Source organism: Vipera ursinii, assembly GCF_947247035.1.
Source record: "Vipera ursinii genome assembly, chromosome: 1".
In the NCBI taxonomy this organism is placed as follows: Eukaryota; Metazoa; Chordata; class Lepidosauria; order Squamata; family Viperidae; genus Vipera; species Vipera ursinii.
The window spans coordinates 284,148,454-284,220,542 of record NC_139512.1 but is presented as its reverse complement, the minus strand read 5'-3'; the positions used below and the strand labels follow the sequence as shown (position 1 = coordinate 284,220,542).

General features: G+C 39.4%; 3 protein-coding genes across 4 annotated transcripts; 1 reads left to right on the top strand and 2 right to left on the bottom strand.

The window, feature by feature from the left end:
• The first annotated feature begins 15,745 nt into the window (after nt 1–15,745).
• RAB4A (RAB4A, member RAS oncogene family) lies at nt 15,746–29,848 on the top strand. The gene is made up of 8 exons (XM_083350786.1): nt 15,746–16,022; nt 20,225–20,305; nt 21,551–21,665; nt 22,178–22,240; nt 23,334–23,488; nt 25,375–25,470; nt 26,562–26,718; nt 29,197–29,848. Exons 1-7 carry the CDS (start codon nt 15,992–15,994, stop codon nt 26,675–26,677), a joined length of 657 nt encoding a protein of 218 aa, XP_083206912.1. The 5' UTR covers nt 15,746–15,991; the 3' UTR covers nt 26,678–26,718; nt 29,197–29,848.
• A 5,372-nt stretch (nt 29,849–35,220) lies between these two features.
• Nucleotides 35,221–50,176, bottom strand: CCSAP (centriole, cilia and spindle associated protein). Of its 2 annotated transcripts, none has more exons than XM_083350796.1 (4): nt 49,703–50,176; nt 45,568–45,857; nt 38,572–38,741; nt 35,221–38,327 (listed from the first exon to the last, which is right to left on the bottom strand). In XM_083350796.1, exons 1-4 carry the CDS (start codon nt 50,076–50,078, stop codon nt 38,291–38,293), a joined length of 873 nt encoding a protein of 290 aa, XP_083206922.1. In that variant the 5' UTR covers nt 50,079–50,176; the 3' UTR covers nt 35,221–38,290. The 2 variants fall into 2 exon arrangements, with proteins under 2 accessions (XP_083206922.1, XP_083206921.1); XM_083350795.1 differs by adding an exon at nt 41,478–41,540 and having other exon boundaries at nt 35,223–38,741.
• A 13,858-nt stretch (nt 50,177–64,034) lies between these two features.
• ACTA1 (actin alpha 1, skeletal muscle) lies at nt 64,035–71,130 on the bottom strand. The gene is made up of 7 exons (XM_083356875.1): nt 70,924–71,130; nt 68,646–68,786; nt 67,667–67,991; nt 66,853–67,014; nt 65,506–65,697; nt 65,211–65,392; nt 64,035–64,475 (listed from the first exon to the last, which is right to left on the bottom strand). Exons 2-7 carry the CDS (start codon nt 68,772–68,774, stop codon nt 64,332–64,334), a joined length of 1,134 nt encoding a protein of 377 aa, XP_083213001.1. The 5' UTR covers nt 68,775–68,786; nt 70,924–71,130; the 3' UTR covers nt 64,035–64,331.
• Nucleotides 71,131–72,089: the final 959 nt, after the last annotated feature.

Below are 72,089 nucleotides of genomic sequence, written 5' to 3'. Positions count from 1 at the left end.
TTAGCAGCTTGAGGAGAAACTAAGCACATCTGTTTTACAATCCTTCAGTGGTTGTGACTGTTACAGAGGATCTAAGATGGTTAAGCTAAAATGCTAGGCTGTGTCAGACAATGCTTCTCTTCCCCTTAAGGAAATCAAAGACCTCAGCTGTCAACAACATTTAAAGTCTAATATATATAGGAGGCAGATCCAGGCACTATCCTGAAAGCAGAGGTATATATACCTATATCTATATCTATATCTATATCTATCTATCTCTATCTCTATATCTATGTATCTATCTCTATATCTATCTATCTATCTATCTATCTATCTATCTATCTATCTATCTATCTAATGGAAGAGGAGGAGGAGGAGAAAAATATTAATGTAAGAGATACATTTTTACAAAACGATGCTTGCTGGGTTCTTATAACATTAAAACCATACTCATGTTGACAAGAAATTGTGACTGGATTCATAGAGTTCACTAAACTAAAGCCAAATAAGCCACATTAAGGTTAAGTGCAATGTATGAATCAGTGAATGTCATATGTTAAATATATATAGCTCTACTCTTCGGCTTTCAGTGTAGGAAATAGAAAAAAAGCAAGCTCTTTCCTCAAATCCATGGTAATATTTCCATCAAGAGCATAATGGTCTATATCACTAAAACAGAATGATGTTAATCAGATGAGTGGTATTTTGATTGGAAAACATTTGAAATTTTGGAGAACAGAAACCATGTAAGTTTCAACTATAGAAAAAGGCTGTGCTGGAAGCAAACTGCTGAGTAATGTAAAGGATATATACTGTACATAATTGTCAAGAGCCTTGGGGTTCAATACTCAGTCCCCACAACATGTTTCCAAAACAACAAGCTAAATAGATTTTTGTTCCCTTAAAACTGTTTTCATGACACCTTATATTGAGCCAGCTTAGTTTAGAAGCTAGACTAGGAGTGCAGAAACCTGGGTTCTAGTCCTACCTTAAGCCCAGACATCACTCAGTGACCCAAGGCCAGTCACTCTCTCAACCGTACAAAATGGCAACAAACCACTTCCAAAAGCATTCCTAAGAAAGCTGCATGGACTTGTCCAAGCACTTACAAGGAGCTATCTTGAAGACAAAAAACAAGTTTGCTTGGATTTCCATCTGTGCTAAGGCAAAGCAAATGAAACTCATATAGCAACTGTCTTCCCTTAAACTAGCTGAAAGCTGGAATGATAGACATTCATGAATGAGTTAATATTTTAACTAACTTGATTACAGTTAGTTTTCATTTAGCAACAGTTGGGTCTGGCTACTTAGTCATTAAATGAAATGTCACTAAGTGAAACCATGACTGTATTTACGATCTTCACCCTTCCTTTGCTTTACAGATCTGCAAAGGTCCTAAATGTAAAGATTGGTTATAAAATTACTTTTCCATCATTGTCATAATTGTGAATGATCGCTAAGTGAGACAGTGACTAAACAAGTACTAGAAAGGCCCAACAGAGGCTTCACTTTCTTAGGATCTTGCGGAAGAACAGGGTAGAACAACAGCTAATGACCCTCTTTTACCGGTCTACCATAGAGAGCGTCCTCTCGTATGGTATTGTGGTTTGGTATGCTGGCCTGACAGCTGCGGATAGGAAAGTATTACAGAGGGTGGTGAGCACAGCACAAGACATTGTGGGCTGTCCCCTGACACCACTGGATGGCATCGCCAGGGCTCGCTGCCTTGGAAGAGTGAGGAAAATTCTCAGGGACCACTCACACCCTGGACGGTATCTCTTTACTCTCCTACCATCCGGTAGGAGATACAGGAATATAGCCAGCCGTACCAACAGGCTGAAAAATAGCTTTTATCCGTGGGCTGTTAGGCTTTTAAATGGGACATTATCTTATGCAGAATTGACTTGGGAGGCCGGTGTGTGGTGTAGTTGGTTCACATAGTGTGGTGGGATGGAGGGTTTGTTGTCACTGTGTGTTGGGGGGAGAGAGCACAGGGGGAGGCTCAGCTAATCTCGATGTACACATGTTGTACTTTGACAATAAAGGTTTATTATTATTATTTTATTATTATTATGTATTTAAATACAGGACTGCTTGATTTATTTACTGATATTTTGATTAGCAGCTTTAAGAAAGCATAGAGGAAATTAAAAGCTGTCTAATTAAGGGATGTAGACATATTAGGATATCTTATATCACATTTTGAAACTTATTTTAAAACAATCAGAATATTATTTCTTGAACCAAAAGCAATTTGTACAAGTAGCAATACTTCTGGAAATTGAGTTGATACTTGTTCAGCATTCTCAAAAGCCTCTGGTTACATCAGCATACAACTACAATAAAATGAGCATATAAATAACTTTTAATTGGGTAGTTACATGCAAAGATTCAGAGCATTCTTTTATGGCTAGGTTTTAAGCAAAGATTTAAACAGAAAGCCATATGCTTCACCTCAATGATAAAGCACCCAAAGCTGTACACATGCTTTCTGAAGAACTGTAGGGAATCTTGATAAATGATTACCCCCCCCCCCAATTATTAAATGAAGAAAAACAATGTCTGACATTATCTTGGAATTGTTATTAATTGGGATTGCCATCCTAAATCAGTCTTCTCAAACATCCTATTCTACTTTCAAATGAATAGGAACATTTACCCTACGAATAAAAATCATGCTCATTTTCCTGGTTTCTCAAACAGGAACAGGTTTATCATCCTGGCTTGTTCTGTTTTTGTTTTTTCTTTGAAATAATTCATTCATGCTCCTTTTCCTCCCATCCTGACCATTACTTCAAAGCTTTGCCACAAATCAATCCACTGTGTTCATTATGTTCCTGCTTGAACACTTGAGCATGGTCTTCATACTGAACCACACTGAATTTAAGTCTTCACGCATGCTCATCCCAAATGTTTGTCTGGGGTTGATCCACACTATCAGTTTAGTTCCGCATAGGTACGGGCTTCTGATCATTTCTCAAAGGTAGCAATGCATATCTTGGACCTCAGCTCACTGGGAAGGCAACCCACTTTTTCTGCTACCGTATGCTGTTGGGGTTATCTGATGCATTTCATTTTGCTTTACCCAAACATCTCCATTCTGTTTGATGATGGAACGCCCCAACTGCAGGAATGCCATCTTCTCATTGGTCATTGCCCTTCTAGCACTTCTAAATCTTTCTCTTTCTCTCTTTTTTTTTTTACAAATTCACCCAATAAATGCCAAAAAAAACTTTTTAAAAAAATTTCACTGAGGAAACAATAGTGTGATGGGCTTGTATCTTGTGTTTTACGTTCTCTAATGAAGCCATGACAGCAAAACCCTATTTTTCATTTTTGTTCTTCTTTACCTGGGTTAAAGAAACTAGCGTTCTGTCACTTTCCTCTTAACCTGTTACATAAAAATCATTAAAACTGTGATGTCTTCTCCTCTTTCCCCTCCCCTCCTTCTCCTCCTCCTTCTCCTCCTACCCCTTCCCCTCCTCCGCCCCATTTCCCCCCCTCCTCCTTCTCTTCCTTCTCAGGGTCCATGAATGCACTTGGGCAGAACATCAGACCACTATGACCAAAGCAGAAGAAAGAGCTACACTGGCCAAGCTATTTCTCCAACTAGCTTCACTTCCAGCCAAATTATTCATTGAAATCCAGCAGTTTAAGGCTGCTGTGCAGAACATCTAAAGACCTCTGCAATGTATATATATTTGTGTGTGTGTGTGTGTGTGTGTGTGTGTGTGTGTGTGAATACATATACATATATATATGTATATATATACATATATATATATATATATACACACACACACACACACACATCCTTTCCTCCTCCCATTGGGTATTAAATTTGCCTAAACTTTTCCATTACTAAACTTGAAAAAAAATGGAAGCACTTAATGATTGCAATGAGCTCTACTTCTTCCAGCGTCCTAGCTTTTAGTCTGGCAGTTCCAGTGATTAGTTCCTATGGGTATTATTTGGCATGGATTTTCAAGCAGAATCAGGAAGACTATTAAAAGTAATCCTATGAATACACACTCAGTTATTAATCCCTTTGGATCAATGTCACTTATTGTTCCGCATGAGTATATAGTTTTCATCCTAAATAACTATCTGCTGACAACCAGTTCTTTCCAGACCATTTTTGTTTTTAAATATACATCGTAAGAAACACACATTAAAAATGCATGCTTTCTAGGCTCCATTAAGTCCAGAATATGCTACACTACAACATACTACTAAACTATTAACCCCAGTTTAAATAAGCCTTATTCTTAAGAAGCATGCTTAGATTAGGTAGCTGATTAAAATACTAATGTTGGATAATAACACACAGCTTAGCCAATTACCACCAGAGATCATGTAAAAATATTACACTGTGTATAGTAATAGCAATAGCACTTAAGACTTATATACTGTCCCATAGTGCTTTACCTGGCAAGGATGGAAGGCTGAGTCAACCTCGAGCCCCATCAGGATTGAACTCCTGGCTGTGGGCAGAGTTAGTCTGCAATACTGTATCCTAATCATTACACCATCACGGCTCCTCAATTATACTACCCAGGTTTGGTGGGGGATGAGGGAATTGTGCTAAAATTCAGCTGAAACTCCTTTATTCATTTTTCAACCTTTCTATAAATAACAAATTAGCAGCTTTGCTTATGGTGTTTGATACAGAAAAGATTTTTACAATGTCCCATTTATTTTACAGTACAAAGTCTAAAATAGCGCAATTGCTGAAGTGGATCATTTCCCATATTTTTTCTTAGGCAGTCACGTGTGTTGGCAAAACCTGAAATAGTTGTCTTTCCTTCTGTTTCCAATTCTTTTGGCTTCACTAGAGGGAGGAAAAATAGCTGTGTATAGGAGGGTCGTGGGATGCGGTGGCTCAGTGGGTTAGGACGCTGAGCTTGTCAATCAGAAGGTCGGCAGTTTGGTGGGTCGAATCCAGAGTGCCGCGTAACAGAGTGAGCGCCTGTTACTCGTCCCAGCTTCTGCCAACCTAGCAGTTCAAAAGCACGTAAAAATGCAAGTAGGAAAAATAGGGACCACTACGGTGGGAAGGTAACAGCATTCCGTGCACCTTTGGCATCTAGTCATGCCGGCCACATGACCATGGAGACGTCCTCGGACAAGCGCTGGCACTTCGGCTTTGAAACGGAGATGAGCACCGGCCCCTAGAGTTGGAAATGACTAGCATGCATGTGCGGGGGAACCTTTACCTTTACCTTTATAGGAGGGGAGTTGAACCTTTGCCATAGATGCCCCATTTCTTTCTAATGCAATTTCTATTCAGGGATTATCTCATATTTGGTTTTTGAAATGCACCTAAAGCGGCACTTTTAACCGAGCTGGTGATAACATGTCATTCCTCTGCCTACTACTACAAAGGAAAGAAAAGTCAGGAAAGTGTCTCTTGGTGCCACTGAACTTCCTTTGACTGTCTACTTGTGTTTGGATGTTGTATGTTGTTAAAATTTTGTGATATCTTACAATACTAGCTTGTATTGTTCGTATTATATTAGTTCATTAGTAAACCACTGACTATTGATAAATGTAAAATATAAGTTTTTTTTCTTTTTTCCACTTCTTAGTGTGTATTTTGTTTGTATATTTATTTTATTTTTTGTTTTTTCTATAAGATTAATGGTTGATTTGTTAATTGTGCATGTATAAACTAAACGTACACACACACACACACACACTCATACATACAGTGCAGGTGTATCAGACATCCACTCTCATAAATTCCCTGTGTATCTATATTAAGAGGCTTTTCCTATACAATTGGAAGCTTGCAAAAAAATGTTTATATCCTGTTTGCTTGATTATAAAACCACTCAGTTACTCAAGCTGTTCAAATACATTTGAACATTCATTTGTTGGATTCTCCTTTTCAGAACTGACTGCCGACATTACAATTATTATTTTTTTGGAAAAAAAAGAATCTAAATGCTTTACATAAAATAATGAAAGGGAAAAAAGAGTTGCACCTAAGCTGTTTGGCAGTAATAACAGTTATTCAGCCTTAGTTTGAGCTATTAATTTTTGTTGTCTTGTTTTGTTTTGCGCCAAAGACACATAAAGTCTTTTAGTTACTTGAAACACCTTCAATTTTCTAAAACCTTATTTGGATATCTAATTATAAAGCCATTTGCAGATTGATCCATATCAAAACAGGATTTAAAACTGTATGCACATTTATTCATACACACACACACACACACACACACACACACACACACACACACACAGAAAGAGACAAATCAAAACCAGACAAGCTATATTTTTTATTGGGCCAATGAGCACAGAAATGAAAGGCAATAGCTCCATCTGTATTTCAGCAACTACAGAAAATCTAGGAATGGAGATTTACAAAGTGATAATCTTCCTTTAACTGGGACTCTTGGCAACCATTTATCACAGTACTGATGATGGAAACATTACCCAGCTGTCCATTGTCATGTTCCTCCCCTCTCCTGCATGCAAAAGCCATGTGTCCCTTGTTCTAGATTCAATTCTTAAAGCTGAGCTGTGTAAGCATAAGCCCCAGAGGTATATTCAGAATTGCATTTGCCATCTCAAGAGGTACAACAATTATGAAACAGACTGTGAAGATCAAATACTGCAGGCCACTTTGCTCCGGAAATTCTACAAGCCATCTGTTATGGGCACTGCATATCGAAACATACTCAATGTGCAATTCTACACAGTCTATTTCACCAAAACAGATACATAATCACAAATGTAAGAGTAATGGCACAACTGCAGCATTTTTTTTTAAAAAAAGGCCCATTTCCAAAAGAGAAGACATCGACACTATTATGCCCAGAAGGGAGGGTGACCACCTCTGACCTGGATGTTGTTCTTAAAACATTTATTTCATTTGGTTCTCATTCCAGAAGTGATCAGCTACTATCTTTCTCTAGCTTATTCATTATCCTACCACAATTATATGACTTATTTTATCATAACTAATTTCCTTCATTATCAAAGTTTCTTTGTCTCTCACTGCTACACTAGACAAGATACATGTAAAAGAATTTAAAAAGTACTTAGAATAAATAAAAAAATTGTTTCATAATAACTCCTTTTCAAAGAGTTAATTAGGAATCATACAGTATTTAAAACAATTGCTTATTAAAACTTCAGAATAATACCTAGTGGATTTATTGAAGGAGATATATAACTTAATAATTTTAACAATAAAAATAAATATTACTTTCTATACTTTCATATAAGCCCATCTGCGAATAGGTTGACCGTTGAACTATCATGAAAAATGTGCCATCCATAGATAAGACAATCAGCATTTTTCTTGGTATTTTGGTTAAAAATTTGAGTCTATCTGCAGATGGGTTTATAGAAAAAATATAGATCCTTTTAAAAAGTATTACCATATATATATATTCATGCATAAGCCCATCTGCAGATAAGCCAAACCTGATTTTTGAAGTGCAATTTGTCATCTAAAATTCTCAGGTTATCTGTATACGGTAACAGCCAAGGTTTTGAACACCCACCTATACTCTCCCATCCCTTGCCCCAAAACACATTAAGGAGACCAAATGGTAGCCATTTTTCTGGTTAGGAATAGGAAATAAAATCCACCAGTTGAATCCACAAGTTGCTTTAATGTTTAGCCAAAAAAGTCATCCTTCACTGACTTTACAGGTGAGACAAAGCAGGGAATAGCAGTAATGGCAGCAGAACCTATTGCAGCATAGCTTCCGGCTACTCTATGATCTGAAGGAAAGGACTTTAGTGCAGCCACCTGTCTGTGACCTACATCTATTTACTTGAAAAAGTTTTCTGGACTGAAAGCTGTTCCAAAGTTATGGCAGGGCCAAATACCTTTCGAAAGAGTGAGATCAGTATCTTGGATTCCACACTAGACAAGCAGCTTATGGGGAGCCTTATATAAAAGCAATATATTTCATGTTCAGTCAGGACTCAAATATTACATAGAGCATGGCCTTTATCTGAAGAAAACAGCACCAATGAGAACTGCATGTGTGGATCTGATTGGGTTAAGCCAAGAATTCTGGGAGTTGAAGTCCACAAGTCATAAAAGGGCCAAGTTTGAAGACCCCTGGGTTAAACTGTAGGAGTGTAATGCTATGGGGGAATGACCTTGGGAGACAGGGGACAGAGATGCTAACTAGGGAACAATCAGATAAGAGAGAGTGTAGCCCCCAGCTGCATAATGGGTGGAGAAAGACACTCAAAAAGAAACCACCCTAACTTTTCTGGCTGTAAAAGAGACAGTGATTGTACTATCAGTCCTGGAAGATTGGATATCAGCCTTTTCAAGTAGACCAGACAGGAGACATAACCAGATGAGCTAATTCTACCTTATTGTAAAGTTACATTAACAGAATATTTTAATAAAATGTATTGACCTAAATGCTATATGAGTCCTTTGGGAGCTGCATCTGGCTCACCAGAAATAATTTCATCATCTGTGCCATAATTTGTATCACTGCCTCTCCCAGAAAGTCACTCCCTGTCACTGCCAGTTTGGGCAGGTTTTATAATAGAACCACTTTTATTTATTGCCCTAGCTGTCCTCTCTTTGTTCTATAGGGTAGATAATGATCTGGCCATTCATTCATACTTTAGGTTTAGAATATGTTATCAGTGCTCAGCTGTCAAACACACTCCTTAATGTAAATAAACCATTAAGACAGAATTTGGCTCAAACTGAGTAAGATATGTACATACAATATGTATGAGGAAAAGAAAATAGATCATCCGCCAGAGCATCCCCAAAGCCGAGACCTTCTCCATCCTTCCCATAAAACAAAGCAGCGCTTGATGTTTACAAAACTGATAATAGCCTGAAGTCTGTCAAGGTTGAAATTTAGCCAACAACTTGCACTCTGTTTCCCTAGCCTGGATAAACAAGTTGATGTCAGTGTAAAGGTCAGTAGAATGTTTTCTCTAAATCTACAAAAGAGTCTTGGGACACCTTAAAGACTATCACATTTATTACAGCAGAAGTTTAGATGGCTACAGTCCACTTCATTTGATGCATGGAGTGTTATCCTGAAACAGGCATGTTACTATATACAACCATAATTGCTAGGAAAGAAAGGAAAAGGGAGAACAGTAAAAAAATAAAGGTCGGGGGGGGGGGGAAATGACCATACCTTTTACATTTCATTTTAATCTTGCTTACTCTTTTACTATTTCTCTTTCCCCATCTACCTTCCAACCAGGGCATTTTTTCTTTTATTATTCCCTTACAATATCCAAGGCCTCTGCAGATTTTTCTAAAACCACATCATCCAACATTGCAGATATTACTTAATAAAAGCCATATCTGTTAGGGTTGGTGATGGGTTCTCTTTACAAGAATCTGGGTTGTCTCTGAAGGATTGTCCAGTCCATATTTAGTTTACAGGTGAAACTCGAAAAATTAGAATATCGTGCAAAAGTTCATTTATTTCAGTAAAGCAACTTAGAAGGGGAAACTAATATATGAGATAGACTCATTACATGCAAAGCAAGATAGTTCAAGCCGTGATTTGTCATAATTGTGATGATTATGGCTCATGAAAACCCCAAATCCACAATCTCAGAAAATTAGAATATTGTGAAAAGGTGCAATATTCTAGGCTCAAAATGTCCCACTGTAATCAACTAATTAAGCCATAACACCTGCAAAGGGTTCCTGAGCCTTTAAATGGTCTCTCAGTCTGGTTCAATAGGAATCACAATCATGGGGAAGACTGCTGACCTGACAGATGTGCAGAAAACCATCATTGACACCCTCTATAAGGAGGGAAAGTCTCAAAAGGTAATTGCAAAAGAAGTTGGATGTTCCCAAAGTGCTGTATCAAAGCACATTAATAGAAAGTTATGTGGAAGGGAAAAGTGTGGAAGAAAAAGGTGCACAAGCAGCAGGGATGACCGCAGCCTGAAGAGGATTGTCAGGAAAAGGCCATTAAAAAGTGTTGGGGACTTTCACAAGGAGTGGACTGAGGCTGGAGTCAGTGCATCAAGAGCCACCACATACAGACGGATCCTGGACATGGGCTTCAAATGTCGTATTCCTCTTGTCAAGCTGCTCCTGAACAACAAACAACGTCAGAAGCATCTTACCTGGGCTAAAGAAAAACAGACCTGGTCTGTTGCTCAGTGGTCCAAAGTCCTCTTTTCTGATGAGAGTAACTTTTGCATCTCATTTGGAAACCAAGGACCCAGAGTCTGGAGGAAGAATGGAGAGGCACACACTGCAAGATGCTTGAAGTCCAGTGTGAAGTTTCCACAGTCTGTGTTGATTTGGGGAGCCGTGTCATCTGCTGGTGTTGGTCCACTGTGCTTCATTAAGCCCAGGGTCAACGCAGCCATCTACCAGGAGATTTTGGAACACTTCATGCTTCCTTCCGCAGACAAGCTTTATGGGGACGCTGACTTCATTTTCCAGCAGGACTTGGCACCTGCCCACACTGCCAATAGCACCAAAACCTGGTTCAATGACCGTGGGATTACTGTGCTTGATTGGCCAGCAAACTCGCCTGACCTGAACCCCATAGAGAATCTATGGGGCATTGCCAAGAGAAAGATGAGAGACATGAGACCGAACAATGCAGAAGAGCTGAAGGCCACTATTGAAGCATCCTGGTCTTCCATAATACCTCAGCAGTGCCACAGGCTGATAGCTTCCATGCCACACCGCATTGAGGCAGTAATTGCTGCAAAAGGGGCCCAAACCAAGTACTGAGTACATATGCATGCTTATACTTTTCAGAGGTCCGATATTGTTCTATGTACACTCCTTGTTTTATTGATTGCATGTAATATTCTAATTTTCTGAGATTGTGGATTTGGGGTTTTCATGAGCTGTACGTCATAATCATCAAAATTATGACAAATCACGGCTTGAACTATCTTGCTATGTGTGTAATGAGTATCTCATATATTATTTTCCCCTTTTAAGTTGCATTACTGAAATAAATGAACTTTTGTATGATATTCTAATTTTTTGAGTTTCACCTGTAGATAAAGAATCATTCATAGGAGAGGGACATTTTAAACATGCTCCTCAGTAATTAAGATTTGAAAAACATTCTTTCTTTCTTTCATTAATTAGTTAGTGTGTGGCAACAGACTGATGAGTTAGGCACATCAATTACCTGATCACAATCTGCTAGTTACAAAAAAATATAGTTTCTTTCTACTAAGATATTACAATATTATTATTGTTGTTGTTGTTAATTATTATTATCTCATTCTATGCAAATTTCATACAAATCTGTTTCCATTTAGTCTTTTTTTTTCTCCTCAGCAATTCATTTATACTTTTTTGGTCATATAAAAGTGGTCAGTCCAATCCCTGCTATGCACACTAGAGCTATGTAGTTCTAGTTGCACAAACCATTACTTTATGAATAGGGGAAACATAGGCTGTATGGAAAATAGCCACATTCTGTCAAAGAGTCATATCAGATATACCGTAGGTCTACAAGCAGAACAGATTACCTATCAATAATTTCTATACTATAAAAGATTTCCTGTGTATCTTCCTGTCCTCATATTTTCCAAATGATGAGAAACTAGATTTTTCTTTGAAATTTATTTGGAAGTAGCCTTTGTATTACAATAGGGATTTTTCACCAATTCTTCTTCTTGCCCTCTATCTCAGATTAAGGTGAAGAAGTACAGGTATAGAATAGATGACACCTGGCTCAACAGTAGCAAATATGAGAGGGATCTATAGTAGGTGTCCTAGTGGACCACCACTTAAGCATGAGCCAGCAGTGTGCTGCAGCTGTCAAAAAAGCCAATGCAATCCTGGGCTGCATCAACCAGAGGGATAGCATCAAAATCTTGAGAAGTGCTAGTACTGCTTTATACTGCATTAGCAAGGCCACACTTGGAATACTGCATCCAATTCTGATTACCATGATACAAGTAAGATGCTGAAACCCTAGAAAGAGTGCAGAGAAAAGCAACAAAGATGATAAAGAGTCTGCAAGATACAGTAAAACATAAGAAGAATGGTTAAGCGGACTAGTGATGTCTAGCCTAACAAACAGAAGAATTGGGGGGGGACATGATAGCTGAGTTCCAGCACCTACCACAGAGAGGTGGGGGTCCCTTTGAGCCCTATAAGCATCTGTAGTCAATCTCCTCTTTCACCTTTCCCTTCAAGAAGTTTAGCATCTCTTTCATTCAAGAAGTGCTAGCTGAATGGCATATACAATCCATCTCAGAACAGAGAGAGACACATGTTATATATTATGTCATGGCCACATATATGGGGTTTTATATGACTTCCACCCTTTATTTTCACACAATGTGAAAGTTATTTCCTATCTTTTTTCAGTTACAGTAACAGTTTCATCTTTACTGGCAATTGTCAGCCAGATGTTATTCTTTGGAGTTCAAATTCTCTAGTGAGAATTGAATTCATGGAATCTCACTTTTTAGGTAAATATATATATAGTACATTAGCTATGGGAGCTATTCAGCTTCTGCTGCTCAGAAATTGTACTTCTCTTTGAAGGTTTCAACCTCAAAGAATAACATCTGGCTACCAAATCGACAATTACTAATAAAACCCCATATATGTGGTAGCATAAATTGGTAGCATAAATGCAGCTAAAAATAATCATAATCTCAATCTTAAAAGCAATGTCAGCCATATGCAATGAGAGGAGAAAATTAATTTTTGACATCAAAAACACATTACATGTATAGAATAATTTTAGAGCATTTATAATCATCACCAAAATACTACACTATGCAAAACAGATCATTGTAAATTTTAAGAAGAGGAATTATGATCAAATGGTAGCAGAGAATAGTCAAAGGCTCAGCTTTGAAACAGGAATTTTCCAGATCATGCACTTAATTTAAATCTATACCGTTATTCTGTGTACTTAGAGAACACTTCATGAAGAATAACAAGTAATAAGATTACAAGTTTAACAAGTCAACGAATAAACTATCCCGACAATAAAGCATGGCTAAAGGAAAAATCAGTGAAAAATGAGATGGGATTGTTACTTTTGACTTCAAGGATTCTTCTCAGCAAATGCAGAAAACAGCTCCTATTTAACAGATCTTTTCCCTTGCAAATAATGCCTCAGTTTCAAGGTAAATTAAACAATAGTATTCATAATCTTCATTTACTTTTGTAAACTTCTAGTTTACCCTGATACCTTATACAAATTTCATTTGAGCAACTTTCAGCAGAAGCCCTGTGGCGCCACCTGCAGTATAGTTCAAAATACGGTTCTATAAAGCAGAAATTTGTGCATTGCAGCAGGGCTTTTCAACCTTTTCACCCATTGTGCCACTTTTAGGATAAGGCACTCTCCGAGTACCACCAGTCACCCAGCAAGGTGTCAAAAATGATGTGACCAAAAGAAAAAAAAAGATAAAGTACAGGTAGTCCTTGACTTTTAACAATTTGCTTAGTGACTGTTCGAAGTTACGACAGCACTGAAAAAAGTGACATGACCATTTTTCACACTTATGACTGTTGCAGCATCCCCAGGGTCATGTGATTTACATTTGGATGCTTGGCAACTGATTCATACTTATGACGGTCACAGTGTCCCAGAGTCATGTGATCACCTTTTGCAACTTTTTGACAAGCGAAGTCAATGGCGGGCAGTGGGGGCAGCTCATCTCTCAGGTTGCAGGGTGCCTGTGTGGGGGGAATCCATAGGTCTCTGGTGGAGGGGGGTGGGACTGGGTGGGTGCCCTCCTTCCCTCCCTCTCTCCCATTGCCCTTCTTTCCTTCCTTTCTTACCTCCTTCTTTGTCCCTTCCTTCCTCCCATCCCTCCCCTCCTCCCTCCCTTCCCTCCCTTCCTTCTCTGGGAGCTTCAGGTTGCTTCTTAAGTGAGGCCAGTAAATACTTACTGAAACCGAGCAAGGGGGATTGCAGGAGCGCGAGATCGGCGCCTGCTGAGAAATGCCAAACTCACTCTCCTGCACATCCCAATTGCTTGTTTTGCAGCAAGGCAAGCCAATTGGGATGCGCAGGAGAGTGAGATTGGCGTTTCTCAGCAGGCTCCGATCTCACGCTTCTGCAATCCCCCTTGCTCAGTTTCAGCTTGAAAGCTTGAATTGGCCTTGAATTGTCACTATAGGACAGCGGTCGGTGATGAAGACTCGCCTCTTCTCAACCTCCGTCATTGTTCAGTGAGATCTCCACCAAAAGCACACTGGTAGAGGCTATCTTAGGCGTTAGTCACCCAATTAATTCATGTGCAAAAGCTCTCGCTCTGTATCCCCACTTTGCTGGCTGCTGCTCCTGAGACCCGGTCTCCCCTAGCCCAGCCTCTTAGGAATAATCCAAATCGGGGTGAAATTGCTAAAACAAGGCAGCTGCAGTCCAAAAAGAGGAGAATCACGCCATGTGCGGGGACACTGATGAGGTGGGGGGAAGGTGAAAGAAAAGGGATGGGGAGGAAGGCAACACCGTGTACCACCAGCCAGGTGGTCGCGTATCACCAGTGGTTGCGTACCACCGGTTGAAAAGCCCTGCATTACAGCAGAGGTCCCCAACCTTTTGGGCACCAGGGACCGGTTCCGTAGAGAAAGGTTTTTCCACGGACCGGAGAGTGCATGGTTTTATGTGCTACCTGCATCTCACGGATGGGGCTTAGCTTGTTTGTGCAGACTAAACTTCAGGCTCAATAGAAAAAACCAGGGGAATGCTAAAAGATGCCAACAGAGCCATCACAGTAATTTCTACTACCTTGATAACTCAAACCAATAAACTGATATATGCTACAGCTGTTGTAATCAGATGCGGAATACAGGTAATCCTTCGCTTACAACCATAATTGAGCCCAAAATTTCCACTGCTTACAACCTTTCTTGACAGTTATTAAGTGAAACACTGCAGTTGTTAAGTTACTAACACTGCTGTTAAGTGAATTGGTCTTTCCCACTGGCTTTGTCGAAAGGTCGCAAAAGGTGATCATATGATCCCAGGACCTTGCAACTGTCATAAATACATTCTAGTTGACAGGAGTCCAAATTTTGATCATGTGACCATGGGAATGTTGCAACAGTTGTAAACCTGAAAAGTCATGTCACTTTTTTCAGTGCCATTGTAACTTTGAACCGTCACTAAACTACACTTAGTATCTAGCGTAGGTATATACATATGTATGTTGTATATAGCATGTTTACATGTGTGTTATGTATGTGTACACTTTTGAGAACAAGCAACAGAATTTCATTTTTAATGTGTGCCAGTGTGCCCACAGTAAAAGAAAGACAATAAAGATTATCTTATCTTACCTACTCTCCATCCTTGTCCCATACAGTACATTTGTTCCTACAAGAAATTTGCCTGTCAGATTACATGGACGGGGAAAAGTCCATCAGTCAAATACCCCAGTGGTCTTATTTAAGCAGTGCCTTTGTCCAACCTTGGCAATGTTGGGGGAATTGAGGGAGCTGAAAACCACACATCTTAAAAGTGCCAAGATTGAAACCCGCCGTTCTAACTTATCAAAGCTTTTCCAAAGACAAACTGAGCTTCAGCCGTGCCAGCCTTTCCCCTCCAACTCCATTCCCGCCGCCAAAGCCGCAGCCGACATCTGCCGCTCGCAGTCCCAGAAAAAGATGCGCGGGTCAAACAATCCTCCTGGGTCGAAACTGCTCCTCCTTTCCACCAGGGGCGCTCTCCGATTTCAACATCTCCGTGCACGTGCGCTTTGTTTTGATGACCGCAAGAGACCGAGTGACGGAGACAGAGACAGAGACAGAGACCAAAAAAACAAAAACAAAAAAGAGCCGTTCGTGAGGCAGCGCGACTGCGCATACGGGGAGGCCGCTCTCCCCCCTCCCCCCGATGAGTCGAGCGAAAAGGGGAGGAGCTACGTGCGCAGGCGTACTCCGTGCGGGAGTTGGAAGTCCTTGCCCCCGTCCTCTCTCCTAGCTAGTTAGAGGGGAGGGAAGGGCCAGAGGTGGAGCCTCGGGCTGGGACCTGACTGAGACGCGGACGGCCTCTGTTTCCTGGGCGGCGGCGGCGGCGCTCCCGAAATGTCGCAGACGGCCATGTCCGAGACCTACGGTAGGGAGCGGTGGCCTGGGGTTGAGCTGGGAGGGAGGGAGGGAGGGAAGGAAAGGGTCTTGCCTTCTTCGCTACCGAGAGAGCTGCGTCAAGAAAGCAGCCTGAGAAAAACGGGGCTCCAAGCGCTACGTCCAGCGGAAGAAGCTTTCCATTGGCTTTGCCGGGGATGTGCTTTGCGTAATAATAAAGCCGCCCTTCTGTTTTCCTAACGAGCGTCAGGCGCGATTCCTCCCCGCCATAGGATCGCGCCTGGAGACATGAAAGCCTCGCGCATCTCTTCCCGGGCTTCTCCCCTTTGGAGCAGGATGGGGAAGGGTGTCAGCCTTTCGCTGGTCAGCAAGCAAGGTGTGTGTGTCTGGGGTGGGGTGGGGGTGTTGTTTGCTGGTGGAGACCTTGACCGCTTACTTGAAGCTGAGGTTTTACAAATACGGGTAGTAGTCCTTGACTTAACGACCCAGAGTTGAGCCCCAAATGTCCTCTTGTGAAGTGAGACATGTGTTAAGTGAGTTTTGCCCCGCTTTACGACCTTTCTTGCCACAGTGGTTAAGTGAATCGCCGCGGGTGATAAGTGAATAACACGGTTGTTAAGTGAATTCTAGCCTCCCCATTGATTTTGCTTTGTCAAAAGGTTGCAAAAAGGTGATTGCAGGACCCCCCAGACACAGCAATGGTCATAAGTATCAACCAGTTGCCAAACATCTGAATTTTGATCACACGATCATCAGGATGTACATGTGAAAAATGGTCATAAGTCACTTTTTTCAGTGTCGTAACTTTGAACGGTCACTAAATGTATTGCTGTAAGTTGAGAACTACCTGTGTGCTTCCTTACATTTTGACCTGTCAGATTTATTCTATCCCCATAGTAGGTTAGTTGCTTTCCACCTTTTCTAATAACCCATGATCCAGTTTCAACCAAGCATGCATTTCAAAATGAAATTTACCCATTGTGGTGGTGTTTTGCTTGCAATCTATCTTGACCCAATAGTATATCTCACCCAGTAGTTGAAATTGCTGCTATCACTACTACTTTAAATGAAAATTGCCACAGTATTTGTAGTGGTTTGGGCTTTTCAAAAAATAAGGTGGTGAAATATATTTTGTATTTCTGGATGAAGTTAAAAGTTTCCAGCTAATATAACTTAGACTTCCTTTTGCATGTGGCTCCTTAAAAATGCTTAATCCTGTGTGTACAGTAACTGTAGCAATGTAATAAGCTCTGTATTTGTAAAGGAATTTAGAGCTGACCTTGTGGAAGATGAGAGAAAGCTATTAAGGGGGAAAGGAAGAAGCTGGCTATTAATGCAGCTTGAAGAAGAAATCAAACAGTGCTGAGGTCAAGGGAGGCCTGCAAAAGCAAAATTTAAAATAGTTTAGTATAAGATGGGGCACAACAAAATTGGGCAGGCTTTCAAAGTATTGTTATGCTGTCTTACTACAATAAAGAACATTACTTGAAGCCCTGCCATCATTGTTTGTTGACTCAAAGAACTGTCTCAAAGAACTGATAATATTGTAAACTTTTACTCAGTGTCAGTTTATCTATTCAAGAAAGACAAAGTACCCCATCCCATAACTTTACTTAGCAAAGATTTAAAATTGTTTTGTGTTGTGTGATAAGATACAGATCTGATCATTGTATAAGCCCAAATTGTTATGTTTGTAAAGGAGTAATTTCTATACCTTATACAAATGAAAAAATGGTTAAATAATATAACAATAGTTGTTTTAAATGCAGTGTATGAGATGTTCTCACAGCATAACAAGCTCAAAATGAAAGAATACTATGTATAATGAAGAGAATAAGAAAACAAGAATAGGAATTGAATATTGCTCAACTTTATCAGGATACAAAAGCCCAACTGTCTGCATAAAATAAATGCCACGTGTTTCAAGCTTACTTCGTTCACTTTCCTGAACAAAGCAGTACTATAGATTCATTGCTAAGTTCCAGATATCGCCATAGCTCAATCCTCTTGGCAGTTAAAATAAATTGCTGCTTTTTCAATATTCCAAATTTTATCATTCCAAATATTATGTAAAAGTTTGATGGCCATATTTTACAGACTTCATGTTTCTAAAATATATTTATCATGAACATTTGAGCTCTTGGGAAGTGAAAATACATTCAGCACACAAAATCCCTCTTGTGGATTTTCCCCCAAGTCAACAATGTCTTGAAACTCAAAGCGCTTTTGTCATTGAGGGGAAAAAAATGCCTTTTAGAGCTTTCTTCCCCATCTGGTTGAACCATTTAAGCAACTGAGGCAATACGTTCTGTGAATTGTTTTCTTTGTCAAGAAACCTTATCTATTTTGTAAGGGTGTTAGTGAGTCCAGTAATTTGTGGAAAATACTGGATTTTGCATGTAGGCCAAATGACATGCAAGAAAGGCTTCTGGCAAGAGTGGCAACAAACATGACAGAAAGAAAGCACACATTCCTTTGCTTGATGTCTGGTGGTTCCATGGCAGTGAAGCCAAGAAAGATCATAAATTATGGTGCCAAAGTAACTAACTCTCTGTATGTTTTTAAGATAACCGACTAAAGTCATAAACGAATATAAAATAAAGCTTCAAAATTTAGGCCTGTGAGTTTACCTATATTAATTTGCCCTTTTAAAAAATGTGATGCAGTCCTTCAGGTTGATTCTGCATTAATGAATAAAGCTAAATTAAGAATTCTTTAAAAAAATAATGCACAGATGCATTCCACATTAAATAGTCCTATAATAATTCATCTGAAATGTTCATACATTCTGAAGGATGTTTCTTTTAGGAAACACATTTAATGCTGCCAATTCTGATTAAAAATGATGATTTCTTTTTTATTTTTTGAGCAAATTTTGTCAGAGAATTTTTCAAGCAGTTCTAGTGATCAAATCTTAATAAGTTTTCTAGTAAAAAAATATCCGAGTATTTCCATTGGTGAACATTAATTTCATTAAAAGCAGGAAAACAATAGTTTTGTGTTTCATAACTTTATTCCTTCCATTTTGATGACAACCTTCCAGTACACCTTGCAGACTAAGTAATATTTGTGAGATTCTTGTAGGGGCTAAATGCCAATGATCTAAAATATATCTAAATTGATCTAGATTTCTTGTATTGATGCGCATAAGAATTCTCCAGATTTCCAAAGGGAAATAGCATCATTCAACTGCCTGCTTTTATTCAGGCTTTCAGACTTCTTTCATTCCTAGCGTTGGATTAATTGTAACTATATCTAACAAAACTGAATAAATTTTTAAGACTGTTCATTTATGCATGAAATAGTTGATAATTTTCATAAAAATTAGCGAGCAGTTAAGAATTTTCAGCCCCTTCTCAATTCACAAAAATAAATTTGCTTGAAGACCAGAATAACTATGGGAAGTCTTGATTTTTTTTAAAAAAAGCTCTCATTCTGTATAAACCAAAAATGTAATAAATACAACAAATGAAAAACATCTTTCTCCATCTTTAAACCAATTCATATGAACCAATGACGTGTTTCATCATTTCAGTGGTTTTAATAGAGGAAGTTCACAGTAGACAGGACTGTTTCTAAATAAGGCAACAACTAGTTTTTACAATAACTAAATATATTAGCTCTTTAAAATGAGAAATAGCAAAGTAAGTTTATAATCAGGATGGGAGAATGTATTTTTTTTAAAAGCAACCCTCTACCTCCATTAATTTTTAGACCCGTATAAGTATAATTTTATACCAAGCTTTTGATTGATTATATGCCATCAACTGACAACTCTTAGTGACTAGGTAGATTTTGTTCATGAGAATCTTTTCCTAACCTAGTTCTTAGGTCAGGTATGTCGAACTGCCGGCCCACAGGCCAGATGCGTCATGCCGAAACCACGCCCACCCCATTGCCAGCAATGAGGAAAAAGTCCCAATAAGTCATATGACGTCATGTGACGTCACAAGTTTGGCATGCCTGCTTTAGGTCTTCCAACAATCCACTGAACACCTCTGTAATTGAGTCCATTTTGCTGCTGTTTGTCCTTTTGTTGAAATATTTACTTGAGTGGTGTACTGTTGAATATAAATATTGATTATTTCTGTTACAACGTCTTACGTATGAGCTACTGAATTACAGCTCAGCAGTTTTTCTATTCTTGTGATATGCTTTTAAGACAAAAGAAAGTAACAGTTATAGTGTGTCTCTATATTTAAAGATACTAATATGGATACTTCTTGTTTTCAGATTTCCTGTTTAAGTTTTTGGTCATTGGAAATGCTGGAACTGGCAAATCCTGTTTGCTTCATCAGTTTATTGAGAAGAAATGTAAGTAAAATCGTATTTTTGCAGCCGAATCCTATCCACTTAGGAATGTGTAGGCGGAACCATTTTATTAATCATCACATGATGATATTTCTTAAAAGTATTAATAAAGTATGCCAGAAATCTATGAGCATGGTTGTAGAAGGGTATGATTTATTCCAGTTAGTTTCTTTTTGATTATATGAGGTCATCCAGAGCTGCTCTCCTGTCTTCATTATGAGAGCAGGATGAATGACCTTACAAGTTAACACAGTCTATGGATGAATATCCAGAGGAATGTAGGATACTGTACACATTTCATTTGTATATCATTGTGACTTGAGTGAAAGCATGATAGAAGTGGTTTTTAGGTTGATTAAATTCAGAAACTTTAAAAACATCTAAGACAGGAAAGTCTTAGGCAAGGAAAAGCAAGTGGCAGAAACATTTGAAGAAGATAGTTGTGTTTTGCTGGAGTTTGTGGTGATAAGAGAAACTAAAACAGTATGTAATGCTCATGACTTGGACTTGAAGAAAGCAAGCAGGTCAGGCAGAGAGAGAAAAGAGATCAACTACTAATATGGACCTTTATGGCTAATGGCAAACTTGAATTTGGTCTGTCGGGTCACATCTTAATACTACAACATATCAGCTTATTTCTGTTTTCACAACTTGTTAATAATCTAAGTAAGTTTTAAAAATTCAGCATCATTAAAAAAAAGATGATAAATATTAGACGCTATTGTTAGCAAATGTGACAGCTCAGAAAACTCCTCAGTGTTTCTTTCTTGTAATAAAAACATTTTTCATTTAATAGCCCAAAATTAAAAACACTATTCTGTTATGATTTATTACTCAGATTTATACTCTGTCCAGAATGCTTACAAATTTAATGTCTTACTATTCATGTTTTCTTCTGATTTTTAGTTTTTAATATACTGGCAAAAGAAAGATATTCTATTTTTTTTTTACAAATTAATAAGGGCTTCTGGTTTACGTTCAATTCAGTTTCCAAGCATCTAATTACTATATAAATCAACAATGTATAATAGTGACTTTATTAGCATTCCAACCTTTATGTATTTTATATTCTGATAATAGCACAATTTTCATTTGTATAGGGTTTTTTCAGTTTTCCATTTATTTCTTTTTCCTGGCTTCGAAAGTTCCATAATGTTTGCATCTGTACACTGACAATGACATAATTTGTTGTAACCCTTGCTTTTTGACCAGAGTTGAGTACTAATTAAGATTTTTTTTCTGTTGTAGTCAAAGATGACTCAAATCACACTATAGGAGTGGAGTTTGGTTCAAAGATAATAAATGTTGGAGGCAAATATGTAAAACTGCAGATATGGGATACAGCTGGACAAGAACGGTTCAGGTATAATTTCCTCTTAAATAAAGAAAAGCAATTCCAAGATATAGGTGTTTTCAGTATTTCTATTAAAGTGAACACCATTTTCTTCTTGTAACTTTATTATATTTTTATAGCCAACCAAGCATAGTTGTATTGATAGAACAGTAATGAGAGTAGCTTTATGTCACCTCAGCATGGCTGAATAACACTACAGGATGCTATAACTAGCAGATGGGGTACATAATTGTGTTGCTATTATCTGAGAAATTCTGATGCAGTCCAGCTAAAAGGAAGCACATCTTGGAAGTTAATAATGCTCTCATTAGCCAGAGTTGATTATAAGATGGGTGGCCCTCTTGATTGTTTTAAATAAATACATAAATTTAAATGGTGGAGTCCATAAATGTTTAACTCTAGTTTTGCCTTGCAAGTGCAAACCTAAACAAGCACTGTAGTTTGTGTTTCCAATTTTAGCATTGCACAGAACACAAATTTCTCTCCTTTTAAATACTGTTGGGGTTTTTTTTTCTTTACAGATCAGTAACACGAAGCTATTACAGAGGTGCTGCAGGTGCCTTGCTTGTTTATGACATCACCAGGTAAAAGCAAAATAATAAAGAAATCTTTTTCCTTCTGTTCAATTGTGTCGATTCTCGGAGACTGCCTGGACAAGTCCTTGCAGGTTTTTTTCACAAGGGTTTTCAGAAGTGGCTTGTCATTGCCTCCTTCCTAGGGCTGAAAGTGACTATCCCAAGGTCACCCAGCTGGCTTCATACCCAAGAAGGGACTAGAATTCCCAGTTTCCCAGTTTCTAGGCTGATGCCTTAACCATTACACCAAACTGGCTGTTCTCAAAGAAATCTTAATCACAGCTAAAATCTGGGTAATCCTTTCATATTCTTCAGGGGATATGGAATTTTCTTATAGCTAATATGTATTCAGCACATAAACTGAACTTTCAAGGGACCAGACACTGCCTCCCTATCTTCTAAGTTATTTTCACAAATTTCCATAAAATAACTTCACTCAAATCTTCTCCCTGCTCCAATGCTTTATAACAATTAGTGATGGAGGTCCTGGTCTATAATAAGGAAGACTATTTAAAACCTCCTGTGTATGTAACTGCATACAATGTACACATAGATTTGGACAGTTTAGTGAAATAGATAAAACTTCTAGAGATTATGTTTTATTTGTTTCTGAGAAATTTTATTTGACGTGACTTCTCATCAGAAACTTCTTCAGCTGTGTGGTCCTAGTTTTACTACAGATGCATCTCAGGATGTGGACTTCCTCCTGAGAACTGAATATTTATTTATTTATTTTATTTTTATTACATTTATATCCCGCCCTTCTCCGAAGACTCATAGAAAATAAACAATCAGGAATCATAGCTGAAAGAATTGGATCGACATTCAGTTACTTGCTTTCTGATCTAGATCTTCTGGCTATTTTGCTGTTGTCCCAGTTTCAGTTCTCATAGTGCATTAGACCAGGCCTCAGTATGAGAATGAGTATTTTTGTGACACTGCAATCTGTCCTCAGTCATAACTGGAAATACTTTTCAGATACAGTATATTGTTATTGTACAATAGCTTCTTTGCAGACTTCTAATCAAGTACAGCAGAATACTTCCGTAAGGGTGTTGTGGGTTATAAATATTAATACAAAGTACTTTGTGGTTTGATTTAGTCGAGAAACCTACAACGCGCTTACCAACTGGCTGACAGATGCAAGGATGTTAGCAAGTCAGAATATTGTAATAATATTATGTGGGAACAAGAAAGATCTTGATGGAGATAGGGAAGTCACTTTCTTAGAAGCATCCAGATTTGCTCAAGAAAATGGTAAGTAGTTTTCATGACATGTTTTCCGGATAACTTGTAGTGAAAATTTCATCCCACAAAAATGTGCAGTGTGAAATGGAGGCTTTAGGAAAGAAATTTCATAAGCCTTTCTTGTTTATTTCTTCCACACATTGCCTGTTTTCAATACTGTTTTCCAGTCTCCTTGAATGTCTTTTGTGTTTAAAACAGCACAACCAGTCTAGGAACATGTTGTTATATGAATAATTTGATTTGATTACATTATGACATTGTAAGAATAGTCATTTTTGTCCTATTGTTGGATTCCCTTAATGATCAAAGTCAGGGAGGAGGGGGTAAGAGAAAGATCTTAATAAACCACCCTGGATTTTGTCTGCATTGCTATACTAACCAATTAGTCATATCCTGATTATATTATATGCTAGTTACCCTATAATTGGACTCTTGATTCAAAGCTATAGCTGAAAGTCTTCAGGATTAAGAATAGAAATTAAATCCAGTTAGCAGGAGGGTTCTGCAGAGAGAACCACATAACTTGAGAACATTTGTATTCATTGTGCTGTTGCTCCCCAATTCCTCACATTGGAAATTTGGAATCAAAGTTGTTCCTGCTGTGATCCAGCTGGTGTTTAGCAAATTCAGTTCTAGTTTGACTAGTCATGCCTTCCCAGGTACTAAAAAGAGCCATATTAAGCCAAAGCCACCCTTGAAAGGACTGTAGCTGCTTTATGCAATTTCTTCTCAGTGAGGAAGGAGGAAGCACAGCGTAGCATAATCTGACATTCTTAGAATTTTCATAACAATATTAATTTTAGTACTTGTGATCATAATTGGGCCTGGAATTATAGTTATAGTTATCGCAGTCATTAAGCTAGTCATCACAGGATGGCACCTGATATTCTGACCTTTTTTTGTGATGGTCGTTAAGCAAGCACAGCGGTCATTAAGCAAAGCTGTATTATTCAATGAACATTTTTTTGCCAGAAACTGGAAGCAGTGCTAAAACCAGCAAAAAACATCGAAAAACTTCAAAACACAGGGTCACATGACCATGGAACACGGCAGACAGCCCTAAAGATGAGCTGGTTGCCAAGCATCCAACATGTAATCATGTGACATGGGGTGGGTACAGCCAGCAGAACTTTAAAAATCAGGTCACTCAGTTTCTTTTGGGGAGGGTCCTACACGGTCATTAAGTGAGGACTACCTTTTTATCAATCTATCAGTCAATTTGTTGTGTAGCACAAAGTCACATCACATAAGATGGGTAGTCATACATAGCAAAGCAGAGCTGCATTTGAATGTTCTCCAGATAGAATGCAAACAAATGCAGCTATTGGCAATGTTGTTATATTTTCTCTGGGGAAAATGTTGTGCTTGCAAGCAATCCATGCTGGGTATGTGTAAACCAGGTTGTCTGTCCTCATGGCTGTATACTGTCTTCCTCATTTTGGTACACAGTATTGTTTCACTTGAAGGTATATTATGTAGTTTAAAACATTGGAACTTCTAGTACATGTGAATCTTGCTGGAAGCAATAAAGAGACAATTTTGGATGGGAGGAGAGCTTTAGAGAGAGAGGTTCTTGCTCAAGGTCTAGCAAGTAGATTTTCCCAATCTGTGTTCTAGGATCCTCTTATTTGAGAGATGGGAGATATTTTACGGGTTAGAATTTTCTCCTAATTGTTTTCTCCCATATAGATTGCAGTATTGGATGCTCAGTGGGGTTTACTGATAAGTAGATGTAGACAGAATTGACTTAGGAATGTATAATAAGTGGAATTGGTAAATCTTCTATGGGAAGAATATGATGACATATATATATATTGCACTTAAAGCTGAAAGACCTTTATTGGGTCATTTTGAACACTGATCAAACACTGATTATTTCATTTTTACTGTTACAGAGCTGATGTTTTTGGAGACAAGTGCATTGACGGGGGAGAATGTTGAAGAAGCCTTTGTACAATGTGCAAGAAAGATACTTAATAAGATTGAGTCAGGTAATTGTAATCCAAGTTTCAGTTATTAAAATATTTTTACCTAGGATTAAATGACATTTCTGAAATGATAAAGTACTCATGGATTAAATTGTGTTTTTTCTTTGTCGTAAAATTCTGTGTCTCATCAAAGAAGTTAAAGAAGATAAGTTTATCCAGCTAATACCTAAACGGTCAAATTTAATGTTTTCTGACCAAGTCATGTTATATTTATTTTCCAGTGCAAAAAGTACAGTATACTTTTATTTATTTATTAGCTTTATTATTTTTACAAATAATTCAAGACAGCAAACATATTCAACACACCTCCCTTCTCCTGTTTTCTCCACAACAACCCTGTGAGATTGGTCTGGGAGAGGGTGTGACTTGCCCAAAGTCACTCAACTAGCTATCACGGCTAAGGCGGAACTTGAACTCACAGTCTCTAGCTTTCTAGCCTGGTGCCTTAACCACTAGACCAAATTAGCTCTCCTTATATATAGATTCATTATGTAATCGTGTATAAACGGATTTGTCATAAGAAAGAAAAATCCTTTAGTCATGATAAATCTACTTACATTTTTTTATATATTGCTGGCACATTTTCTATGTTACATTTGAAAACATTTAAAACAAGTATTTCTGAACTAACTGTTGTAGGAAACGTTAAGATCTAGCGCTAAGGCAAACAATCTCAGATGGTGATCTCCAGCTTTCATTATCACGGGCTATCTCTTTTGATATATATCTGAACTAAGAGGAAGGAAATCGCTTTTATTATTATTATTATTATTATTATTATTATTATTATTATTATTATTATATTATTATTATTATTATTATTATTATTATTATTATTATTATTATTATTATTATTAAACAGTAGTTAACCAAAAAAAATACCCAATCTCACTAACATAAACTACAATTATAGAGAAAAATGTGTAAGTTTTTGTTTTTAAAGTCTAAGATTTGTGTGTCATTGCTATGGACATTCTCAACTCTCAAGTGTGATGGATGTCTTCTTATAATTTAAATTACATTCAAAATGTTTTCTAATCTTGTGTGCAGTTTATGACCATGTAAGAAAAAGGAATTGTATTTTGTTTTATCAGGTGAACTGGATCCTGAAAGGATGGGCTCAGGAATTCAATATGGAGATGCTGCTTTGAGACAGCTAAGATCTCCACGGAGAGCACAAGCTCAGAGTGTTCAAGAATGTGGCTGTTAAATGCAAGCAACAAAGACGCTTCTTGTTTTATGAAACAAAAGGTATGTATTACAAAGTTAGTATCACCTTTGTTTCAGTTTAGTACAATAAAAATAGCTTTTCCAAGGTTTTTACTGTAAATTATAAGCATTCACATACATTTGCTTGCAATGCAGAAATTAATTTCAGGGACACTTTTGTAGTTAATACTTCATTGGCACTTTCATATTTCTCTGTATAATTAACTAAAAACAGGAAAAATCATCTTTAGCTTAAAAGAGTTGAGATTGAAGTTTCCAAGTCTTTTATTTAGTGTGAATGTGAGTTCCAAAGTTGAGAATAGTCAATTCATAAAAGCTTTGCGCTTACCATTTTAATCTGATTGAGATATAAAGTTGGTGATATTTCAAGTTCATTTTTCATATATTCATTCATACATACACACACACACACACACTATTTCCCCTAAAGTAAGCCCTAGCTTGATTTTGGGGTGGGTGGGCCTAATATAAGCCGTACCCTGGAAATAAGCCCTAGTTTTGGGGCGAGGCACACGTAAAAATCAACCTAGGGTGGGGGTGTGGATTTGCCCTATGCACCCCACCCTCACTTACTACGCCGCCAGGCCAGGCCATGCATATATGTATGTATTCAATTTCTATGACAGCTTATCTGAAGTGACTGGGTGGCAATCATAAATCCATTAAACCCCCCTACACACACACACACACACACACACACACACACAAGAGAGAGAGAGAGAGAGAGAGAGAGAGAGAGAGAGAGAGAGAGAGAGAGAGAGAGAGAGAGAGAATACATGTAGTGTGTCTTTATACAAACATATAACTACAAAATCTCTGTTATACTATTAATTAAAAATCCTGTAATTTTATTCAATTTACCTGATTGGTGGCCTATTCTCTCTGGACATTCTTAATATAGTCTTAATATGAAAAGAGAATGTAGTAAAAGTGCTTTGTTTTTGTGTTAAAAATAACTTCAGCATTGCAGTTATGATCTGCATTGAAGTATTACTATAGGCTTCTTAACTGAGCAGCTTAGCTTTGTAAAATATTTATTACCATTTCTCAGAGAATATATCCAAATGGTTGGAAACAATATAACAAATATTTACATAAAATACACTATAATTTAAAAACAATGATTAATCAACATAAGAGATTTAGTAAGACCACAGTACACATTGTTTCACACAGGAAAGGCAACATGCTTTGTCCCTTGTAGTATTCATTAGATTTCGGTGTCACGTTTTCCTTATCATAATTATCTTCCTGAAAATCTATTTTGATGGGTTGGGTATTAAGTGAAGAAATAATGACCAAAATTATTCAGGGAAATTCATTCACTGCCCTTTGAATTTTTCTTTATTGATTAATGAGCTACATGGCTTATATAATTCAAACATATTTTCAGTAATGCTAAAGGATTATTACCTTGATTTAAAATGTGCTGTTCTTGAAATAATTATTATTCCCAGAATATTTACATAATCACCTACAGTGATTTTAGGTACACCTACACATAATATATACATACACATATAAACATTTGACAGTGACTCACATGGAGAATGGCATATTGTCAAAACAAAGCACATAGCGCCACCTCCATTTTTTCTAATTTTAAAGATAAATCATTAAAATGTTCCCTTTTTGCATCAATAAGAGAGCGTCACACTTCTTAATATATTTTCAACTGCTGGAAGTGTGGGATAAGGAGAGGCAAGGCTCACATTTTTCAGGGTTTAAGTATAAGTATTTGGTTTTATGGCCTCCATTCCTTCTAGCCTCCTTCCACAGCTGACCATTATCTTCACTGGCCTCCCCTCTGCTGAGCTCATCATGGCAGCCATGCAAAGGGAAGGGCTGCAACTCAGGGGCTTGTTGCACCTTTTTGAATCCTCCCCACCTTGCAGCAGCCACCCCCAGAGCCACTGTACCTTGCCAGCCCACTCACACACCCTCCCCCACTCAGCAGCAACTACTTTTGTGACTGCCAGCCTGCTTGCAAGGTGTCTCGGACTTGCATCTTCCTGTTAGCTTCCCCACCGGCTGGTTATTGGAAGCTGGCAGGTAGTAGTGACCTGACCAGCAATCTTCCCCCTATCTTGACATCATAAAGCAATGTGGTCATGTGATATTCAGCTTTACAATAACATTGCTTAGCAATGGAAATTCTGGTCCCAATTTCATTGTTAACTGAGGACTATCTGTACTCGGATTTGTCCATGTGGTTACCAAGAGTTAAAGGGGGGGGGGGAGAAAAAGACAATTTACTGCTTAATTTTAGTAGTATAATTAATAGAATATTTGGGCATTGCAGAAATATGGATTGGAGAATCACATGAGGCTCCAGCTTGTCTGCTTAATTTTAGATGGCAAATGCATACGTTAATTTTAGATGGCAAATGCATACAGATATCTTAACCCTGATTGCATCTGTCAGCTTTTCCCTTTTTTTAAAGTACCGGTATATCTAAATTTAAATCTATTAACATTGAGATGCTATTTATTTTTCAGCTCTCCTTTCAAATAATTCATGGGAAAACTGCCGTTGGTGCAAGAATTTGCATTTTTAGAACTCCTTTTTGATTCAACAAAATGGAACATATGGCTTCTTCTTTTTTTAAAAAAAAGAGTACAGTGGAATGGCAGAGCAACACCACAAAAAAGAACATTTGGTAATACAGTGGACAATATTGAGATATAAAATACTTGTACGTAAATACTTTCTGTTACATATTTGTGTTTCATATTGTTACTTAAAACACTGGTGTATCACATGTATATACAACATTGTCATTAAATTTCCAAAGCATGATATACTGACATGATATTGCACTAACACTGTTTTTTTTTAATTAACTAAAATTTCAACTCTGGTAGGCATTATCATGTGTCAGGGTTATTTTTGTTTTTGTTTTTTTACAAAGGTTTTTATTTATGAGTTGACATCAAAAGCTACTGGCATTGACTGCCAGTTTTTTATTTGCCACTTTCTACAAGGGCGTACATAAACTATTTTTTGAAAACTGTTAGGTCATATGTTTACTAATCTGCAGACTGAAAAGAACTTTTTTTTAACTGAAGTGTGATTGTTCTTGTTTCTTGAAATGCTTAAATGTATTCCAGTTTGTCAAATGTAAGCTATAAATACATTTGTGAATTCAGAGTTTGCTGCTGTCTGAAGTTGACCGGAGATTTTTTTTATTTTATTTTTTACATTTTAGACTGCAACTAAGAATTGTAGTTTCAGGTAAAAAGATAATGCCGTCTTTTTTTCCCTCCAGAAAAGTGTTTGAAATTGTCAATCACCATTATCTGATTTTTTTTAAAAAAAAATTAAAATAATTTCTACATATAGGTTTGTTCAGATTATACTCAGTTAAAAATAATTTTAATGAAAAGTGGAATAGTTCCATCTAAAAGAGAATTCCTTTAATACCTATTCCTTTTATAAACTGTAAGTTTGTGGAAGCTTAATCTAGAAATGCAACTGGACGACAAAGTTAAATATTTCTATGGTAAACCTGTGCAAAGCTCCATCTTCTCATGAAAATCTTTCTGTGCCGCTGAAAGAAAACCATTTTGCTTTCATAATAGACTAATGGATATCCCTTGGGAATATGAAATTTTGACTTTGCTGAAAAGACTGTAAAAGTGGCCTCTTTGAATATTCCTAATATATTTGAAGAGCACCATTTCTGGTTTTGGAAACTGAGGCAGCATATGAGAATTCTGGATAATTGAAAGTTTTTATGTGGACGAGCAAGGGGGAAAAAATTATTGCTTCCATATCCATTTAAAAAGCAGCTTTTCAGCTGCCTTTTACCAGAAATGTAAATATTAGTATTAATGTCAGTTAAACTTACTGCCTTAGAGCCAAAATAGATGAATCGACATGAACATTCTTTGTATATTTGAAGTGCAGCCACAGTGAGGTGATGAGTGTAATTAAAGCTGCAGGTCATTTTCAGTGGTCACTGGTTAGCCAACAAGGAAAGAAGTAAGCACTTTTCTCTTATCAGCTGTTTTGTTTTAAATTTGTTTAATTGAAATATGGGCATCCCTCATCCTAATATCATCCAGGGCATTTTTGTAACAAAAAATAACTTTGGAGGAAAAAACAGTGAAAGTCTTAGCCCATGCAATACGAAATATTTCAGGAGTTGCAAACAAAGTCTAGTAGCCAGACATTAAGACTAAAGTTCATATTAAATACTTTACTAATCATTATTGTTATTGTTACAAAACAGTACAGGAAAATTAAACTGAGTACCAAAAGAAGGAATATGTAGTCAGATTTTGCCTGGTATCTAAAATAAAAGAAAGATAGCATAAATTGATCATTGTTAGGGATACGTTCCATCATTCATATGCATAGATTCCCACTTGTAAAGAAATTTCTACCTGTCCACCAAATTTATAATCCCTCTGTGATAAAACATGGGTCATGTTTTTTTAATGGACATCTGGATGAAATTGGTTTTGGTCTTTGTGGTCATGGTGAATTGATTATACGGGTTATACAAGTTAATGTTAAGAATATAAAATGATTTGAGATAAATGGGAATCTTCACTTGTAGCAATTTGTTTTTAAAAAGCTAAAGTCAACAAGAATAAAGTGTACTGATGTTGGCAAATAAATCACATCGCAAGAGTATGTTGCTCTAGAACAAAATCTGAATTCTGGTACTTAACAATTGAAAGAAATGGAAAAAATCTTTACTAGCATGAGTATCTATATTGATGTGTATTGAGTTTATAGCATGAGTATAAACAGCATGGATGTTTTGAATGGCTTTCAAGAAACACTTTTGCCTCTTTTATTGTGGATTTGCTAATGCTTTCTTAAGATGAAAAAGAATCCAAAGAAGCTTGGAGATACTTTCCACCTAAGTGGATCTCCTGGATCCATCTATTATGTATCATTGGCCGTCCTTTCTCCCCACCACCACCCCTTTTAGAACTATTGTAAAGTAACCTTGTGTTTTAAATTTCAGGGAAGACCAATACCAGGTCTTGGCCATTGGCATTCTTGTAGTCTTCCTACACATTGCTATTACAGTTTTTCCTCTGAACTTTCATGTACAGTAATATTTGCTTTAAAACATGTGGAATAAATGCAATAAATGTTTTGCTTTGGTCTTAACACTGAGTAGCCTAGGAAATGCAGAGTAGAGGAAGATAGTGGGGAAAAAGGACAAAAAAACATTGAGGATTCCTATCATTACTATGCAGAAATGAATGTCTTTCCTATTGCTAGCAGTGTTTGTGATGGAGACCTCGCAGCATCACAATTTGTGCTTATATGTAAGTATGCTGTGGGAGGATTTCTCTTTCCTTTTGTTTCTCCCCTCACCCACTTGTGAATCTAAAAGGAGTCATAATTTATGATGGCATTTCACAAACTCTACTTTGCTTGCTTAGATAAGAACTGTTCCTTTGGAGCTAAAGTTAGCTTTGTTCCATTAACTATAGCTGCAGTTCTTAAAACATTGGCTTTTTTAGTATTGATATGCTACAGACCTGCTTATATCAAAATCAGCTGTGCACGTGTGTTAATCTAAATGTAGAATTGAAAGGAATCTCTAGGGCAAGATAAGATGAGATCCATTCTTTTTCACATCCACAAATTTTCCCTAAATCTTTCTCACTTTTTTCTTACAAGTTGAATCTTTAGAGAAAAATACTAGCTGGATAAATATTAAAACTCTCAGGCACTGGCTTTCCATTGCATATGCTTTTCTTTCTTCCTTTACAAAGTTTATATAGCTGCTTATCTTGAACCAACCTGAACAACTCCCAACCCCAAAATAACACTCTATCTACAATTAAATTAAAATGTTAACAGCTAAACTTTGTAATGCAGCCCACAGCAAATTCATTCCAACAATCTCACCCGATCCCAGTTCTTGAGGGAAAACTCACCTCTTCAAGTGCTTTTCAGAAGGTTAAAAGGGTGGTGGCCTGCTGGACCTCTGGGGGAAGAGTATTCCATTGAGCAAGAGCTGACATGAAAAGGGTGCACTTCCTAGATCCTATGGCAATATTTAAAGGAAGGGACCAGGAGCATGCCTACCCTCTGATCTAGTAGAACAGGAAGAGGTGGTCCTCGAAATAACCCTGGTTTCCTGCCATATAGGGCTTTAAAGGGAATAATCAGCACCTTGAATTGAACCCAGAAGGAAACTGAGAGCCAACCAATAATATAAGGCATTGAAAATCCTGTGCTTTCCTTGTAATATGAAATTTGCCAGCACCAACTTTCACATACAGGTAGCCCTTGACTTAAGACTGTCTATTCAGTCATCATTCAAAAATACAACAGCACTAAACAAAGGGAATTATGTCCTGTGTTCAATATTACAGTCAGCGCAGCGCCTCTGTGGTCACTGAACAAAATGTGGGTGCTTGGCAATCTGCCCACCCTTATGATTGACCGCAGGGACGCTGCAGCAGCCCCACACCAACAATCACCCTTGGGCCTTCCCCCTATCACTCTTCACTTTACTTATCTTTTCTGAAGATGGCCTTCAGGAAGGAGAGCAGCCAAACCACCGCACAGCCTTTCTACGTAGAGGCCACGAGGTGCCATCCTGGAAGCCGGAGCCATTTTGGATGCCAGAATTTTGGCCTCTTCCAAATGGCACCTGCTTCTGGAATGGGAATACTGAAAGTTTTTATTGTGATTCAAGGGTGCTGAATTGCTACCTCTGTTAGCTTAGTTCTGGAAGTAAGAACTCCAGGAGTTTCAGCATTATAAAAGCACATTTTATAGTATACATAAAAATGCATGGTTTCTAAACTATGAAGATTTTACTGTTCTGCTTAATTTTACAGAAATGTAACATCTCCCTTGTGCGACATATGCATTCAATTCCTATAACTGTACACCCAACTCAATTTTTCTACATTTAATTCCTGTGAAGAGGAATACATAATACATTAAGGCTTTACTATGTTTACTGAACAACCCCCTGCTGCAAATGCAGATTTCAAACCACAAATTAAGTCCAAGAGCTTTGGGAAACCTGACAGTTATGAAGACAAGTGCAATATTGTACATAATGTCTGTGTGTCATTTGCTATAATTACAGGCAGTCCTTGACTTAAAACTTGCATTTATTTAATGACCATTTAAAGTTACAACAGCACTGGAAAAAGTGGTTTAACAACTGGTCCTCACGTTTACAACTGTTGCAGCATCCCACAGTCACATAATCAAAATTCAGGCATTGGCAACCAACATGGATTTATAGTGATTGTAGCATCCAGGAATCAAGTGATCATCATTTATAATTTTCCCAGATAGCTTCTGCAAGCAAAGTTAATTGGAGAAGCCAGATTTGCTTAACAACTGCATCATTCACTTAACAACAGTGATTCAGTTAACCATATCAAAAAAGGTGATAAAATTGGGCAGAACTCACTGAATAAGCCCCTTGCTTAACTACAGAAATTGTGGCGCCAATTGTTAAATTGAGGACTACCTGTACACAGAATGGATCTGTTTTACCAAAGGTTGTCCTTACTAATTAATTTCTATACTAATTGCAGCTTCTTTTTTGTTAATTCAGAATCCAATCTTGAAGAGTTTTTGTTTTCTTGGTAGAGTCACATCATTTCCCTTGGGCAATACAAGAAAAAATAGTCTTTGGCACCATTGCATGTTCCTGAAAACTAAACAGGCCAGTTTTGTTTTAAAACTTTCATATGACTGTATGACTTGTGATCAACCCTACCACGAAAATCAGGTGAATTGATGAATAAACAGCTTTAAAGGACTTTTTTCTGTCATTTAAGAAAAACAGTGCTAAATAAAAATAGTACATTCCTGGTTTATTTTAGAAGTCAAAAAAGATGAGAAGAATGTGGTACAAATACTGAATTCTAACCAATATTTTCTCTTGGCGATTCCGCTGGCAATTTTGATAAATTGCGTATATTAAGCATAAACTTTCTGAATATTAGATAACTATTAAACTCAGCATATGGTGAAAACTCAATTCAATGGGCTTTGCATGCAATGAATCTCATTTCCTTGGCAATTTGTATAATGTCTTCATGAAAATGATGCAATATTCATCATTTGCATGTTATGCAAATGGTGTCATTTGCATTGTGACAGTTGATGCAATATAACAAACACTGCAGTGATATGCTTTGTGGAACAAGCTAACATCTTGAATCATGCATGCAGCCTATTGTCATTTGGATGCGGATCATTGTTCCTAGTCTGGAAATAAACATGGAACCATTTGATGAAGGTTTATCTGGTCTATTTTACCTATTAATAGTAGAATAACTTTTCTAATTAAAGTGAAATGAGCCTACTAGTTAAGGGAGAAGTGGTGAAGAAAGAGAGGTGTCTAATCTCTAAAATTTCTGAAACCTTTCATTTTTTTCTCAAACATAGTTGACTTCTTATATATAATTTAAATACAGCCATGTGATTTGTCTGAATTTTTCAAATCATTTTTATTCTCATAATCATGTGAGTACAGTTACATTTAAAGACCACAAAAATATGAGAAACACATACCATTTAGAAACATTCTAACTCACATACTGCTCCAAGCTTAATTTTTTCAGGCTTTAAAGTGATTTCAGTGCTCAAAATAATTGAGAAAATATATATGGTACCTCTGATTTCTAACCTTTTTACCCCTTCATTCTTTTTTAAACTAATTGTATATATAGGAACAGTGACACTCAAATTTATGGCTTTCGGTGAAAATGCCTTCCCTTTGATCAGCAAGTCCTAGGGCTCATTAATCCGTCCCAGCTACAAACTGTAGTTTGACTTTGAGCTATGCTTCTTGAAGAACTATGTTATTATCCCGGTCCAGTTAACCCTAAGTCATAAACTGATAGAGCCCCATATAAGATTCCTCCCAAAGTTGATGGGAAAGAAATAATGCCAGTAGAATGTATGCTTTACTTCCATGAGCCAATACAGAAAATTTTATCTCTGGCATGGTCACTCTAGATGCACTTAAGAGAAAAAATGTACAGCTCATCTTTAATGCCATTCTGGAATAAAGATTTCAGTAGATGTCTATAGTTCACTTTAAATGCATTTACTGTTTAAGATTAGTGATTTCCATCTGAAACAGGCACCACTGCTAGGGGTGGCGAGAATGCACCTAGCAAGGATTTTGTAGCAGTTTTTAGGGAAATGGCTGTATTTCAAGCAGCAGGGATATTGTGATACATCCCATTATTTTTCTGCTGGTATTAAGGTTGACATGAGGAAACTTCTTGACACCTAAAATCTACTTAATTTACTGCTGTGTTTTAACCAACACTAGTGTTCATATTTATATATTATGGCTTACCAGAGCATAAGTGGTAAATATAGATTTCACATGAGAAGCTTGAGGGGAAAAAGCAACTTTAATTTATTAAAGACACTCACTTGTTACTATGGTAAAGAGAGAGAAAGAAAAAGGCATTCATTAGTGGTTATTTGCTCCAGTTAGGAAGACCGTTCTTCAAAAGTGAGTAAGAAATGCATTAAATAAAAGAATAATTGTTCAATTGAGATATGGAAAAATATTTGAACACAGGTACATACAGAGGCAAATATCTACAGTGCACATTATGTTAAAGTACACATCAGTTGGAATAGTTGATATACATAAAGTGTCATTTGCAAGTTCATGCATTTGCCAACTGAAAGCTGCACAGACCCACTGTTTGGAAGAACCACAATTGCATAAATCAGCATTTAGATAGAGACGCTTTATTTTATGACTGTGTTCCCATACTGAAACTTATTAAACAAAAATAATCATCTAATCAGCAGATTGAAACAGTGTTCAGCCAAGTGCTTGTTCTATTTCTCCAGATATTTTTTTCCCTTCTGTTCCAACTTCTCCCTAATCAGGAGTGTATAGTTACAGTACATGTTCTATTCTCAAAAAGCTGGTACTGAAGATGCCCTTTTGGGTGTGGGTTTTGTACTTTTTCAAGCCCTAGGATTTTCTTGACATTTTCTAGCCTTCCTCTGGTGCATACGATAGTCATTTTATGCTGAAGCCACGTATTGTTCAAATTCATTAATTAGATACACTGAAGATTGAAGAAACAAATTACCGTTCAAAAAAAAAGTTCAATTACATATATCTATAGATGGAAATAAAGCCACTACATGCAACTTTACAAGAGGTCAAATAACACTTGTAATACAGTAGTTGAATTGTTGGAGTGGAAATCAGTTTCACTTTCCACAACACTGGAAGCTCACTAGATAACTTTGGATGGGGGGTGGGGGTCTCAGGCCCTCATCCATAGGGTAATTTGCAGGAAAAATGGAAAGTCAATGCAATGAATGCAGGCTTTTTCTTGGCTCCTGGAAAGACAGGATCTAAATGTAATGAATATATCCTATTCTTCAGAATGAACAGTTTGTTCTGCACAAAAATGAGTTGAAAAATGAGTTAGTTAAGATCTTACTGTTGCTGATTAATGACAGGTTTTACAAAGATCTGTATTTGCTGTATCTTTAAATCCAATTTTTTTTCAAGATCTGAAAAAACAATTACTGAGACTGAAAAATCTTTTATTTCAAAGTTAAAAATCACAAGTAGTTTCATTCTGTGGTACAATCTTTCAAGTATGTTGCACTTTCATGATTGCCAATGGCTTCTTCCTGTATAGAAAAATCACTTTTAAAAAAAACCAGAAATATGTGATACATTGGAGTACAGCAAAATTTGCAATGTCACCTGAGTCTTGGCACAGAATATACCCCAGCTTAATTAAACAGGCAAATGAAACAAATCCAGAATTTTAACATTATACAGGTCACTGTGCAGAAGCCTTATCTAATAAAACTGTTCACTGAATGTATTTAAGACCACTCAAAATGAAATATTTTACTACAAAAAAAGTTTAAAACCATTTACTTTCTACAAACTACTCATTAGTCCATCACAAATTATTGATTGTCTTTATCTGTCATTTGGTACAATGGGTTCGTGATAGCAAATGTTCAAAACCACAGTCACATGATATTACTAATCTATTGCACCAAAATGTTCAATTTTGTATTGTCACAACATCTACAGCAGGAATGCAAATCTCAAAAGTCACTATACATTTATGAAAAGGAGAAATTTTCCTGTGTTCTAAAAGCGCACCTAACATTTCCAGGTATAGATTTTTCACAGATACTCTGCAAAAACTCATGTCTTTTAGTGCTCTTTGTGATTTTATTAAGCTGTATAAACGACAACCTCATTTTGGCAGCTCCAGAGAAGAAACCAATGATTTGTCTAAGGAATCCAATGGTCAGCTTCCACAAAACATTTTTTTACCTGCTAGTTTGTAAAGTGTGCAGTCCTTTTTATAAATTATTGCCAATCAGCTCATATCATAATTTAATGAGACCTTCATTTGTTCAGAAAGAATCTTTACAAATCAGTTGCTGTCAAGTTTTCATGATTATTTTTACAATAAATTGCACTGAAAGCTGGATGCTTTCAATGTAACTCTAGTGCAACCACTTTTCTATTGGCACAGGATTGGTATATTCAGTAACTATAGAGAAGAAAGCCATTTCAAGAAAATATTGAGTTGCTTTACTTAAAAAAATTATTACTCACTGTTAGTTTTTTAGATGAAGGTCAATTCTTGACATTTTCCTTTTAAAATAAATAAATAAATCTAGTAAGGGACCTATATTGGTAAACAGTTCTCATCAATATGGATCCTCTTCTGCTGCAAAGGCTAAGTAGTCAAAATATAAATAAATGTAACAAACTGCTGGAAAAAAAACCCGTCTGTAAAAGATAGAAAACCCTTGCATAATAGTCTGGAGTTTTCTACTGATGTCCTGGTCATTTTCAAAGCACTCTGATTTTTTTAAAAAAGTAGAAGTCCAATCACCGAGCTCGTGCTGAGTAACACCTCATGTATTCTGTCATCCATGGATTGTCTGGACCTGAAGGCTTGGTTCTCCATGTTCTTTCTACTTCTGCTGTGTGTATCCGTCTTTGTGGTACTTTCCTTTTTTCCACTTGTCTTCTGTTCTTTGCTCTTAATGCAGACTCGTGTATCTGCAGAGACAATTTAAAAGTTGGGGGGGGGGTTTGTAGAAAATACAACTTTGAAATCACTTGATGAAAGTCACCCTAAAACAGCCTTCTAAATACTAATTTGGAATTTCAATATATCTGTGTTTTTCAAACTTGACAACTTTAAGGTGTGTGGAGTTCAGCTCCCAGAATTCCCAAGCCAGCAATTTCACACATCTTAAAGTTTCCGTGTCTGAAAAATACTGCATTATATAGATTCCTTTTTATGAACATTTCACTCATAAGAAGTGGCTTAAATTCAATTGTTAGTCCTACCTCATATCATTTGCACAAAATACGGAAAGTACAATGTATTCTACTTTTGGATTTTGTGAATGATTATCCCTGGAGCTACCAACCAATAGATATTGTATGCTAGGATTTCTTTTCATATTTACTAGCACTGCCTGGTTGCTTTATTTTTTATTTGTTTTAAACATTTATATAGCCATCTATCTTTCAACCAACTCTGAATAGTTCCCAATCAAAATAACTGCAATATAATTAAGACTATCGGTATCATAATTAATAATTTTAGCTACTACATTATGAGAGGACCTAAAGGGAAAATTAAAAGAACTATTTATTCCAGAAGTCCAGAAATCATAGAAATAAACATGCTAAATAGATATGTTCCTAAGATAAAAATAAAATTAAAAACCAGAATATTAATAGATGAACTGTGCCTATAAATTAGCATTGGACGTACAGACATCTGGATAAAAACACATAAAATTTAAATGCATATGATATTATGAAATAATAGTACTATTCCATTAAAAAAATACTGTAGGCTAGGGTACTTGTTTTAGTGTCCTTTTCCTTAAGAAAAACAATGTTCCTTTACTTTTTTTAAAAAAAAAAGTCTAGGAGATAGATGCGGTTTAAAGTGCAATATCTTTGCTGCTAAATCCAATATTAACTCTCTGTTTTTTAAAACTCTGCAGAAAATAATGCTGTATTCCAAAGTACTCAAAACTTCATCTCATTACTTTGTGCATGTTTCATACACTAGATTCTACTTGTATTATACAGTAAATTTTACTGTACGTTTGCCCACTGGCGAAGAAATTATCAGTCTATAATTTTAATGGTAGTTTATTTTAACAGTGAGAGACAGAATAACAATAAAAATATCCAAAATAAACACATTTCAAAAAAGTTATAAATTGATTTGCATTTTAATGAGTGAAATAAGTATTTGATCCCCTATCAATCAGCAAGATTTCTGGCTCCCAGGTGTCTTTTATACAGGTAATGAGCTGAGATTAGGAGCACTCTATTAAAGGGAGTGCTCCTAATCTCAGCTTGTTACCTGTATAAAAGACACCTGTCCACAGAAGCTATCAATCAATCAGATCCCAAACTCTTCACCATGGCCAAGATCAAAGAGCTGTCCAAGGATGTCAGGGACAAGATTGTAGACCTACATAAGAGTGGAATGGGCTACAAGACTATTTCCAAGCAGCTTGGTGAGAAGGCGACAACAGTTGGTGCGATTATTCGCAAATGGAAAAAACACAAAATAACTCTCAATCTCCCCATCTGAAGTTTGCCAATGAACAGTTGAATGATTCAGAGGAGAACTGGGTGAAAGTGTTGTGGTCAGATAAGACCAAAATCAAACTCTTTGTCATAAACTCAACTCGCCGTCTTTGGAGGAGGAGGAGGAAGGTTGCCTATGACCCCAAGAACACCATCCCCACTGTCAAACATGGAGGTGGAAACATTATGCTTTGGGAGTGTTTTTCTGCTAAGGAGACAGGACAACTTCACCACATCAAAGCGACAATGGACTTAGTACTTGGTGGCAAAACCCTTGTTCACAATCACAGAGGTCAGACGTTTCTTGTAGTTGGCCACCATCAAATCTTGGGTGAGGACCTCCTTCCCTCAGCCAGGGCATTGAAAATGGGTCGTGGACTGATATTTCAGCAGGATGACGACCCAAAACACACGGCCAAGGCAACAAAGGAGTGGCTCAAGAAAACGCACATTAAAGTCCTGGAGTGGCCTAGCCAGTCTCCAGACCTTAATCCCATAGAAAATCTGTGGAAGGAGCTGAAGTCTCGAGCTGCCAAATGTCAGCTTCAAAACCTTTAATGACTTGGAGTGGATCTGCAAAGAGGAATGGGACAAAAACTCTCCTAAAGTGTGTGTAAATCTGGTGGCCAACTACAAGAAACATCTGACCTCTGTGATTGACAACAAGGGTTTTGCCACCAAGTACTAAGTCATGTTTTGCAAAGGGGTCAAATACTTATTTCACTCATTAAAATGCAAATCAATTTATAACTTTTTTGAAATGTGTGTTTCTGCATTTTTTTGGTTGTTATTCTGTCTCTCGCTGTTAAAATAACCTACCATTAAAATTATAGACTGATCATTTCCTTGTCAGTGGGCAAATGTATAAAATCAGCAGGGGATCAAATAATTTATTCCCTCATTGTAGTCCCAAAGGTGCTTTTTCAAAAGGCAACTGGACTGTCCAGTTGCCTTTTGAAAAAGCACCATTGGGACAACTATGACTTGGATGACTGAGAATCTCCATAAACATATAATTAGTATCTTAACACGGAAGATGCTGAAGTACTTTAAGAACACCAGGGCTAATTCTGGGTCTACGTAAAAGCAAAAGCAATATAATTTTCACAGTGATCAATACTTTAATATGGCCAAAACTGATTCCTAAATTCCCAATATATCTAAAACTAGTACCAAATTTGCTGGATTCCTTTTATCCATATGAACTGACTTTTCACCAGTGTGGATTTCAGTCACCTGTTGATAAACCAAGAGTTGCAACATTCATAACTAGAGAAAGTATGTATGTCATCTAGGTGTAAAAAAAAATCAGGGGGGGAGCAGTGATCAACTGGGATCCATGTTCACAAATTGTCTATACATTTTAATCCTTAAAGTTGCAGAATTCTGCAGCAGAACAGTTTGCTGTCTGAATCCACCCTGAAGTTCAGATTTTATTATCTGGGTACTTGGCTCTCACAGATTAGGAATTGAAGAAGGAGCTTTCCTGCCTTGTATTCAAGTTACAACTTCCTTGATAGATTATTTCCCTTGTATAGTATTTACTCTTATTTAAGATTGTGCCTGAATCAAAAACACATACAATGCTTGTTTGTTAAGCTTTTCACATAGTTATGAACATACGGCATGGACATTACTTAAATAAGATCAACTGATATTTTAAAGGTGGGCAAAAGATCTTAGTCATGGATAGCTCTGCTTTTATTCAGTCAGTAAAATATTTTAGGGAATATTGTGCATGCTTGGATAATCATATTTCAGCTTAATAAGTCAAAATACGATTTTTTTCACCCATGTATCTGTTTCTTGGTCTAAGCCAACTACAACCAAGCAGCTCTTTGTTAAGAGCACTTTTGGACCTATTGTTTTCCAAACCAGAAAGCTGTGGTTAATAGCTAAAGAACAAGATAATATAATCAACTTACTTCAATTTCATTTTACATTCCCCTTTGTTTCCAAGCTACCATATTTTCCGGCGTATAAGACGACTGGGCGTATAAGACGACCCCCCAACTTTTGAGATGATTTTCAAGATTTTTCGTCTTATACGCCTTATACGAAAATCAGCGAACCCGGGAAGGCATGCCCTCCCCTCTCACTGTGGAGGAAGCAGGGCAGGCTGGCGTCTGGCGGGAGCCGGCAGGGCAGTCCTGCGCACGCACACGCTCCCCAGCTGTTAAGGAGCACTCCTTAGCAGCTGGGGAGCACGCGCGTGCACAGGACTGCCCTGCCGGCTCCCGCCCGACGCTCTTCCCTCTTGAGGCAGCATCACTCCCCGGCTCCTAAGGAGTCCTCGGGGATGCTGCCTCAAGAGGGAATAGCGTCGGGTGGGAGCCGGCAGGACCCAACGCTCTTCCCTCTTGAGGCAGCATCCCCGAGGACTCCTTAGGATCCGGGGAGCGATGCTGCCTCAAGAGGGAAGAGCGTCGGGCGGGAGCTGGCAGGGCAGTCCTGCGCACACGCGCGCTCCCCAGCTGTTAAGGAGTACTTAGGCTGATCACTGCCAAAACATACTTCCCCACTTCACTGTTGAAAAATCAGCATGGTTAATAAGGCTAATATTTTTTTTAATCCCATTTATATCCCGCCCTTCTCCAAAGACTCAGGGCGGCTTACAATCTAAAGCACAATGTGCTTAGCAATAGCCTTCATTCTATGTATATGCCTGCTTATTAGGGCTTTCGCCCCCCCCCCCAAGCGGCACTATTACAAAGTCAGCTTATTGCCCCCAACAATCTGGGTCCTCATTTTACCTACCTCGGAAGGATGGAAGGCTGAGTCAACCTTGAACCTGGTGGGACTCGAACCTGCACTAATTGCAGGAAGCTGGTGTTACTTAAGGAGGCATTAGCCCACTGCTCCACCAAGGCTTTTAGTTGATTATGCTAGCATAGAGGTTTAATTGATATATAGTTGTTACATGTATTTTGTTTCTGTTTTCTTTTCTCCACAATGCTGTCAGAAGTACAGTAACAAACTTAACATTTCCACAGAGGAGCATTATTTTGCAAGAACTTACAGCTTCTCAACGGTACTCAAGTTCCTATCATGGAGGTGTCATCAGTACTTCAATGTTTTGTGCCATTCCTAAACTTGCGCTCATCCTGTCTCATCCTCATCCTGACTGCTGTTTTACATATATATCTTATGCTGATTTTGATAGGGGCTAAGTCATAATTCTAGCACCGAGAGTTCCTTCCACAGCAGAACTGAAATTGCAGCCAAAAAATAAAAACAAAACAAAAAAAGTTTGCATTAAACCAGAATCAACAAGAATTTAGACCTACTTTGTAACCACAGTGTTATGATTAAGCCAGGAATGTTAACAGCCCAAGGAAACAGTCACATCTACAGTGTGACACACACACACACCCACCACACACGCCCACCACACACACACACAGGGAAGACAATGCCTCCCTTATCAAGCACATTAACAGGCTTGCAGACACTGCTTGCAGGTTTCCCATGGGGCTTGCCAGCAGGGGAAGTGGAATTAGATAAGCTTGGATATGACCCAGAAAGGCTGTTATTTCCAAACTGACCTGGGGAAGCTCTTTTAAAAGGCATCATAATGTAAAAATAAATACAGATTTAGATGAAGAAAACCTTTTAGCTCCAAAAGCATCGGAGGTACACCGATCCTATCCCTTTGAAGGCAAGCAAGCCTGGCACAGGAAATTCTTGCCCCATAACCAAGGCAACAGTTTCTCCATCCTCTATACCCAATTCAATACATTGCTATGGGCCGGGGAAGCGAAGGACTTAATTTTAAGTTGTGGACACTTCAAAAATGGCAGCATTCTTAACAATAAAAAAAAAATCCAGGCAATCTGATGTTAAAAAAGAATTTCCGGGTCCCTTTTCTGAGCCTGGATATGGCAAGCCAACAGGACACACGGCGCGTTGCTGGTAGAAAGGTGGTGATCCATTTATTCCAAAAGCCAAGAGAAAGTAGGATACAGAGTGTTTGTTTTATAGGGGGACTGGCCTCTTTAAGGAAAAGGTGAAGGAGACAGGATCAGAAAAAGAAAAGGAGGCGAGGTTGTCCTGCAGGAATACAAACTCATTTGAGGGCTAATCCACAGGGAGCTCCGTTTCCATCTGTCCTGTTTGCCATCGTTCGCTCCCTAGAGACTAAAATGGACTGATCTGAAACTTGAGCTGGCCGCAAACAAGGAGTGTATATCGGAGTTGGTGACCCTCTGAGAGCTGTATGCAACGAAATTTCATTTTGATGTATGCCAATTGGTGTACATTCAAAGTGACAAAAAAGTTGTTGGTGGTGTGACCTTGGGGGGGGGGAGGGAGGTGCGTGCAGGTGCTGCTTCTAATGTGTGACTCTGTCAAAAGGTCAATTTTAATTGTCCTTCCTGGTGTCTGTTGGCTTGCCTTGTGTTGTGTAAACAGTGTCTGGATCGCCTGTTTGTGGGCGTGAGGAAGTGTGACTGAATACGTTCTTTGGTTAATTACTCTTGTCCAAGTACCATATTTGATTTTGGTCTTTGGTTTTGCTATTGTCGGTTGATAGCTTAGCAGAGTTGCCATCTAGCAATCTACTGGTACCACGTATTTCCCATAGTTTCACTTACAGTGGATCATAGATTTGTGTTCATGAATAAGGGATAGCAGAGACAGTGAAAAATAAATTTGGAACAAAGAATCTTCTAGGATTATTATTATTATTATTAAAATAAAATTATTTTCACCCTGGAATAATGGGCCAGCAGAAAGGCAACATAGGCCTTGTGGCTCTAGACAAGCGCATAGGCAGCAAACAAGCAACTGCATCTAGGTCAAAAGGGCAGGCAAAACCACATCCCAAAGAGTTTTCCATCTCCCAGTATGAATATATTTGAGAAAGGTGGCCTTGCCCTTATAAAGCAGGTGTACAAAAGTAGCTTCAGACACAGGGACTTCAATATGAGGGGCACAATCCAAAATCGAGAGCACAGCATCCTAGATATCTTATCCAATAAGTAACACAACAAATAAAATTTCAAAAAATAAAAGCCAAGTTTACTTCTGACTTCAGCATCCCATGACACAAAGGCAGGGAAGCAGCAAAAGGCTAGTTCATCTGGGACCGCAAATACTCTACCTAACACAGGGCTTGCGTAAGGCCAAATACCTAGACCAGTGTTTTTCAAACTTGACACTTTTAGGATGTGTGGACTTCAATTCCCAGAATACCATAGCCAGTGTCTTAAAGCTTTAGACTTAGGCAAAACACTTCCTAAAAAGACATACTTCTTTCGCTTACTTCATTTACTGAAGCAGATGCCCGGACGTTGTGTGTCTTCTGACTGCCTGTATCAGTCTGCTTTTCACCCCAGCCATATAAAGCAAATGGGTGTTTTATTCCCAATGTCGTTTCTGTCCTTTGCGGGCTTTTTGCTCGTCTTCGGTCACTTTGCCTGCCAGAGGCATTCTTCTGACTCAAAGGCTGCTTTTGAGGACAACTTGTTGAACTGCCGATTCCTTTTCCTGCAGTTTTCCTTTCATCTTTCTTGACAACAGCCTTCCCTTCGGATTGTTCCTGACCATCAATCTCTGGGGGGGGAAATGAGAAGTGAGTTTTTAGCCTGTTCAAATTGCACTCAAGAAATCCCATCTACTTTTGTAGCATAGCTCTTTTGATTGATTTGGAATCGAAGGAAACGGCTCCCTCTTTATAACCATTGCAGACTTAAAATACAAGGTGGACCATTTTAACTCTCTCTTTTGCCACATTTGGACCTTGGGAGAACTAGCTGTTTGTATCCTATTCATTCATTTAATTTCCCTTTCCCAAGGAGACAACAACTTGGTCATCCCTCCCATTTTCTTTAAGTCCCAACAACCCTGTGAGATAGGTTAGTCTGAGAGATATTACTGCCCCAAACCTCATGGGTTAATGGAGACGTGAACCAGAGCTAGATCTGATTCCAAATCAAACAGTAAGGCTGTAGCAGCAAAGAAAGGACATCCAGAAATGGCTATACAATATTCCAGTACTTTCCCCAAGCAGGCAGAAGATCAGGAGGGGTCACAGATTGTCCTGTGTGAGAAAAAAAAAGTGTCTTCCATCTTGACTGCTGTGTTACAATTCCTACAAAAAAGTCTGCAAATCCTACTTATTTTTGGCTGACATCTAAAAGCTTATGCAATTTTTAGAATGCATGCTACCATGGCAATGGCTTACATAAGCAGCAAGCTGTTTTTCAGTTCAAAAATCACCAATCTTATCTGAGAACCCACTGCACTTGTTGAGTATATGTTTTATAAATGTGATTCTTATTGTTGAAAGACTATGAGGAAGGATACTTTCTAAGCTAGTATCATATAACATCATCCTTAAATAATTAGCACAACTATATTGAAATTTGCCCACTGATTAAGTTATTCTGTCTACTATCATTTATAACCCTATATGTTGTGCAGATCTCATAAAAAGAGAACTGTACTTCAGATCATTAGCATTTTAGTGCCTATTTGTAAAATTGATTTCTATCTGCCAGCAAAAATTGTGTTAGTCTCTCCAATATATTTCCCAAATGAACTGAAGCTAAACTTTATGTGGACCTATTCCAATAGCTAATATACTGTAAGTCCAAGTGACCCCAAAAATATACCAAATCAATGGGGTGGGTTTATAAGGCCAATGAAAGATATGTTTGAGAACATTGTGAACAATATTAAAGTAGCAGGAAGGCACATTGAATTATTTTAGGGAAAAGAGCTAAGCATGCATGACACAAAATTGGGATTTCTTAGGGTTTCTTTCCCCTAGGTTTTGAGAGGTTGGTTGAGGGATGTTTATGTATTCAATTATGTTAAACAAATTTAACGGCTACATACAGTTCACTATGCTTCCCATCTAGGAAGTAGGAAGTTGTGCTGCCAATTTTGCAAACCAAGAAAATGGTTTCAAAAGCAATGAATTCCCTAGTCAAAGGCAGGCTGGCATAGTCTGGCATTCTGAGATGCATGAGGTACATAAATTAATGAATACTCAGCTTTTCTGATGACTTCCTTGAAGTTGTCTATTTCTGTATATGAAGTAGATCCTTGGACAGTCATTTGGCCAAGTTTGAAAATAAGATACTTTATTACTGTTACTATTTATTACTATTATTTTCATGATACTAGTATGCTGTATCAGTTTCATATAGCTGTTAGATGTTCTGATGAAGCATCTTAGGTTAAAATATATTTCAAATTAAGTGCAGGTGATTATTTATGAAATACGTATGTGGTTTCACATTCTGAGGTATAATTCCAACTATGGGTGTATTAAATGCATTTGTTGCAAGCTGCCCTGAGAAGATTTGTCCTGAAATGGCATTGTCAAACATATAAATGACAGTTCCATCTTCTTTTAAGATTGTCAAACTCTGGAAACTGGAAGTGAAGCAAGCTAAGAGTTAGGCACAAGTAAGCCGATTGATTCTAGCACCGATTGCTCTCAAAACCTAATCTGCACTCAGCTTGGATTCAGAGCAGTCAGTCAGTTGTGTTAGTAGGGTTAGTTTTGTGGCTTAGAGAAAGCAAGGGGGCTTACCTTTTATTTTCCTTTAAAGGAAGCTTGTTTTACCACTCATATAAGGCCATTTGACAGTGTTTAATCTACAAAGCACAGAGTAGTTATGCTGAAGAAAGATCTTTTAAGTTCAGGGAGATGCTGAAATACATAGCAACAAATACAAGGACAGAACTGTGTACCCACATATTCTCCTTCCACCCAGAGAGAGAGAGAAATGGATCCTAATTAGGGTTGAAGCTCAAAAAATGAAAGGAGGGGGAAGGAAATAAAGTTTAGCAGTTCATCCTTTGGGTGGTCAGATCTTTAAACTAGCCGGCCTCCACCTTGCAATAAGATCATCCAAGCCATATGGATTAACCCAGGGGTCTTCAAACCTGGCCCTTTTATGACTTGTGGACTTCAACTCCCATAATTCCTCCGCCAGGCACACAGGCTGAGGAATTCTGGGAGTTGAAGTCCACAAATCATAAAAGGCCCAAATTTGAAGACCCCTGGATTAACTTTTCCCACACAGCCTGGCAGGCAGGCAAGCAAGCAAAACCTTCTCTTTCTGCTCCTCCCACCAGTCGGGTTTCTGCAGGTGGGACGATGAAGCAACGTCCTGTGAAAAGAAAGGCAGATCCGCCTTCGCCTGTTCCCTTGACAGATGGGTTCATTAGGGAGACCGGGCCATAATCCGTGCTCAGCGACAACGTCCAGCTCGCCAGGAGCGCCCGCTGGGTCCTTACGCCTACCGGTTTCCTATCCACAGCCGTGCGCCAAAAGGGTTAAAGCGGTAAATCGAGGCCAAACCTCCGCGCTCCTCGCAATTCGGTTGATTTAAAAAACCCAGCTCCCCGCTTCAGAAACAGACGTTCAGCTCCGCTGCACGAAGGAGACCCCCCCCCTAAAAGGGAGTCCTCGGGCCATCTGGCTCCCAGCCCACCCAGCCACCTTCCCTTCCTCCCGTTCACAGCCAAACCGATTGCCGCCGCCTGTCTTCCCGAAGCAAACGGCCTAGCAGCGATCCGCTCAAGGTCATTGCATAGTCCAGGGGTCGGCAACCTCGGCTCTTTGATGACTCGTGGACTTCAACTCCCAGAATTCCTGAGCCAGCTATGCTGGCTCAGGAATTCTGGGAGTTGAAGTCCACGAGTCATCAAAGAGCCGAGGTTGCCGACCCCTAGCATAGTCCTAAGGATGGCGCTTTCTCTCCCATCCCCACCCGTTACATCTGAGGAAGCGGAGCTGCTCTGGTACCCGGTCTATGCATACACAAGCTGCTGCTCCTCAGGGAAGCAGGGGTAGCGGCCACGAATCGGATACTACTCTTCAGGGGCGCAGATGGCGGCAATCAGAGCTACCACATATCCGGACAAATGGGGGCTTTTTCGTATCTCTTTGCCTATCGCACTTGTTTTCTATGTCAGCTGGCGCCCAGGTTTGTCTGCAGCTCGCTTTCCACCTGCCGCCGCGCTCGGATCCACCGCGTTGGTTGCCCTAGGCCAGGGGTAGGCAACCTCGGCTCTTTTATGACTCATGGACTTCAACTCCCAGAATTCCTCAGTCAGCTATGCTGACTGAGGAATTCTGGGAGTTGAAGTCCATGAGTCATAAAAGAGCCGAGGTTGCCTACCCCTGGCCCTAGGCAAGTGCCGAGTTCCTCCAGGGACACCGATCGATTCTGCCGCGGATCGCGGCTTTGTTTTGTTGTTGTTGTTCTGAAGGCCTGGCAGAGAGCCCTGAGCTGCGGAGCCCAAGGCTCAGAGCCCCACCGCCTCGACTGTATTAACGCCACTGAGTCACTCCAAGAGACTGTTACTCTACCACCACCACCACAACAACAACAACATCCCGGCCCCGTCCTTCATTCCCCAGGCATTGGAGCACATACCGGCTCCGCCGGGGGGCTCCGCCGGCGCCCGACGGGAAGCCTCCTCCTCTCCAGGCGCGTCGATCCTGCCGAGACCCAGATCTCCTCCGGGGACTTCGGTTCCTCCTGCAGGACGCGCCGCTTCCTCCTCTGGCAGGCGGACAACCGGAGGGCTGGAAGTGCCCTGGGACGATGGGGAACTGCCGCTGTCGCCGCTGCCGTTCAGGCTGCCGTCCCGTTCCCAATCGTCCCAAAACCAAGGCCGATGCGCCTGTTCTAAGAGGCGTCGACTCAGGCGGTAGCGCAGTAACTCCTGGTAGCAGGGGCCGCACGCCTCCCATTTCGGTTCTTTAAAGCACTTCATGTACTCGCTTTTCGCGCACCGCGACGGCCCCATCGCCAACCGCCTTTCCGATCCAAGCCGCTCCGCGGGGTCGCCCTCCAGTCGAGGGATTGATCACCGGCGGGAGGAGGGAAAAAAAACAAACCACTCTTTATTTCACGCTCTTCACCCCACCCTCCCGCTGGAACGTTTAAACACAAACAGCAACGTCCTGTATCCGCCTCCGCTCCCTTCGGCCAATCGACGTACGAGTTGGAGGTTCTCTGCTACGTCACAATCAGCCTTTGGAGGCTCTTCGAAAACCTCCAAGGTGGTGTAAGCGCGCTGCTTCTCGGGCAGTTTGATGGAGCGGGGTGGGGTTGGGGGGTGAAGGCAGAGACGGTCTAATTTCCGGAAACAGAACATCCTCTCTTCGTAAATCCCCAGATCTGAGCCGCTTAACCCAGTGCAGCTGCTACTATAAAAAGCCTTTCTGGTATCTATCGCACGTGATCCGTTCGTTCCGCCGGGACCTGAAGACCTGGCTCTTCCAGCTCTCTGGCCCAGGCTTGAGAATTTTTTCATTTTTAATTTTAACTGGGTTTTTATTTTATTTTTTCTCAGGGTTTTATTTAATCTTTTTTCATTTGTTTTAATGTTTGTATTGATTTTCTTTTAAATACCCTGTAAACCGCCCTGAGTCCTTCGTGGGGAAAGGGCGGTATATAAATCTAAATGAATGAATGAATGAATGAATGAATAAAGAAAGAAAGAAAGAAAGAAAGAAAGAAAGAAAGAAAGAAAGAAAGAAAGAAAGAAAGAAAGAAAAAGAAAGAAAGAAAGCAGTTTAGTTGTTAGGGCCATTTTCACACTAGGTACAGTAGTGGCTTAAAGCGTCACCGTCGTAGTGTTAGCTCCAAAATATTGTAGTGGTCTAAGGTGTTTGATCGCATCCTAGTATTATAGCGGGTTTGTGCTTAATTCTGAAGGTTTTAATCTGAGATGCTAATATATCTGCCTCTAATAGAGTATTTCCCTCCCTCCCGCACTGTAAACAGGCACCCGCTGAGCAGAAACGGTAACAAATCAGGGTGTCACAATAAGCAAGAGTAGGGCTGCTGTTTACCTGGGCACCATTTCACCTTTATACCAGGTTTAGTTTGTGCAAATACATTTTCTGTTCATAATGTACCCTAAAGTCATCATTCTTTTAAATGCCTCTTCCTCATTATTGTTATTTTGCAAAACGGGTGGGGGGGATATCAGGAGATTTTAAGTTAGGCCAGAAAATGAACAATCAGCTGGAAAGATAACTAAATCTCATTAAGGAAGGCTTTTGATACTGGCAAAGCATTTTTAGAGATTTGGAAATACAAAAGCTTCTGGGTGATTTCCCATTTCTAATAGAAGGAAGCGGACACCAAGAATTGGGAGAAGTGAAATCCTTTAACCCAGAATGAAAATCCTTAGTTGAAAGCCCTTCCTGAAAAAGGAGGGTTTAACCCAAAGAACTTTGCTGGAAAGACATTCTTCATAAAATTGGAATTATCCAACCTTGGCTAATCTTGAGAAAGTTAAGCAATGTGAGCCCTGTTTGGTACTTTGCACTAGACTAGGCTAAACTGGGAAGTCAGAAAATGTCCTGGAGGTGAGGAGCAACAAATCCATTTCCATAATGCTTCTGAGGAAATTGCAAAACTGCCGTCACCAGGCATCTTACTTAGAGCATCCCTTGTTTGTTTATTTTTAGCTGGCAACTTTTGCTTTGCAACAGAAGCATAATATATATATATACTGCTCAAAAAAATAAAGGGAACAGAAAATAAGACATCCTACTATTAAATACAGTACATTGTGTTGTTTAAGTGTTCCCTTTATTTTTTTGAGCAGTATATATATATATATATATATCTGCTTTAGTGACCTTACATTTGAGATACCTCCATACATACCTCCATCCATTTAGGATGTCTTCTTAACTTATTCATGCAATGCTATGTCCTGTTATGTTTTCTTTGTCATCTTATTTCCTATGGATCTTCTTTTTCTGAGGATGCTGGATAGACATTCCAACTGAGTTCAGCACAAAAGTATAACAAAACTGCCAGGTATCTAGCATTATTATGTTGTCTTTGAGGACCATGATTGGGTACTCAGTCCAATGAATATTGAATTTATAGAGTTGCTTTGATGTAGTGGTTAAGCGGTATCAGGCTACAACCCAGCAGACTATGAGCTTTAGTCCTTCCATGGACACAAACACAGCTGTGTGACCTCGGGTAAGTCACACTTTCTTTCAGCCTTAGGAAGGAGGCAATGGTAAACCACTTCTGAAAAATCTTACCAAAAAAACTTGAGTGTCTTATCCAGGAAGTCTCCAAGAATGAGACACAGTTAAACAGAAGAAAAAAAATCGCATTTTAATTATACTATTAATTTTTGCAAAAAAAAGGCAAAGGAGTCCCTGCAGATTTTACTATGCTAGTCGTTGCCAACTATAGGGGGTGGTTCTCATCTCCGTTTCAAAGCCACTGAGCTAGTGCTGTCTGAAGACATTTCCACGTCATGTGGCCAGCATGACATCATGGAGTACTGATTTACCTTCTCACTGAAGTGGTACCTATTTATCTACTTGCATTTGTATGCTTTCAAACTGCTAGTTTAGCAGGAGCTGGGAGAAGGATTGGAGCTCACCCTGTCGTGTGGTGCTCAGATTTTGAACCTGGGCTGCTGGCTTTCCAGCCAATAAGCCCAGCGTCTTAACTGCTGAGTCACCACACCTGCCTCTAATTTTTGGAAGCCCATTAAACATGTTCAGTGATCACAAAATAACACCAATTGAACTTGCTGGGTTATATCTAAATAGCGTGCCCAAACTTTCCCCTTCGGCAGTGTTTCCCAACACAGGGGTGTCAAACTCGCAACATCACGTGACATGTCGCGATGTATCGTGACTTTTTCCCCATTGCCGGCAATGGGGTGGGTGCGGTTTTGCCATGACGCATCCGGCCCGTGGGCCGACAGTTTAACACCCCTGCTTTAAGATGTATGGACTTAAAATGTATAGCATGCTAGCTGGAGAATTCAAGGAGTTACTCCATCCATCTTTAAATTGCTGAAGTTGAGAGACACTGCCCTAAAGGATCCTTAACTCTGTGGAGATAATTTGAAAAGTGTGGAAGAGAGGGAGGGGAAATTCAGACCACACAATATTGGATATAGCCCATTTTACTTTAAGATGAGTTGTATTCTTTTTATTTCAGTCTTTGGAATTAACACATTCAGTAAGCAAACCCTGACAGATTTTTGTTATAGCATAAAATTATTAATGCATAGACAATAAACAAATTACAATTTATACTGACATTTCATTTTTTATGGGGTTAACTTTTTTCATCAAGTGTTCACCTGCAGGAGATTATGACGATTTTCTTCAATGCAGTTATAATTTGTTACTTTCTATAGAAAAAAAGATCCTGGGACTTATTCAAAAACAACATATTTTCATCTCACCTAAGTTTTTTTTTCAAGTAGACAACAATATCCAAAGATTCGTCTAACTCACAGGTCTGCAACCCGTGGCTCTGGAGCCGCATGCAGCTCTTTCAGCCGTCTCCTGCGGCTCCCAGTCCTCTGCCATGTGCAGTCCAAAAAAAAAAGTGGGACTAAAAAAATTCAACCAATCAATTCAAATATGCAGGGTAGGTGCATATCTCGCCTTGGGTCCACTCTTCAGTCAAACCCTGTTCTGTGCATGCACGCATGTACGCGCATGTGCACACATTTTTTTGCGGCTCCCAGTTTTTCCTTTTGTGAGGGAACCGGTTCCGAGTGGCTCTTTCACTGTTTCAGGTTGCTGACCCCTGGTCTAACTGGTATTTAACGACTTTTCTGTAGTAAGAAAAAGGATCTAGGCTTCAAGTGTAATTTTATTTAGATTTAGAATCTTTGTAAGAGTCTCTGGATGAAGCAGCACAATTGTGCAATTCCAGACTGATCCATAAACTTTTGAAATCTCCTAGAATTGAATCAGATGGACTCAAGGTTGGCTACATGCCAAGATCATTCCTAAATTTGCCCACTGGAGGTCCTCTTGAGACTTCAGTTTTAATTTTCTTCCCCAAAGGATTTTTGCCTTAAAGACAGTAATGCTTCATCAACAGCAGTCAACAGCATATGAAGAACATGCAATGACATGTATCTTTTCTTCTGCTGGTTTATAAAATGACGAATTTAGCCTGAATCAGCTGTTCTTTATTTATTATAAAGCTTTAAGGCAATTTACCAGCTTTGGCCCGGTAAATGACAGCACTAGTGTTTATTTCTGTTATCATTACTTTTAAGATTTTCAAATTGCTTTATGTGAATTTTTATATTCATGTAGAACTCGGCCCTCAGAAAGTTTTCTGGTTGAGGATGGGCAGATCATCTCTCTGCCTCAAGTAATGATCAAGATTACTAGATATGGGCTGCAGAGATCCAGGTGACCAATAGATGGTGGAAAAGAGATAGAGAAATTCTGAATATTTTGCAGTCACCCAATTGTTATCTGATAATGCTTGAGCGCTCAGAAAGATCTTATGGCACCAATATCGACCTGTTTATTTGTTAGATTAGTAGTCATATTTAGTGTTTTGGGTGCCACAATATCTTTCTTGTCTTCGCTTGTATCATATTAATATCTGTGGAAATACTGCAACCTCAGTTACATCTAAGCTGTCAAAAGGATTAAAAAGATTTTTATGAAAAAAGAAAATTTTTACTTGATAATTATAAGGAAGATTTAAGTATGTTTAACACAACATACATTTTACAAAACCCAAATAGCTTAATAAAACTGGCAGATGTTTAACTATTTGATCCTATATATCGAGACATCTGTCTTTTTAAACTCAGTAAAACAGATAGTCAGACAGACAGAATCTGTATAGAATTTTACTTTAGATTGCTACTTCATTTATGCTTATTTTATGTACATCCATTTAAATTCTTCTGAAAAGATACGCATAACACTGGACAATTATCTGCAATAGTTTCATTAATTTCACAAATTAATAAGACAAATAGTTGATAGATTTTCCTTGGAATCACACATTTCCTGATCATGTGCAACCACAGCTACATGCTAACTTTGGTCATGCTAGCGGGATATTTTATTTGATATTTTCAGAAGGCGTCAGGTTTGGACAATCTATGCTAAATAAATGCCTGGAAAATTACAGTGCAAACTAGTGTTGTAAACCAAATACAAAAAGGGGAAAGTAAGGGAATCATAAGAGCACCAAGAAAGAAAAGTTTCTTTCCATTCCTTATTATGATAGCCAGTGAGACAGTATGAAAGCCAAACTTAACACCTCTTAAAACAAAATCACATGGTAAGAGAAAAGCATAGAGATCGTTTTTCTCCAAGTCGTAAATTTCTAGGAAGGCTTACTGTCACCATGGAAAGATTATATTTCTGCCCATGATAATTTACTGTTGTGATCCAGTTGCAATGCAGTGTGATAAAGAGATGACAACAGCTGGACACTGTGTACACTAGTGAGGGAGGGGGAGTACAAAATTCTGTGTCCATGCGGTTTCGCAAGCTGTAGGTTGCCTCTGTGTCAACATCGGAAAGGAATTTGTGCATGGCCTAAAATAGGGGAGAGGGGCTGCTGAATAGCTATCTTGAAGTAAGTTCAAATGAGAGATGAAAGTGCTCAGGTTCCACTAAGATCAGGGTGATTTGAGAGTCTTCAGTACACTCCAGACTATATCCAGTATGGTGTTATGGTATTAGAAAAAGTAGATAAAACATCATGAAGACTTGTGAGCCATTGACTAGATGCAGACGGTAGTGTTGTTTTTTTAGAAGTGATGTGAAAGAGTCACAATAAGGATCTTCTATGAATATTTGCAGTGGGAAGCATAATGAAGAGCAGGTCTAGGATCCCTGGTTTCTCACCATGGATTTCTAGTCTCCATATGTACAAATAGTGGGTTTGATCAGATTAGGTCATATTTTCAAATAAAACTTGCTGTATGTAAATCAGTAGATAGTCTTCTAGAGTTCTACATCTGCACCCAATTTGCTTCCAACCACATGCAAATGGATGAATTTTCCCAGTGAGGAAAAGCATGTGTAAAGTTTCTCTACAGTAGGAGCGTGGTGGTGATAAGGAGTTCTGATTTTCATTGAGAAAATAATACAAGGAGACCAGAAAAACCCTTCCTACTTTAGTTTCATGATTACAATTGAAGATGCTCCCAGTATTTACTACCACTTCAGAAAAAGCTACATACTTGAGATTAAGATAACTTTCAGTGTCATTTTTTTCCATATACACAATGGCACACATTAAAATGAAACTCTGATGCACTGCTCTCGGAAGAAGGAACAGCACTAATCAAAAAACTTCCTCTTTTATACTACCAAATTTTTCCCTGAGACAATGAGAAGTAGTACAGGTAGTCTGCAACTTACAACAGTTTGCTTAGTGATTATTCAGAGTTACAACGCCACTGAAAAACGTGAACTATGACCATTTTTCACACTTATGACTATTGCAGCATTCCCATTTTCATTTGGATGCTTGACACCTGACTCACATTTGTGACGCTTGTAGCGTCCCAGGGTCATGTGATCCCCTTTTGCAACCTTCTGACAAGCAAAAGTCAAAGGGGGAAGCCAGATTCATGTAACAACCGTGTCACTAATTTAACACCTGCAGTGATTCACTTAATAAATGTGGCAAGAAAAGTCATACAATAGGGCAAAACTCATTTAACAAATGTATCACTTAGAAACGTAAATTTTGGGCTCCATTGTGGTCGTAAGTTGAGGACTATCTCTATGATGCGGCCATGAATTCCCAGACATAGATTTTTGTGCCTTCACAATCAAAGCTGCTTGTAGCCTTCCGCATTATGTCTCTTGACATAGCTGTGTAAGTGTGAGAAGAGCATGTGTACAAGACAGCAGCGATGATTCCATCATATTCGACTCTTAAAAAGTGTTTGTCTCAGTCTTCACGGAGTGCAGTTTACATCAACCAACACTGTTTCTAATTCTGTCACTGGAGAAGCATCTGCCCTTTCCCTTGAGTGGAGTGCCAGCAATCCATTTTAACTCCAGCTTGCCACCTTTCTCCTGCTTTGGCAGCATGATTTGCAGCAAATAAGTAGGTAAAATGTTTCCTAAGATGGTGATGTGCTAATGGGAATTAACCTCTTCTATAAAGATCCAGGAATGAGGCAAGAAAGATTTGGCAGTCCTACTTTCATTCCCAAATGCTGAGTTTTTACTGAAAGGCTGGAGAGATCATTCTAAAATAGTTCCTGCCAATGAAAAGAAGATTAAGGGGGAAAATGCACAAGGAATTTTCTAGGAAACAATCTAGAACTAAGGAGAAATGTCCTAACAGATTAACCAGTCGAACGGATTACTTTTAGAAGTTGTGGTGGTCCAATACTGGAAGCTTTTAAGAAGAGACTGGACAGCCACTTGTCTGGAATACTATAGGTCTCCTGTTTGTGCAGGGGATTGGACTAGAAGACCTCCAAGGTCCCTTTCAACTCTGTTATTCTGTGAATCATCACTTTAATTCAAAGCCATCCCTAAAGAAACTCTGGCAGATCTTCTATATTAGCTAATCATTCCGGAGTGGGTATGGCGGGGGGGGGGGGGGGGAGAGAAAATTTCAATCTAGCTGTCTCATATACTGAACAAATGGTTCCTTTAATGAATCATCCTCCAGTAGTTTTCAAATGTTATGTTTGGCAAATGAAAGAATGCTACCTATATTCTTCAACACATAAAAACATTGCAGTGTCCACTAGCTATCTGCACATGCAATACAACCCACAATCTGTCACCCAGGTGTAAAACTGAGTCTATGCTTCAGATTCTTTTGATGTAACTGAGCATATTGTTTGGCTCACTGTTGGCAGACAGAAATGTGCCATTAGCTAAACTCAGCCTGGTGAATTCTAAGAACAGCTATGCACCCCTGCTTTCTCTTTGGTTCTGTTGAAGGCCGTGAGGTACTGGGCTGCAGAATTATGTTCAAACTCTTGAGCTTCTCTCTAATCTTCTATATGTGGACAAACTGGATGATACTGTTTTACACTTTATTTTCAATGTGTTGTCCATAATAACTGCTGATAGAAGAGAAGGGAAAATAGAACAGTTCCTAGATTATACAAAATGAAAGCAAGGTAAGACACTAGATAACTATAGGAAATCAGAAAATATTTCAGAGACCATTTGGTTTTACCAGTTTAGAAGTTATTCCTAAATACTATTGGTTTTGGTCTGTGTGCTAAACAGCATCAGGTGCTCTGGTCAAAGTCTCTTCTACTGTATATCATGGAGAAAGGCATTAGGATTGCCAGGAGAAATATCAACAACCTAAGATATGCAGATGATACCACTCTAATGGGAGAAAGTGAAGAGGAACTAAAGAGCCTCTTGTTGCAGGTGAAAAAGGAAAGTGCAAAAGTTGGCTTCAATCTTAACATTGAGAAAACCAAGATCATGGCATCCGGCCCTCTCAATTCCTGGCAAATAGATGGGGAAGAAATGGACAGATTTTATTTTCCTGGGCTCCAAGATCACCGCAGATGGGGACTGCAGCCAAGAAATTAAAAGACGCTTGCTCCTGGGGAGGAAAACCATGGCAAATAACCATGCCCTAACAAGCAGGCATATACATAGAATGAAGGCTACTGCTAAGCTTGTAAGCCGCCCTGAGTCTTTGGAGAAGGGCGGGATATAAATGTAATAAAAAAAAAAAATCTAGACAGCACACTAAAAAGCAGAGACATCACCCTGTCAACAAAAGTGCGTATAGTCAAGGCTATAGTTTTCCCAGTTGCAATGTATGGATGTGAAAATTGAACCATAAGAAAGGCTGAGCGCCAAAGAATTTAGGCCTTTGAACTATGGTGCTGGAGAAGACTCCTGCGAGTCCCTTGGACTGCAAGGCGATCAAACCAGTCAGTCCTAGAGGATATCAACCCTGACTGCTCTTTAGAAGGCCAGATCCTGAAGTTGAAACTCAAATACTTTGGCCAACTAATGAGAAGGAAGGACTCACTGGAGAAGAGCCTAATGCTGGGAAAGATTGAGGGCAATAGAAGAAGGGGACGACAGAGAATGAGGTGGCTGGATGGAGTCACTGAAGCAGTAGGCGTGAGCTTAAATGGACTCCAGAAGATGGTAGAGGACAGCAAGGCCTGGAGGAACGTTGTCCATAGGGTCGCGATGGGTCGGACATGACTTCGCAGCTAACAACAGCAAAACTAAAAGGAGATAATCTCTCATCACTGTGCAGTACAGACTTGTATTATTTACTTTGGAAGACTGGTTTTGGATTCTACAAATGCAGTTTTACGATGCTATCTTTTTCCAACAGAGAATTGATCTTTACCAGAAAATTGAACATCTGCTCCAAGGAGCAGCAGAAATAAAGAGGAACTCACTGATAAAGGATGACTGATTTGTTATAGCTTGTCAATGATTTTTTATTCCCAATTGTCTACTTTCAGCAAGAATATCTTTTTTTAGTTCTCAATTTTGTTGTTGCAAAAGATCACACAGAAGAAAAACTAGGATTGGGTTTTTATGTGAAAAGACTTAAAAACTTTGAACTAGGGCTGCCCATACATTTAGGAGCTAAACATGTACAGCTTTATGTTTTTTAAAAATTCTTAGCGGATATCTGCCCATATGAGTTACAAAATACATACATCTGAGGTCTGCCTATGTCTGATGTTGCTGTCTCTTTAAGAAAAAATGTAGAGATATCACTACCTTGGCATGACATACAGTATAAAGTAATAATTTTGTCTCCTGAGCAAGACGTAAAACAGGTCCCTGGGGGTTGCCTAGGAACATTGGAGAGATAGTTATACATAAGCCATTTGTATAACATAACATTTGAGGGTTACAATTTAAAAAAATGGTGCAATGACTAATGGCTTACAAATCGAGATTTGACAGTTCTCTATTTACATTAATGTATCAGTTCTAAAAAGTAGAGTTGTCTACTGTCATAACAGGCATTCATGGAGAGGGGGAGAAGAGAATGAGTAATATTAGGTATGTTATGATACCATCATGGCTTCTTCTGAAGGCTGATGGCTATCGTACTGGAACTACTTTGAAATGAAATGGATTTGATAATCATGTTGATTTGAATAAAATCATGTTCATTTGTATTAAAAAAATGTAACCTTGTGGTAATCCAGCATAAACTGACACAGTGCTTGAGAAAGACATATAACAGAGAACATCTAATAATCCTCATATGTCCATGTCTGTGTTTTTGCGTATTCAGAAGCCTGGTAAATACCAGATGGTCTGGATCACAGTTATTGTTCGGCAGTATCCTTGGGGAGAATGTTTTGCACCTATATAATGTCATATCAATTTTAGATCTCCCATTACAGGGAATTCAGCACCAAGTTCAAAAGCTTTGAGCCTGGGTATCTAGTAAATCCCCTTTATCCATGCAAATATTTTGGCACATCCTTTCGTTTGTGTTTCCATGGGAATATTTCTCTAATCAGTAGGCGGAGAGTGGGTGCTGATTTGGTTTCAAATGCATTCATGTGTTAACTAACTGGAGTCTCCCATCTCAGCTATTATAGGCAGCAAGTTCTTGTTAACTAAGCCTGCTTGGATGGAACTCAGGACTTTCTGATGACACTGTATGTGCTCTGATGCATGGATTGTGAGCTTCTTATCAATGTGGGATGGCAACAGAATTCAGAGCATCTTCCCTCAGTCAATAATTACAGGTAGTCCTTGACTTATGGCCACAACTGAGCTCAAAATTTCTGTTGCTGAGATATTTGTCAAGTGATTTTTTATCCCATTTTACAACCTCCCTTGCCACAGTTGCTAAGTGAAATACTGCACTTGTTAAATTAGTAACACAGTTGTTGTGAATCTGGCTTCCCCATTGACTTTGCTTGTCAGAAAGTCACAAAAGGTGATCACGTGGGACACTGCAACCATCATAAATACATATCTGGATTTTGATCACATAACCATAGGAATGCTGTAATGCTTGTAAGGGATAACCATTAAGTATGTGCAATGGTTGCAACATCCTGAAGTTGTTGCAACCTTCCCAGTTGACTTCCAACAAGCAAAATTGTCAAGGTATTGATTTAACAGCTAACCAGCTTATGTAATGTAAGATGTAATGTAATGGTGGGAATGACTCAGCAGGGTCTGTGTCTCTTTAAGAGCATTTGTATAAAGAGAAGGCTCTGCTGATGTGTTCCCTCTCCCGTTTCCTGCTGTAATTGTGGTTTGTTGGATTCTGCTGTATTAGCATGTGTATGTATATTGTTCCTGGTGTATGATATTGTAGATAGTGTAAGATAAACCACCATTTAATACAAACCAGTGTTTACTGTGTTTACTCCTGGGTTATCTCAGTGCAATAAGACTGTGCACGCTCTGAAGGGGGAAATCAGATTTGCTTAATGACCATGTGCTTCACTTAAGAATTGCAAGTATTGGCTTGCAACTATGGCAAGAAAGGACATAATATTAGGCATGATTTAACAACCACCTTGCTTAGCAAGAGAAATTCTGGTCCCCATTGTGTTCCCATTTTGAGGACTATCTCTATATAATACCTTCTTAAATAATGCTTTTTGCTTCCAACCTATGGAATGGTTACGGAGCGAACCAAATACAGTTGGATAGCAGCAGGGTTTTAAAAATAGAGAAGCTAGGCTTGGAGATCATGAAATGTGACTCACAAGGAAAGATGCCAGGGGATATTCAACTGTTCTACCACTATGGTTGTCGTCACATTTTTAGACAAAATCATTGAAGAAACAGATCTACCAATTAAAATAAAGATGTTGCTACTGTGGCAATCCAGATACCAAGGGAACAAGGTATTAAGTCAAGGTACAGAAGGACATTTGTATGGCTGCCCATCTAAGCATCATGCCTTTGAGTGGCTAACAACTAACAACTAAAAAAGCCCTAACATCAGAATAAAACCACAATACCAATAGTAAGAGTTGTAGCCCAGGGGTGAACTGTCTTGTTGCTCTCAGAGCTTGGTTGTTTGCTTGCAGATATTTCATTACCTGACTAGGTAAGGTCTTCACTGCTAGAAGGGAGTAGAGTTTGCTCTCTGTTTATATACAGTAGCTTGCCCGCTCAGTTCTGAGGAAAAAAATCAGAAATGTAGCTCATGTTTTCTTTCCCCTGTTAGGCAGATAGGTGGGTAGATGGATTCTGAGAGCTTGTGACACATTAGTCTTTATTCATGCAGAAATCATTCTCAAGCTTTCTTTGCTCGAAACCATACAGTGCACAAAAACATTGTTAATAAGAAAAACAACCACCTGAAGGAATAGTAAGTATCCCAGAAAACCGTTCTGTTCCTTGGTTAATTAATATATATGTTCCTTAATGAATTAAGACCATTACCTGTTGCTGATTAAAGTTGAAAGCTGTTGTTTTGCTGTCTGTTGAATGAACAAAAGTTACCACTTGTGGGAAGTATCTCCTGCATAAATCCCTTTGTGTTGTCTCTGAGTATTTCCTGCACAAGTGCCAGTAAATGCCACTTATTTCCATGCCATTGCTGTTGGTGGGGTTTACTCTGGAGGAGCCTCAGCTGAATTAACTTATAGCTAATATAGCAGTTTTAACTGCTCCTCTAGTGCTGAAAAGCAGGTCACAGACACGAAGTGTTTCCAAAGTATCACATTTCCCACTGGACATCTGTTGTGTGCAGCATTTGCAAGATGGCATTCCAGAGAGTGGGTTTGATTCATTATTATACATCATGACCTGGGCTTGTTTGAGTGAATGTGGTGGCACAGCCTGTTTGCACCTGTTGTCTGATGTTGACATACCATAGCTATGCAAGGAATAGTCTGCCCTGGAAGGAAAACAAATATGCAGACTCAACCAGCCCCAGCTTTCAAAGGAGAGAAATGAGGGGATGTGTTCTGAGGGTGGAAATGATTGGGGGAGAAGGGACACAGGAAAAGGGTGACCAAGGGGTTAGTGTCCATTACCAAAAAAAAGCATATTGGAGATGAAGCCTTGGAGGGCTAGGTTGTAAGAAGGTCAAAAAGCAAACCTCTCTTTCCTGAAGGTTCTGAAGTGATCAGTGAGTCCTTGGCATATGGAAAAGCCAAATGACCTTCAGGTGCTACCCACTGGATGGACTATAGTAATTTGAAGAAGCTGATGCAATTCCTTCTGTGGGGGAAAAGCTAAAATGAAAAGTGAAAGACGGCAACAGCTGATAGCCGAGAGTCTCTTTGCAGCACAAGACTGGCGCTAATCTCAGTTGACCTCTGTGGTATTTTAGATCCTTGGCTCAGCTAAGGTTGACAGTCAGTAATTGAAGAAGAGGCTGGAGCTGAGTGGCAGAGCACCTGTTTTTGATCTGTAATAATGCTGGTTAAGCACTAGCTAAACTAAAGGCTCTTACATAGCAGGGGTTGAGAGACCTTGGGCTCAACCCCGGCACAACTCTGGACAATTGGGGGAATCAGGAGACGGGGATATTGAACCGAATCCAAATCCTCCTCAGAACAGCATTATCAAGGAAATTTCACTGGTGAGGAAAATATTGGGTCACTTGAGAATATCTATATATCATGCATGTTTGGTGATAAGTGCAAGGATTTTATAAAATAATGATTGTAGCCATATAAATCTTCTTGACATTTGTCTTCAGATCTCACACTCCTGAGGATTTTCTTAACTCAAATCCCTGCTTAGTTATGAACTCACTTGGTGACCGGGGACAAATAACTTCACCATCTCTCCCATCTGTCATAGGAATGATAAATGTATTATGATATACCCACTGCTTTTATGGAAGTGTGTATGTACTAAGGATTACCATCAAGGCCTATAGATGGTGCGCCATTGCCATGCACTGCCACCCCTTTTATTTCCTAATCCTTTCAGGTGTCGTGACCTAATAACTTGAGTGGGGAATATTACAACCAAAAACATTCCAGAGTAATAAATCACACCAAAGCCAGCTGTGTTGGGGCATGACAGAATGACTGATGATTTAATGCTTCTTGAAAGTTTTTTTTTTGTTTCCTTCCGCAGGGCATAGTTTGAGAAATAACAAAATGAGGTAAAATAAGTTAATTTTATGTACACTTTACAAACACTCAGTGTCACATGGCGTCTGCAGCAACCGTCACATAGGCAGTGGTATAAAATTGAACCTTAATGTGGCTTGAGCAGGTGTTCAACAGCCTGCACTTCACAATGTCGTCATCCTGAGAGTAGTTACCAAGTAATAATAATAGTGATCTTTTCTGTAAACATGTTTAGAAGCATTTACGGTGGACAATGGATGGGCCAGCTTCATCGTATTCCTGTTTTGTGATCCACATCTGCTGGAAGGTGGACAGGGAAGCCAAGATAGACCCTCCGATCCAGACAGAGTACTTACGCTCTGGGGGGGCAATGATCTGAAAGAGGCAAATGGAATGATTTAGCCAACACAGGAAAACTGACAACAAAACAAGAGATGCTTAATTCACAAGAGCAGAACCCCCCCCCCACAAGAAGGATTCCAAATAGACAATGGAGCAGCATTATATCCCATCACTGGGGCATGACGTAAGTGTAAACAAATCTAAGCTTGGATTTAAAACTATTAATGCAATCCTTTGCAAAAAACCCAACCCCCACCCCCCACCCCCCCAGCTTTCTGAATCTTGTATCATGAATTCCTAACAGTTATTGTCCCTCTGTATCTGGTATCATGAATTTCTGCCAGTCATAGTAATTTGAATTTTTTTTTCAAATGGAGAAATAGGTGAAAAGCAAGATAAGGCATTCAGCAGAACTTGTAGGTGACTTCATCAATTACAAGAGTCAGTTACTTATTCTCTCTGAATCCTAGAAGATTTCAGAAAGTGTCAGAAGGGAAATGTAAGGATACAGTCCAAAAAAGTTCATTCAAATGAAATTCCACTGAAAACAGTGATGTGGAACATATCGAAAGCTAATTCAGATCCAAAATTATTGGTAATAATTCTGCATGATTACGCCCATTTGTAAACTTTGGGCTGATTCCAGATTTATTTCATGTTTCAGAGTGGACTCACTGCAATTGGGGGAATAAAAATAACTAATTCATGGTGCTATTATCCTCTGCCGTATTCCATTACATAGTTGTGATTTGTGTAATTAAAACCCACCTTGATCTTCATTGTGCTGGGAGCCAGAGCAGTGATTTCCTTCTGCATGCGGTCAGCAATACCGGGGTACATGGTGGTGCCACCAGACATGACATTGTTGGCATACAGGTCCTTCCTGATGTCAATATCACACTTCATGATGCTGTTGTAGGTTGTCTCATGAATACCAGCAGATTCCATACCTGGTGGCATTGACAAAATAAAGGAATGGGAAGAGGAATATAGCAATTCCAAGCACATGAACTCTCCATAGGTAAAGGATCACAAGATGGGAAAGGCTAAGTAGGAAACATACCAATGAAGGAAGGCTGGAAAAGGGTCTCTGGGCAACGGAAACGTTCATTGCCGATGGTGATGACCTGCCCATCAGGCAATTCATAGCTCTTCTCCAGAGAGGAAGAAGAGGCAGCAGTTGCCATCTCGTTCTCGAAGTCCAGAGCCACATAGCACAACTTTTCCTTGATGTCACGGACAATCTCACGTTCAGCTATGGGGAGAGGAGAAGAATTTAGCAGTTAGCCAAACAAAAAGTCCTCCCAAAATGGCAGAAAGCGGTGGAGGGAGGGGGAACAGATGAGCATAGTAAAGAGGGAAGAATGCAGGCAGCTGGTGGATAACCCTGAAACTCAATTCTAAAAAGCACACACACATCTGGCAGTAGCAAGAAACCAACGTTCACACCCTGGTTTAATGGTTGTGATGGAAAAATATGAAACTCACAACCTTCTGGGTCTGATGAACTTTGCAGTGCAGAAGAGCTTGGAAGCATCAGCTACTTTCTCCTGCATTTCTGTCCATGTCATACTCGCTCTGTGTTTTAGTAAGTGCCACCCTATGCCCATGGAACCTTTCCCCATCTCCACATAACTAAGCCAGAAATGTGCACTGAACAATTTTCCCCCCTGTCTTGATGATATTACCTTAATCTCATTCCCATGACTGAGACAAGCTTAAGTGACATCCACCTTATCAATATTACATTTTTTAAAATTTATTTGTAACCTGAAGCTTGGGGTGTCATACCTTGTACTCCTTCCTCCATCCCCCCCCCATAACAACTATATAATTTAATTTAATTTTAATTCCATTTATATCCCGCCCTTCTCCGAAGACTCAGGGCGGCTTACAAGCTTAGCAGTAGCCTTCATTCTATGTATATGCCTGCTTGTTAGGGCTTCCCCCCCCCCCAAGCGGCATTATTACAAAGTCAGCTTATTGCCCCCAACAATCTGGGTCCTCATTTTACCTACCTCGGAAGGATGGAAGGCTGAGTCAACCTTGATCCTGGTGGGATGCGAACCTGCACTAATTGCAGGCAGCTGGTGTTACTTAAGGAGGCATTAGCCCACTGCTCCACCAAGGCTCTTATCTTGTGATAACCCCATGGATGGAAAGAGGAAACTAACTGGTCCAAAGTTATCCAGAGAGCTTCCATTGTTAGGGGTGGTCTAGAAACCTGGATGGTATTTTCCTTTGTTCTGACAAAAAAAACCACTTCTCCAAGGTTGCGTCCCAAAGAACTAAGGGGTAATTAGTGGGCAGAGCTGCTGGTGAGGTCTTTCCAATTCTAAATATGGTCAAGCTATTTAGGATTAGCCAAGAACTAGAGCAACAGCAGGGGGTTGGGAAGTCCCATCATTACCAGTGGTGACAAAAGAGTAGCCTCTCTCAGTCAGGATCTTCATCAGATAGTCAGTGAGATCCCGACCGGCCAAGTCCAAACGCATGATGGCATGGGGCAGGGCATAACCCTCATAGATGGGCACATTGTGGGTGACACCATCGCCAGAGTCCAGCACAATACCTGCGGGGGGAAAAGGAAGAGATACAATTTTTAACAATGAAGGCTACTTGTTTCACCAACGTGCAGATCTATGTTGATATAGGACACATACCGGTAGCAACAGGGAGGAAAGAAGGGACAACACAACTACATGAGTCATGAGGGATTTCCAATACTCTCACTGACAATGTTAGCCAGTTAACAATTCCCTTTAATTAAGGAGCATTCTAAAGTAGGCTAGGCATGTACATTTTGCTGGATTTTAGTTATGTCCATAGTTGGAAATTTCATTCTTTTACTGGACTGACAAAGTGTTGCTGCCTAGAATGTAGAGAGCCAGTGAAGGCATGAAGGGAACATGCTATGCAAGAGTTAAATAATCCATTCTACAAAGAAGTACGTAAACTACTGGAATCCAGTCTCCCCATGTCTAGTCAGACAATACTGTATAATCCAAAGTATCAGGAGTAAATGAGGCTGAGAAGCATCACTTAACTAGACGGACAACGTAAGACAATTCAGTTTGTCTGTGTTCCTAAATCCATGTCACTGACTGAATTATCTCCTAGACTAGTTGGATTATAACTAGCTTGTTCTTAGAAAAAGAAGAAGTTGGTGGGGCTCCCTTGGAACGCAAACTTCTGCTTCTCTATTTCTAGCAACCAGCACTCACCAGTAGTACGGCCAGAGGCATAGAGGGACAGCACAGCCTGGATGGCCACATACATGGCAGGGACGTTGAAGGTCTCAAACATGATCTGGGTCATCTTTTCACGATTGGCCTTAGGGTTAAGAGGGGCTTCAGTGAGCAGGGTGGGGTGCTCCTCAGGGGCAACACGGAGCTCATTGTAGAAAGTATGATGCCAGATCTTCTCCATGTCATCCCAGTTGGTGATGATGCCATGTTCAATGGGGTACTTCAGGGTCAGGATACCTCTTTTGCTCTGGGCTTCATCCCCTACGTAGGAGTCTTTTTGACCCATACCCACCATGACACCCTAGAAAGAAAGAGGGGGAAAAAACACTTAGCAATCTCTAATGGCTCTTTTCTACCCTACAGACTACAAATTAATCGGACACAATTGGGCTCTTCTTATTAAGGTTTTGTGTCCTTCACAAAACAGAGACCAAATTTTAAGACAAACAAAGGAAGTGCCAAGCAGCAGTTACACTGGGAAGATCAGTTAACTCAGAGATTATATAGACAACATTACAATGGTCTCTACAGAGTGGCCAATTCATTTATCTTATATTCTTTATCTGAAACCATATTGACCGTTGGGCTATGATGGACATTCCCTTATTCAAAAATAATGGTGGTCCAGGAAGTAGCAGAAAATGGACCTCACAACTATCTCAGAATGTAACTCACTTCAGTGCATGATCCCCAAATAGTAGGTCTTACAAAGTTAGGGGGACTTATATTGTCGTGCTAATTTTAGTAGCTTCAGATGGAGCTACTTGAATCATAGGAAGATGAACAAGAGTAAGAAAAAGAAAGAAATACAATGGGTCATCAGACCTACTAATTTCTCACCCTTAGTCACAGTCCAGGCCTTCCCAATAAAGTAAGATTTAAACCAATGTATGCTGCATCTTTCAGTCTGCCTATGGTTGAAGAGGAGCACAGCTGATGAAAAGGGAAAACATACCTGATGACGGGGGCGGCCAACAATGGAGGGGAACACAGCCCTAGGGGCATCATCCCCGGCAAAGCCAGCCTTTACCAAGCCGGAGCCGTTGTCGCACACAAGTGCGGTGGTCTCATCCTCATCACACATGGTGTTGGCTTTCTAAGAATGGAAGAAAAAACAAGAGAGGTCACAGGAGGCCCCAGGAAGCTATGCAAGACAGAAACTGCAGAAAGATTTTCAACTTCAATAAATTCAATAGTTTTCTCCACTGGGGGAAAGGACAGGGTGAAATAGTTCACCCTTTCAACTCACTAATAAGTGAGAAAACTCAGGAGAAATAATCCATATTAAAAGCACATACGCTCCTTCTCTGTTCATCTAGTGATTCTATTGATTGTTAAAAGCTGCTGTCAAGTTTCCAACGTATGGGCTTTTCAAGTGACTCTGAGGCACTGTTTACCTTAAAAGTCCTTTATTTAGCCTAATACACGGGCAAATGCTTGCTGGAAGGAAGCTGGAATCTGAAATCTCAGCCCCTTGCACAATATATTAAACACAATTCTCCACCTTTCTAATTTTGTCATTAATCATATTCTCCAATTAATTAAAGAATCAGTTTCCCTTCCGTTAGACAATCCGCCAAGTTCTTTAATTTCAGATGGCCTTGAGGTACCATCGTCTTCCTCCCTCCTCCCAGCCTTAACCCCATCTCTTCAAGCAATACACAAGTTTAACATATGAAATAGCTGCTTCTTCATCTCTTGTCAAGCAAGAACATTCAATGTTAGCAGCGTTGACAGCTGCAAACTAAAAAAATCAAGTAACAAGGAAGGGACATTAAAAGTGCTACTAAACAAACTTGGTTAAGTTGAGCTTAACCAAGTTTATTTAGTATTAAGACCTGTTTGTTTCAACAGGACTTACTTCTGAAAGTGAATAGGGGTGCAAAAAAGGATATCTATTTAAAATAATCAATATATGTTTAGGGTTGTAATTTTAGCCTTTCTATAAAAACTAATTAAATCTAAAATCAGTTGTCTCCTAAAGGAATTACACACTGACCCATAATAATTAGTTTACCATATTACATTGTTCATGTGTAAATATCACACATGTACACTGTAATGAAACCACTTCAGTGGTGCTATTGACAAGTACGTTTGTTTGAGAAGAATACTGAATTTTGATGTACAACTGAAGCGATCAGGATGTCAAAAGTTGGCAAAAAGAGACTGAAGTTGGTCCTTTTTGTTCTTCAGATATTAATTCACTAGGGATGATTTTCTTTTTTCATCCTCCAAGTGTGATGGACTAAAACTTTCCTAACACCAAACAAATTGTTGGTTGAGGAATATAGGGAACACATCCAAGGGCACCAATTTGAGCAAGAGTCAAAACATGGACTATTTCTTCTTAAAATGCCGAGAAAGGTCAGTTTTGAAGGGTGGCCCATGAATTTTGAAACAAAATAATTAAACATGAAAATGAAGCCACATTTCCCTGCACGCTAGACACATTGATTTGCAGAGGTGAAACAAGTAGCTTGTACTGAGGCTACCTTTTCTTTCTTCAAACTGTCAGGAACCCAGTCCAACTCTGAATGACAACGTCTGACAGCTAGTTAAGACTGTTCTTTAGGAACTAAAGAGATATGACCCATGAATAACCCCCATCAGGTCTCATCTCACAAATACTTAATAAATTTGGATGTTTCCAGCAACAAATCGATCAGTTCATTCTGGCACTCATACTCCCCCCCCCCTAATTAGTTTTAGCCCATTTGGTTGCTTTCCATTTCCAATTCCTCCTAAACCGCTAATGGTGATTTGACTAAAACTACCTTGGTTCCAGAGCTGACCTGAGCCTACATTTCTTGGACCATCGTTTGGTGTCTCCACTGACTCCAGCTTTGGGTGATTCCATGTCACCATATTATCACTTGCTTCACTTGAAAAGCTTTGCTCCCGATTGTTGCGGCAAAAGGCAAGATCTTCCCTCTTGCCATTAAAACAGTAGTAAAATCAGGAGGAGAGGCTTGGAGGCATCCGTTTCCACCCCATCCAGGAAAAGCAGCAAAGCTGCTTCAGGATTTTGGCCGTTTGTTGAGCTTAAAGCTGAAGAGGTTGAGCTTCTTCCCCACCCGCCACCCCACCCCACCCCACCCCACTACTCCCCAGTCTCCTCCTCCAGTCCCAAGAGCTGCTGCGCCGAGAAGCTGGTCCACCTTCTCCAAGCCCTGCCTGCCGAAGCAGCCAACCGGCCAGGCACCCGCCCTCTGGCTGCCGATCTCACTCACTTTGGGGTTGGTTCCTGGCTCTCAGCTCCGGTTGCCGCTTCTTCCTAGCTCTGCTGGTCGGTGGGCTTGCCAAAGCCCGGCGGGTTTTATATAGGCCCTTGCTGGCTTCTCCCCTCCCCTGTCGCCGACCCACAGGAATGTCTCCATATTTGGGTGCTGGGCATCGAGACTGGCCAGGCGGCCGGACCGGAGCCCCCCAAGGCCCCTTGCTCGGCCGCGGGGCTGCCCAAAGAAGGAGCGCCTGGCCCAGGCCCAGGTAGCACGGGCCGGGCCGTATAAGGACTGTCTGCCGGCGCCCCCCGCCCGCCTAGGAGGGCTCCCTTCCCAAATAATCTTCCCAGCCATCATGCCCGGAAAGGAGACAGAAGCCCCGGGGACGACCGCGGAAGGAAGGAAGGAGGAAGCTGGGAGGCAGAGGGCGGGCAGAAGGGCGCAGCCGGAGCTGGCCAGGCCGCGGCCCGCCCTCCCAATCGGCGCTCGCCGCGGCTTTCTGCTCCTCCTCGCCTTGCGCCGCGGCGTAGGAAAGGCAAGCGGGTCGCCGCGGCCGAGCGGCCACTTTTGAGGGGCTTTCAACAGACCTAGCCTCGGTTGCAAAGCGAGCGCGCTCGATTGATTGGAACTTTTTTTTTTTTTTACCCTATATATTTTTTTAAAGTTCCTAAAAGGATGGATGCCTGCGAGGTGCTTTTACGTCTCTGCTCTGATGTGCCGCCGTGGACTCTCATCTCCTTGCCTTAATTTAGATAAGATCAGAAAAAATAACCTTTATTGTCATTTATTTATTTTTTTTACTGTGGGCACAACGGCACACGTCAAAAATGAAATTTAGTTGCCCGCTCTCAAAGTGAAACACATACCCATGCAATTTAAGGGAAAACCATACACAATTTTTTTTTTCTAGGATGCAACCCGAAGTGGCAACATGTGTGGGTCGGATTTCGGTACATAACAGGTGCTCTTTTTAATCTCTTCAAGCAACCGCAAAATAGTTGTGATGCTTATAAAAATATTTTCAGAAAAACATATTCTTGTAAAGCAATGCAATTTGCTATGGAGCATTAAGGATCAGGTTGACAACACTGGTCAACCTTTTACAAGATTCATAACCCAGGTGATTCAAACGGGCCAAAAACGGATTGTTACAATTAAATCGGACTGTTACAATT

Coding starts and splice junctions, on each gene's coding strand:
- RAB4A (XM_083350786.1), top strand. CDS start 15,992: ATGTCGCAGACGGCCATGTCCGAGACCTACG. Junction 16,023..20,224: donor GGCCATGTCCGAGACCTACG/GTAGGGAGCGGT, acceptor TCTTGTTTTCAG/ATTTCCTGTTTAAGTTTTTG. Junction 21,666..22,177: donor GCTGGACAAGAACGGTTCAG/GTATAATTTCCT, acceptor TTTTCTTTACAG/ATCAGTAACACGAAGCTATT.
- CCSAP (XM_083350795.1), bottom strand. CDS start 50,078: ATGGGGCCGTCGCGGTGCGCGAAAAGCGAGTACATGAAGTGCTTTAAA. Junction 45,858..49,702: donor GGAGCCCCCCGGCGGAGCCG/GTATGTGCTCCA, acceptor TTCCCCCCCCAG/AGATTGATGGTCAGGAACAA. Junction 38,742..41,477: donor AAAGGAATCCAGCAAATTTG/GTACTAGTTTTA, acceptor TTGTCTCTGCAG/ATACACGAGTCTGCATTAAG.
- ACTA1 (XM_083356875.1), bottom strand. CDS start 68,774: ATGTGTGATGAGGATGAGACCACCGCACTTGTGTGCGACAACGGCTCC. Junction 65,393..65,505: donor TTTCCAGCCTTCCTTCATTG/GTATGTTTCCTA, acceptor CAATGCCACCAG/GTATGGAATCTGCTGGTATT. Junction 64,476..65,210: donor CCAGCACAATGAAGATCAAG/GTGGGTTTTAAT, acceptor TGCCTCTTTCAG/ATCATTGCCCCCCCAGAGCG.